At 41.8% G+C, this 70,983-nt stretch overlaps 4 protein-coding genes and 1 long non-coding RNA gene across 6 annotated transcripts in view; 3 read left to right on the forward strand and 2 right to left on the reverse strand.

The window, feature by feature from the left end:
* Positions 1 to 9,603: 9,603 nt before the first annotated feature.
* On the forward strand, positions 9,604 to 21,689 carry LOC146673568 (scavenger receptor cysteine-rich domain-containing protein DMBT1-like). The gene is made up of 14 exons (XM_085400973.1): positions 9,604 to 10,012; positions 10,156 to 10,587; positions 11,654 to 11,910; positions 12,132 to 12,288; positions 12,413 to 12,500; positions 12,609 to 12,671; positions 15,042 to 15,241; positions 15,351 to 15,482; positions 15,576 to 15,763; positions 18,464 to 18,615; positions 18,701 to 18,946; positions 19,029 to 19,191; positions 20,257 to 20,343; positions 20,788 to 21,689. Exons 1-13 carry the CDS (start codon positions 9,604 to 9,606, stop codon positions 20,341 to 20,343), a joined length of 2,574 nt encoding a protein of 857 aa, XP_085257099.1. The 3' UTR covers positions 20,788 to 21,689.
* Positions 21,690 to 22,849: 1,160 nt separating this feature from the next.
* On the reverse strand, positions 22,850 to 36,439 carry LOC146673569 (nephronectin-like). The gene is made up of 13 exons (XM_085390244.1): positions 35,798 to 36,439; positions 34,790 to 34,890; positions 33,129 to 33,221; positions 31,291 to 31,410; positions 30,932 to 31,051; positions 30,715 to 30,849; positions 29,741 to 29,815; positions 27,223 to 27,741; positions 24,288 to 24,371; positions 24,025 to 24,123; positions 23,654 to 23,840; positions 23,497 to 23,581; positions 22,850 to 23,416 (listed from the first exon to the last, which is right to left on the reverse strand). Exons 1-13 carry the CDS (start codon positions 35,863 to 35,865, stop codon positions 23,330 to 23,332), a joined length of 1,773 nt encoding a protein of 590 aa, XP_085246370.1. The 5' UTR covers positions 35,866 to 36,439; the 3' UTR covers positions 22,850 to 23,329.
* A 1,827-nt stretch (positions 36,440 to 38,266) lies between these two features.
* On the forward strand, positions 38,267 to 48,916 carry LOC146673570 (atrial natriuretic peptide receptor 1). The gene is made up of 23 exons (XM_085390254.1): positions 38,267 to 38,424; positions 38,612 to 38,723; positions 38,904 to 39,036; positions 39,127 to 39,259; positions 39,792 to 39,896; positions 41,469 to 41,569; positions 41,820 to 41,967; positions 42,049 to 42,121; positions 42,409 to 42,553; positions 43,797 to 43,883; positions 43,970 to 44,113; positions 44,293 to 44,414; positions 44,738 to 44,876; positions 45,052 to 45,100; positions 45,193 to 45,294; positions 46,214 to 46,333; positions 46,502 to 46,595; positions 46,779 to 46,866; positions 47,034 to 47,173; positions 47,532 to 47,684; positions 47,766 to 47,864; positions 47,988 to 48,079; positions 48,161 to 48,916. Exons 1-23 carry the CDS (start codon positions 38,389 to 38,391, stop codon positions 48,350 to 48,352), a joined length of 2,607 nt encoding a protein of 868 aa, XP_085246380.1. The 5' UTR covers positions 38,267 to 38,388; the 3' UTR covers positions 48,353 to 48,916.
* Positions 48,917 to 56,049: 7,133 nt separating this feature from the next.
* LOC146673571 (uncharacterized) lies at positions 56,050 to 59,265 on the reverse strand. The gene is made up of 3 exons (XR_014910602.1): positions 59,134 to 59,265; positions 58,480 to 58,612; positions 56,050 to 57,873 (listed from the first exon to the last, which is right to left on the reverse strand). It is a non-coding gene; the product is annotated as an uncharacterized LOC146673571 (long non-coding RNA).
* A 1,531-nt stretch (positions 59,266 to 60,796) lies between these two features.
* LOC146673572 (uncharacterized) overlaps positions 60,797 to 70,983 on the forward strand; it is a 14,159-nt gene continuing 3,972 nt past the window's right edge. The window contains exons 1-3 of one of the 2 annotated variants that reach the window (XM_085390270.1): positions 60,797 to 61,058; positions 62,107 to 64,592; positions 65,620 to 65,751. In XM_085390270.1, coding sequence (XP_085246396.1) covers positions 60,969 to 61,058; positions 62,107 to 64,592; positions 65,620 to 65,751 — 2,708 coding nt within the window. In that variant the 5' untranslated portion in view covers positions 60,797 to 60,968. Of the gene's footprint in view, positions 61,177 to 62,106; positions 64,593 to 65,619; positions 65,752 to 70,983 lie in introns of both variants that reach the window. The other variant, XM_085390280.1, reaches the window with a different exon arrangement.

Genomic DNA, 70,983 nt, shown 5'->3' on the forward strand with positions numbered 1-70,983 from the left:
AGAAAGAACACAGCCCTGAGGGGAGCCGGTGCTGATGGTCCGGGAGTCCGAGACATTCTTTCCCAGCCTCACATGCTGCTTCCTGTCCGTCAGGAAGTCAGTGATCCACCGGCAGATGGGATCAGGCACATTCATCTGGGAAAGCTTGCCTCAGAGATGGTCTGGAAGGATGGTGTTGAAGGCAGAGCTGAAGTCCACAAACAGGATCCTGGTGTAGGTTCCTGGGGAGTCCAGATGCTGCAGGATGAAGTGTAGGGCCATGTTGATGGCGTCGTCTACAGACCTGTTGGCTCTGTATGCAAACTGCAGGGGGTCCAGGAGGGGGGCCGTGAGGGTCTTGAGATGGGAGAGAACTAGGCACTCAAATGACTTCATGACCACAGATGTCAGAGCCACGGGTCTGTAGTCATTTAGTCCAGTGATCCTAGGTTTCTTGGGGACAGGGATTATGGTAGAGGACTTGAAGCAGGCAGGCACATGACATGCCTGCAGTGAGGAGTTGAAAATGCCAGAAAACACTGGGGCCAGCTCGTTTGCACAGTGTCTGAGGGTGGCAGGAGACACACCGTCTGGGCCGGGAGCTTTTCGAGCATTCAGACTCTTAAACTGCTTCCTCACATCTGCTTCATGAATATGAAGAGTTGTGGTGGGAGGAGGTGGTGTGAAAACCTCTTTTGTGTGGGGTGAGGAGGGGGGTGTTGTAGGTGAACAGTTTGAAGGTGGTGATGGCTCTATGGAGGGGGGAGAGGTGGGGGAATGAGTGTCCAAAGTGCCTCTATTGTTGGGGCCGTTGGAGGTGTGAAGGCTGCCTGATGGCTCGTCAAAACGGCAGTAGAAGTCGTTAAGGGTGTTGGCTAAGAGCAAGTCATCAGGGTACATCTTTCACCATCTTACAATGCTGTGATTGCAGCCATTCCCCAACTCTCTGTGAATGGTACTCATGGCCATTGATCAGTGGGCTTTGATCAGTGGGTTTTGGTCAGTGGTTGTTGATCAATGGTCATGAGAATTTGCATAATTAAGATTAACCTCCTAAGATCCAAACTCTTCCATGGCATACATTTTTAATTTCTCTTTGATATTTGGGCATATTGGGGCCCGATGAATGTAAAAACAAAGAATTACCAGATCATTTTTTTTACCTTATTTTTGTTTTTAAGAGAAATCAGAGCCACATAAGGATATTTGATTAAAATTTTGATAGAACAGTAGCAGTATAGTGTCCTCGTAAGTGGATATCAGGCCCTTGTAGAGCAAAATTGAGTATTTTGGTCTAAATAACCCAAAATGTGATGTCCACGTATGTGGACGGCAGGTAGGAGGTTAAGGAACTGACCTCACAGCCCATTGTTCCTTCAGTGGGCTGGTTTCAGTCATTATGCAAATGTACTGTTTATACGATTGGGGAAACCTGCAGTCAGCTGAGACTGAAGAAGTCACTTGGATGAGTGACCAAATGTTTCTCCCACAAAACGCTACATCCAGATGAACAGAATCAACTTTTGGAGATATTTTTACTACATTGTTGTCTTAACCAAATTTTGGTTGTTGGGAATCTTCCACATTTCCATTTTTGTTGGTACCAAATTCTTCAAAAATAAACAGGTTTGTTCAAACTTTAGATGTCCATTAAATGACTCAATAAAACTGTAATACTTTTTTAAGCAGAATTAAAAAGTGACTCCTATCACCCACAACCGCACTGTATCACAAAGACACACACAAGTTAATACGCTCGAGGCAAATAGCAAACTGTACATATCAAAAGGAAATAATGTATGGTATTTATCAGTCAATACAGTATATCAAGTCACAAATGATTATATTTTCTTCTTTGGATGGTGAGGGTTTCAAACATTTAGATAAACAAATGGAAACTTACAGACATTTCATCCACCTTGTGGGATGATGTACAATATTAGGATGAATACCAAGTTTTGATGATGGGAGAATGGGATTGTGACTTTCTATCCAATCAGAGATATCCAACTACGTGTGTGGTGTGTCTTACAGCTCCGTCGCCTGATTGGCTCTCTGCAACATGCTCCACCCCCTGCTCATCCTGTCTCTTCTCAGCTTGCTGACAGCAGGTAAGCTAAAACAGCTGGCAGTCAATTAAAAGCCATTTGGGGGTGACATTTAGTTTGTGACCGGCATTTTTTTTCCTTAAAAGAATATTTGATCTTTGTGATAAAATAGGTTGATCAGGACCTGACAATAATGTGTGATATTTTGCATGTGTGTCTGTTATGATTATCTGGGTCTCACACAAAGACCAAAATCACTCCTCATCAAAAGTTACCTCAATCATTTACCTTTGATCATTCTCCATCTGAATTTATACTGAAAGTCATGTCCTATTCATGTATTTAGGAGATCTTCATTTACCCTGAAAAAAATCTTAGTGTCTTACTATTCATCACTGATTGAAGTAAATAAGAACAGCCCTAGGTTTCTCTTCAGCACGGTAACCAAGCTGACAAAAAGTCATTTATGTTGAGCAAACCATTCCTTTAACATTAACTAACAAGGACTTCATGAATTTCTTCACACATAAAACCAATCAAGGAAAAAGTATTTGTGACAATTATGTACAGCTGCTTTCAGTACCATTTACCATCCACTGAGACTGCTCTGTTTTGTGTGGTCAACCACTTCATGGCTGAGTTGCAGTCATTGCCAATCGCAAGTGGCATCTTGTCACGGTACCGGGTGGCTTTAGCTCAGGAAGGTTGGTTGTTCGATCCCTGGCTCCTCTAGTCTGCATGCCAAGTATCCTTGGGCAAGATACTAACCCCAAGTTGGTCTCTGATGCATCCTTTGGAGGATTAATGTGTGTGAATACGGTTAAACAGCACTGAGCTTGGAGAAAGTGCTCGTGTGACTGGGTGAATGTGGCATGTTGTATACAGCGCTTTGAGTACTCTAGGAGAGTAGAAAGGTGCTATATAAGAATCTTTACAATATAAATTTACCATTTACCATGCTGGAATTCACTAAGCTCCTCAAAGTGACCCATTCTTTTCAAATGTTTGTAGAAGCCATCTGCATGGCTAGGACAAAACAAAATATATTCAAAGGATATTTTATTCGGACAAAATTGAATTCTTAAAAAAAAAAAAAAACCTTAGATTGAAAACTATTCTCTAATTGACTTCATCAAACAATGTAGTGTCATGTCTTCCCATTTAAATCAGAATACAAAACTCATAGGGGCCCACTCACAAATGCATGGCTGAAACGGTCCAAACAATTCTCTTTAAATTAGAAAAGTCATATCTTTCAATCATAGCACATAGCTCAGGTTATGGAGAAGGTCATCTGCGAATCGAAAGGTTGGTGGTGATTTGATCTCCATGTGCTCAAGTCTGCATACCAACTACAGGGCAATCTGCAGGGCAAAATCCCAAGTTGCTCACTGATGCGTCCATCAGAGTATGAATGTGTGTGAATGTTAGATAGAAAAATGTGAGTAAGAAAAGTTGTGTCACATGCTTTAAATGCTCAGAGTAGAAAAGTGAAAACTGGGTTTGAAAGTCCTTGAATAGCAATGGTGTCTAAGATTACCCACATTTTTCTTTACCAAAGACATCAACTTTTTCCACGAGTGTCTAGTTACCAAAGTTTTTCACTACCAGAAATACCCGTCTCCTCCCGGCGCTGTAAGTAACCCGCTGAACGGCATACCTGAGCTTACTTTGAATAATTAATCTTATACAAAACTCTGCTTATCGCTGCCCACGTCTCGAAGGAAACTCGATCCACGGATGACCCGGAAGGAGAGATTTCTTTCACCAAAGACATCAACTTTTTCCACGAGTGTCTAGTTACCAAAGTTTTTCACTACCAGAAATACCCGCCTCCTTTATTTTGTGCCATGTTATTACCTAATAAAGACATGCTTCAGAACTCTTCAGTTGCATCTTTCCGCACTCAGTAGAACTTATTGGTAATGTCACAAGAAAAACAATGGTGTGCTTGGTTTCAACGTAACTTTATTCTTTCATGAGTTATTTACAAGTTTCTGACCACTTATAAAATGTGTTCAATGTGCTGCCCATTGTGTTGGCTTGTCAATGCAACCCTCTTCTCCCACTCTTCACACACTGATAGCAACACCGCAGGAGAAATGCCAGCACAGGCATCCAGTATCCGTAGTTTCAGGTGCTGCACATCTCGTATCTTCACACCATAGACAATTGCCTTCAGATGACCCCAAAGATAAAAGTCTAAGGGGGTCAGATCGGGAGACCTTGGGGGCCATTCAACTGGCCCACGACGACCAATCCACTTTCCAGGAAACTGTTCATCTAGGAATGCTCGGACCTGGCACCCATAATGTGGTGGTGCACCATCTTGCTGGAAAAACTCAGGGAACATGCCAGCTTCAGTGCATAAAGCGGGAAACACATCATCATGTAGCAATTTCAAATATCCAGTGGCCTTGAGGTTTCCATTGATGAAGAATGGACCCACTATCGTTGTACCCCATATACCACACCAAACCATCACTTTTGTTGTTCCAACAGTCTTGGAGGGATCTGTCCAATGTGGGTTAGTGTCAGACCAATAGCGGTGGTTTTGTTTGTTAACTTCACCATTCACATAAAAGTTTGCCTCATCACTGAACAAAATCCTTTGCATGAACTGAGGGTCCTGCAAATTCTGTGTGCCGATCTGAGTCATCCTCTTTGAGATGCTGCAGTAGCTGGAGTTTGTAAGGGTGCCATTTATGAGTAGCTAATATCCGCCGAAGGGATGTTCGACTAATGCCACTCTCCAGTGACATGTGGCGAGTGCTACGCTGTGGGCTCTTGCTGAATGAAGCTAGGACAGCCACTGATGTTTCTTCATTAGTGACAGTTTTCTTGCATCCGCATTTTGGCAAATCCAACATTGAACCAGTTTCACGAAACTTAGCAAGCAGTTTGCTAACTGTAGCATGATAGATGGGTGGTCTCGTAGGGTGTCTTGCATTGAAATCTGCTGCAATGACCCGGTTACTGCGTTCACCAGATATCAACACAATTTCGATCTGCTCCTCACGTGTTAACCTCTTTGACATGTCAATGGCTGTGAACAAAGAGAAACTTGTAAATAACTCATGAAAGAATAAAGTTACGTTGAAACCAAGCACACCATTGTTTTTCTTGTGACATTACCAATAAGTTTGATGTGTCACATGGCCCTCTTCCTATTGAAAAAACAAAAGTTGTACCCAAGATGGCCGACTTCTAAATGGCCACCATGGTCACCACCCATCTTGACAAGTTTCCCCCCTCACATATACTAATGTGCCACAAACAGGATTTTAATATCACCAACCATTCCCATGTTATTACAGTGTATCCATATAAATGGCCCACCCTGTATATTATTGTCTTTACCAAATTTTGCTTGATGAGAATCTTCCACCTTTACATTTAATTCTTCATTTTTAACCACAATAACAAAATAAATCGGTGAAGGGTGTAGGCAGGGGTGTCGCTGCCTTCAAAGAGAAAATAAATGTCAAATTTTGATGTGAAGTATTGAGAGCAGTTTCCGTGTTGTATTGTTGTTGTTGTTGTTTTGTGTAACAGAAATTTGATCTGTAACAATGTTGAAAACTGATTCTAATCCTTATGTTTCCAAAAAAAAAAACCTTTTGAAATTCATATCAGCTATGCCACTGGCAGACATGTTGTATCCTGTTTCAAAAACAAACACACAAAAAAAACAGGGAGATGTTGTGTTGTTGCATTCACTTGGTACTTATAGCCCCTTTGGGTTTGCCATAATGGCAGCGGGTTGGTGGAATTAAGGAAGTGGGAGGTGTATGTTGGAGATGCATACAGAGTGAGTGGCAATAAAGAAAATGGTGACTAATAAAGCAGTTTAAGAAGACGTTTTATTATAAGAGATAACAGCAGAGCATTAGTGTCCTTACGGTACTTGAGTGGAAAAAAACTAAAGAGGAAACAACCTGAGAACCACAAGGAAAGCTGAAAAGGCTGTAAACTCCAGCACAGTCTCATAAATTTCTGATAATATCAAGGAAACAACCAAATAAAAGGTTAAAAGCCATTTGGGGGTAAAAAAAAAAATTCTTAAAACAATATTTAATCTTTGGGGAAAAAACAGGTTGATCAGGACCTGACAATAATGTGTGAAATTTTGCATGTGTGTCTGTTATGATTATCTGGGTCTCACACAAAGACCAAAATCACTCCTCTTCAGAAGGAAGTTACCTCGATCATTTACCTTTGATCATTCTCCATTTGAAGTAAATAAGAACAGCCCTAGGTTTCTCTTCAGCACGGTAACCAAACTGTCAAAAAGTCATTTATGTTGAGCAAACCATTCCTTTAACATTAACTAGCAAGGACTTCATGAATTTCTTCACACATAAAACCAATCAAGGAAAAAGTATTTGTGACAATTATGTACAGCTGCTTTCAGTACCATTTACCATCCACTGACACTGCTCTGTTTTGTGTGGTCAACCACTTCATGGCTGAGTTGCAGTCACTCCGTATCGCAGGTGGGATCCTGTCAAGGTTACATGAAACAACCAAACAAAGTACATTACAAAGACCATAAATAGCAACCCTTAGGCCTGTGAGGTCATTCAGCCTTTAACCCCAACCATCCTGCAAATTTTAAACAACAACTTAAGTCCTTGGTAAACAGTGTTGGGGAGTAACGGAATACATGTACCGCCGTTACGTATTTAAAATACAAAATATGAGTAACTGTATTCCGTTACAGTTACCGTTTAAAAGGGTGGTATTCAGAATACAGTTACTTTGTTGAAATAAATGGATTACACTGCGGTACTTTCCTGTTTCATATTGTCGCGGGTCAGGACTGTTTGGGTTTTGTTTGACAGCTACAGCGTTACGGTTTCCATGGTTACAGGGCGACGCTCTCTCTCTCTCTTCGACTGTGTGTTTCCTGGGTGAGAGAGCGCCTTTTCGTTGTTGTTGTTGTTGTTGTTGTGCTAAGCTAACAGGCAGAATGCTACAAGCATAGCTCTAAAGAATGTAGCATCATGGGCAGTGTAGTCCGTGTTGCAGGGAGAATGGACTGCCATACACGTTATGGGTCTGTGAGCGCGAGGAGGGAGAAAAAGGGGAGTGGAAAGGTACGAGTTGTCGTCGAGGAAAAACGGGAGCTGGAAGCATGTAAATATAATAATAACCACTTCAGCCAAGAAGAGTGCCTGACGAGCCCAGTTGTAAGTAAGCTATTAAGACTCGACTGTACACCGTGTTCGTGTTTTCCTCCGAAAACAATAAGTTCCGTTGGAGCAGCCTTTCAACGGCTCTCTCTGTCTCTCGCAAGAAAAGTTGACCCACACAACAAAGTAAAGCTATTTTTCGGCTACGAGCCGACAGGGACCCCGCCGTATTAGTCAGAGGTCCCTTTACTACAGTTCGGAGTCGCGGACCTTCAGTAATAGTAATAAATCACACAGCAATAGTACATTCACGTTGTTGTAAAAAGCATGATAATATATTAAGTGATCCAAAGTATTCAGAATACGTTACTGTCATTGAGTAACGTAACGGGATACGTTACAGAATACATTTTGGGGCATGTATTCTGCATTCTGTAATGGAATACATTTTAAAAGTAACCTTCCCAAAACTGTTGGTAAATACAATGCTGGACACCGAATGACGTTAAACAGATATATAAATACAATATACCCTAGGTCCTAGGGTATATTGTATTTATATACCTAGGTCCTAGGGTATATTGTATTTATATACCTAGGGCCTAGGAGTAGTGATGGCCAATTTAAAGCTGAAGCTCTGGTGTAAGTGTCAAAAAAAATCAACTCATTGTTTCAGAAACACTGTGTTGAAGCTTGGTTTGTCTGAACAAAGTGATCAATGATGTGCGAAACTTCATTCGGCACGTCACTGTCAATTAGTGATGGGTCGTTCGCGAACGAAATGGCTCTTAGAGCCGGCTCTTTGAAGTGAACGACGCGAGCCGGCTCCTTATCGCGAGCCGTCACGTGGGTTTTTTTTTTTTTTTCTTTCTCTCAGCCTCTCTCTCGCACTTTTTTTCCGCTTCACTCTGCACACGAGCCTTGTGCTTTACGCTGGGCAGAGGGGGGAGGGGCGGTAGTTACACTCAGTAGCACAGGAACAGAGCCAGAGAGAGAGAAAGAGAGGCAGGGACAACAACATTAGAAAGGTATAGTAATCATCCACAACTATTTTCGGTTGCAGATGATAAAGGATTGAGAAAGTTTATTCATGCAGGTCCATATGACAGAGAATATGCATGTTCTTTTAGTTTTCATATTATAATTTATATTTAATTGTGTTGTGGTTTGCAGTGTTTTGTGTTCTTTTCACTTTAAATTTGTGAAAGGAAAAAGCTGAAAATTTAAATAGTTAAAAGTTGAAATGTGAATAGTTGATTTTTGTATTATATGATTTATTTATTACATTTTATGTGGAGTGAATAAATAAAAGTATATTTACGGTGGCCCCTAGAGACAAAGCACATACAAACTTCAAATCACGTACGAACTCTGAAGCATGTACAAACTCCAAAACACGTAAAAACACGTACAAACTCCAAAACACGTAAAAACTCCAAAAACACGTAAAAACACGTACAAACTCCGAAGCACGTAAAAACTCAGAAGCATATAAAAACTCAGAAGCACATAAAAACTCAAAACACGTACAAAAGACAACAGAAGTGCTCCAGGATGCTGGGCGCAGTGTTGAGCCTTTGTTATCTTGTGGCTACACAAGCCAGCAAGTACCAACGACCGGATTTGGTGTGTGGTAATAACAGGTAAATGAACTTTTTTTTAAATTATTTGAATATATATATGAGTGCCTGTGTATAAATATACAAACAATACACACATGCTTTCAATTGTGTAATTTAAGTGATCTAGTAGCTCTGCTTTGGAAGTTCAGTTCATGCTAGAAATGTGTTTTGGAGTTTGTACGTGTTTTGTCTCTAGGGGCCACCGCATATATTTATATATAAACATATATAAATAAAACCACTTGTTTTTACGTTAGTAATTCCTTTTGTGCATAATTTTATATTATTGTTAATAATAAATTAATTAAAGCAACAAAACAACCTGAAGAGCCGGTTCGGAGCCGAAAGAGCCGGCTCTTTTTAGTGAGCCGAACCGAAAGAGCCGGATCTCTAAAAAGAGCCGGAAATCCCATCACTACTGTCAATTCAGCTGTATAGAGTGGGCAGTCCTTTTTTTTTTTTTTTTGGGGGGCAGTCCTAATAAAGCAGTGCATTCCAATTTGTAGGTTCAAGCTGCTCTTCATATTTGTGACCACCAGATGTCACCAAAGACTGTACTGAACAGCTTCTAGTGAAGAACTGTTTTTCAATACAAGCTTAAATGCATCAGAAAACTTAATTTGGCCATCACTACCTAGGGAATATATATAAGCAAATTACATAATATTTTACCGGGGTAAAAAAGTATTGTGATCAGACAGAATATACTCTGTCTGATCACATTCTGTCTGAATATGGTCTATCCTTAAAGCATAAGAAAAAGGGTTGTATGACTTATGTAAATTTCACGTAAATCAGTGGAATTTGCTTGAAGTAAAGATGACTTCTTTTCATCCTTCAGGATATTCCCAAAGTGTCGATCCTTGTTACAACTACACTGTGCTGAATGATCAATGGCGTTCAACAAACAACACAAACACTCAGGACCTACACTGTGATCAATCTATTAACTGGCAAGGCTGGTACCGCCTGTTTCTGGGGAGCTCCAATGCTCGTATTCCCGAGAGGTGTATAGACTCAAACAGGTGTGGAACCCATGCTCCTCTGTGGATAACACAACCTCATCCCTCACAGCCAGGTGAAACTGTAAATCGCACTGTGTGCAACAACTGGTCTGGAAGCTGCTGCCAGTTTCCATCACACACCATCCAAGTCAAACTATGCTATGGAAACTACTACGTCTACAAACTTGAGAGGCCATCTGTGTGCCACCTTGCGTACTGTGCAGGTATTGTTGCCCTCTAAGCATGATCACACTGTAACAAATTCATCTTTTTCATCCTGCTGCTAAATTCAACTGTTCAGAAGGAAAATGCTCTCAGCTTTACCGCAGTACTCTCACTTATTCATTTATGTATTGACTGTAAACAGAGGTGAACACAACAACATCTGCACTTTCTTCAACCACACCTGCTCCAATACCGCAGACCTCTACAGCCAATCAGGTCAGGCTCACTTCTACAACAGCAGTGAGCAACAGTGCAGCAGTGGAGGGGCACATCCGCCTGGTTGGAGGAAACAGCTCGTGTTCTGGCAGGGTGGAGATCTTCCACAGTGGGCAGTGGGGGACGGTGTGTGATGATCTATGGGACCTAGTGGATGCTCAGGTGGTGTGTAGACAGCTGGGCTGCGGCAGGGTCGTCTCAGCACCAGCAAATGCTCAGTTTGGTCAGGGCACCGGACCCATCTGGCTGGATGATGTCAGTTGCTCAGGCAGTGAATCAAATCTCACTCAGTGCCAGCACTTAGGATTTGGATCTCACAACTGTGGACACTCTGAGGACGCTGGTGTCATCTGTGAAGGTAAATTTGTGCAGCTGCAGACACTGAAGTCCCACTGCTTGATTATATGTCCAGGATGTTTAGCTGACAGGTTTGCAGTCAACGATTATGATAGCTTTGACTTATGCTACACTGTCTTGCCCACAAGCTCTTTCACATTGAATATTTTATTTACAGACAATATCTTGAAGCCTTACTGTAAACCCAACAAAAAGTCCATCATTTTCCATTTAAAATGCAAATTTGGATGATTTTTTACTCTTTACAGGCTTTGCACTTGAACCACCTCTTCTTTCAGCTCTTTGTGATGGTAAATTGGGAGGCTTTTCAGTTTTTGTTAAAGTGGGACAATACCAAAATAAAACACCAAATTGCAATGCTTTTCCACAGCTCTTGATATTAGCTGACAGATTTGCAGTCAACAACTATGATTTTTTTGATTTATGCTACATGTTTTACCCACAAGCTCTTTCTTTTTTGGACATGAATTCAGTCATTGTATCTGTTCTGGTTTTTTGATTATTATTTACAAAATAATACAGATGTTTATTTTTAATTACATTTTAAGGCCTTTTTGACATTTACAGGCATTATATTTGAACATAAATTGTATCTTAAGATATTTTAATGAGACAATTATTTAATTTAATATTAGCTGCATGAAGAGAATTAAAATCGATCATACTAAAGTTGTTCAAAATTTTCCAGTACCCAGTTCCATCAACTGGCTGTAAGGATCAATCTTTCCACCCCAGTAAACAGAAAACGACACAACAAAAAATGCCCAAACAAGTCTGCTTCATACCACCTGTCACTCACTTCTGGTCATTTCTGCAAAAGACAAAGTAGATTGTGTGCTGAGATATTTTGAAATGTTAGCTTAAAGATAATCCAAGAGACCAGTCATTTCCAGAGGTTATATCATCCATACTAAAAGTGTGACCATGGTTAGATATTCATACATGTATCTCCTGAACTTATCATGATATCTTGTGAAACTGTTCAAGAAGTTCTAAATAACTTAAAGCTTCCAAAATCCAGAAGACTTGTAGAGCTGATACTAAGACACCCCTCTGTTTTTTTAAAGAATTTCTACCTGAGATGCCCAGTCTGTTGGCCTCCACCTGCACTGTGACCGGCCCCACTGTCATCGACGTTCACGGCCATATGAACTCCATCCAGGATCGCTGTGCGTACTCTCTGATCTCGACTCCGTCACTGCCAGATTTCCATGTTCTGGGGAACTTTGAGGACCGGCGTCGTAAAGATGTGAGCTTTTTGGACAGTGTGACGCTGCGTGTGGACGGGCATGACATTCACCTGGAACAAGGTGGGAGAGTTCAGGTAAGCGACCTACAGCCACAGTTCATGTGTCAGAGTGGAGTCTGATCCAAAGTCCTCCCTCATCCTCTGCTGTGTCTCCTCTCATCGTTCTTCTCAGGGCTGTTAGAAGCAGTTCTTTCAGAGCTGCTGAACTCAGTGGTTGTTGCTGTGAAATCAGCCTGTTTGTGTGTTTGACATGTTTCACTCAGTGTTTCCTCCACTTTGTCTCTGCTGTGATGCAGCTGGACGACTCCACGCTGACCCTCAGCAGCTCACCTCAGCTGGTTCATGGTGTGCAGCTCTCTAAGGACCAAACTGGAGTCACTGCCAAGCTGTCGCTCTCCAACCTCAACATCTCTGTCTTCTTTGATGGAGACACCGCACAGATCCTCTTAGAAAGTACAGAAGATAAAGTTTAATTCATGTAACATAAACTGTAAACTGTGCTGTTATTTATTCTTCTGTGTTCATCCAGTTTGAATATTGATGCTGATCTGACTCATTCTGTCCTGATCCTCTGCAGGACCTGCTGGTTCATCTGTGGAGGGTCTGTGTGGAAACTCCAGCAGGTCTCTGAGTGACCTGAGGCTCTCTGAGTACAGCTCCACCAGGTAAGACCTCATCACAAGCTCAGAGTCCCTCTGACTGCTGCTGCTGATGTTGCAGATATTCTGTGTTTGTATGAATGAGCCTGAACTTTGTTGTTTGTCGCCCCCTAGCTGTGAGATGCAGTACAGTGAGCCTGCTGACAGCACGATCAACTGCACCAGTGTGACTGAACGGTGAGCAGATCCACACAGTAGGGAACATCTGTTATATTGTTTGGATATAGAATTTTTGTGGCAGTTACCTTGTGTACTTCTTTAGAAGTTTGCCTTTGCAGACCACCACATTAAATGCCACACTTAAGCCTTGAATGTAGTCCAGATTTATAGCATTAAGCAAAGGTGTTCAGCAAAAGCCTTGCATTAACTGTTTAGGAATTACAGACATATACACAGTTTGATGTTTTCACAGGCTCAGAAATAATTGGTTCCACTCGAAGGCATTCATGCCCATGCTATAACACTGTCTCCATTATGTGTGACTCATAATGTGGTGCTTCAGACTATGAACTATTTCTCTCCTCCAAACTTCATCATTCCGCTACTAAAGTCAAAATCAGCCTTCTTGTTTGTAATTGTATCCCTTAGTTTGTTATGAATCCTCTGTATTTACATTCATGAAGGCATCTCTTCATTGCCAATTTTGGCAATGATACTGTGGAATACACTTCACACCGACAACAGTTGTGCTCACAGTTGTCAATTTTATTGGACATTCATACAACAACCCACAGTCAGGGCAGCGCTGGTCTCAGCTTTCCCTCTTTCCATCTCTCGCCTCACCAAAAAGAAAAAAAGGCCGTCCACAGTCTAAGTGCAGTTATGTTCTCACTTTCCTTGCTTTCACGTTTCTGTCCAGTTCATCCCAAAACAGCTCAATGGGGTTTACGTCTGGAGTCTGTCCCGGCCACTCCATGTTTTCAAGCGTATCATCTTGTTCTTTATTCCTGATTCTGGCATAGCTTGGACTTGTTTTTTGGGTCATTATCCTGCTGTAGGATGACCAACCCCTGATCAACTAGGCCAGAGGCTGTTGCATGGCGCAGGACAAGGCTGTGGTAACTGTTGTGGTTCAGGGTTCCCCTCATTCTGTATAAGTCACTGACTCTGGATCCAGCAAAACAGCCCCAGACCATCACACTTCCTCCTTGAAACTTGATGCCATGGAATCTTTCACCTACTCAACAGCATACGAAAATCCAGCATAATGAAACCAGGATTTCAATTTTTGATTCCATTATACTCCTTTCCAGTGTTCAGTAGCCCAAAGGTTTTGTTTCATGGCCCAGGCGAGCCTTTTATTCTTACGTCTTAGCAGTGACTTTCTTGCTGCAACTCATCCTGTCAAACCTGTAGCTCGAAGTCTTCTCTTCACAGTTGAAGCTGAGACTTGGTTGCCATGACTACTATTAAGCTTGTGCTTGAAGCTGTTGTCCTTTGAGCCGCAAGCTGTCCTCTGATTCAGTTGTGGTATTGGGTCTGCCCGACATCTTCCTGTCACTTTGCTGCAGTTTCTGAGTAACTTTTGATAGTGAAAGAAACTGTACTCTCTGACACCCTGACTCTCTTTGCAATTTCTCTGTAGGAAAAACCTACATTTTTAAGTGTTACGATGGTCTGTGTCTCTTCCATTGTTAATTGCTTTTTTCTCACCATTTTTGTAGCAACACACTTCTTTCAGCAGTATAATACTGATCAACTGATGCTCAAGAGGGTATGATACTGCAGTGACGCAGACAAAGGGGGTTGTAAGTAATCCAAAAAATTGGGATCACCTGTTGGAATTTGCAGCACCAGCTTTCAAGCCTTGATCAACCTCCTACAGAACAGTTTTGAATTGTTAACCCATTTTGAGTTCCCTGAAAAAATGTCATGAAGAGGCTGTGTGCAGGCAGAGAAGCACCTAAAATGCAGACTTCACAGAGCAAAAAAGTGAACTCAAAAAGCAGCTTTATTTCTGACTCAAGGGTAAAACAATAAAAACTACACTGTGGAAGTAATAACTAAACATAGAGTGAGGCACACAGGGAAACACAGCCATGAATGAGGGAGATCGCAACACAGACCAAGGAAAACACAGGGCTAAAATACACAGAGGGATAAGGAGGGAACGAGAGACACAAAGGGAGCACAGCTGGGAGTAATCAAACCTGAGAAGACCAAGAGGAAGCAAAACGGTAAACATTAACATAGGACACGGACTGCCAAAGTAAAACAGGAAACATAACACAGATGCAGACTTGACAAGGGGATACAAACCAAGCAGTCAAGTCCCTTGAAACTGATGAAATGAAAATGAAAAGTGAAAAACTGCAGATCAGTCACATCTTGATTGATTTGCATGATTTTATTTAACAACCATTATGACAGTGTAGAAGCAAAATTACAAAAACAGAGACTTCCTTTAATTTTGATCTACCATAAAAAACCATTAGATTTAGAGAAGCACATACGCAAGATAAGTAGTGTTTGATAAGCTATATTTAGACAAATGATTACAGTTGATCATTTTCTTGTCTTTAATTTTGTTTTCTCTGTGGTGAGCAGCTGTGATCTCCTGAAGGAGGCGCCCTTCTCCTCCTGTAACACTGACATTGACCCAGAGCCCTACATAACCGCCTGCACCGACACTTTGTGCAAATATCCTGCAGTGGACGGACTCAACTGTCAGTTCCTGAAGGCCTACGCAAGAGCCTGCAGTCAACACAACCACACTCTGGATGGCTGGACATCAAAGACCGGCTGCTGTAAGACCTTAATAAGACCTTAATAAGCTCTCCTTTGTTAAACACCTGAACTGTGGAGTTTTAGAGCTCCCATGTTTTCAGGATAATACATCAGTGTGTTCCTCTGTAGCCTCTGAGGCCTTCTGTCAGGACAGGACCTGCAGCGATCACGAGTTCTGTGGTGAGAAGACGGTCGGTGGTGACACTCGCTGCTTCTGTCGGGACATTTTTGCCTCCAAGTACCAAGCAAACAACTCTTTGGGTACGACAGCTGTGACATCACCATGTCAACAGGGCTGAATGATGGAGGAAAACTTCTAACTGTGATTTTTCTGACTGATATTGTGATGTTCAGGTGATCCAACGGTCTGCATGCAGGACTCTGCTTCAGTCACTCTGGTCGGTTGTCTCCTGGAGGACAAAGGCATCGACTACTCTGCCTTACACCTCAACGACCCGACCTGCAGGGGTCGGGTGGACGAGCTCACCCACATGGTGACCTTCAGCTTCAACAGCAGCAACAGCTGTGGGACGGTGGTCATGGTGGGTTTCATCTCCTCCTCTTTACCTTCTACAAGCTAGAGTTGGATGTCTCGAGACCGGTCTTGGTCTCGAGACCGGTCTCGACGGACTTTTGTCTTGGTCTTGTCTTGATCTCGACGGACTTTGGTCTTGATCTTGTCTTGGTCTCGCTGTCTCGGTCTTGCTGTCTCAGATCAACATAGTGGTCGGGAGATTTGGAGTCAACAGTATCCATGACACACAGCATAACGTTCGATAATGTATCATGCGCAAAAGCTTTAGCTCTAAGAGCCGTGCTTAGAGAGTGCTTTTTAGTGAATCAGAATAGTCGACTCCCATTGAGCGAGAGCCGGCTCCTCAATTAATTTCCTTTCCCTGCTCAGCTGTCACACAGCGACACACAGTGGCTCAGCCATGCTCAAATCCCTCCACATTGTGGCATTTTATTATTTCGCCTTTCGCGCCCTTCAAACACAACTAAATGCAACCCGTTAGATTGAGCAGTATGCCCGGTCAGTAAGTTACAGAAATGTAAGCGACTTCGTCTGTCATAAAGTTTGCGTTCATAGAACACAAATAGTTTTTGGTAAATGCAAAAAAGAAGCATTCGGCAAAGTGCAGTTTTTGCAAAGTCTCCTTGACCGAGACAGCCGGGACTACCTCAACCTTCACCAGGCACCTGGAGCGCAAACACCCTCAAAGGTAACAAACACCTTCAAACTCTTCTAACTACCTTTCCAACCTCAGATGACGTGGTCATGTTTATGTAATATTGTTATCTATAATGTGTTCTTCAAACATTATAAATTATGTAGGGACAGTTTTTTTGCAACTGTCCCTGCAGACATAACTTTAACTTAACGTTACAGTACATGCTATGTACAGGTAGCTAGCGCTAGCAGTGGCGTTCAGCTACTTAAACAATTTTCATTAACTTTAGGTATTTTGGTGAATTCATTGAGCAGAAATATATTGAAACCATTTCAGTGAGCACTTTAAGGGCTGGTATGGTGTGGTTTGTTGTCGACTTTAATGGGCATATTTATGTGGTTGCTGACTAGAGTTGGATGTCTCGAGACCGGTCTCGAGACCACTTTTACGTGGTCTTGGTCTCGATGGACTTTTGTCTTGGTCTTGTCTTGGTCTCGATACCCTCTGGTCTTGGTCTTGTCTTGGTCTCGATACCCTCTGGTCTTGGTCTTGTCTTGGTCTCGGATTAGGCGGTCTTGACTACAAGTCTACTACAAGCAGCCAAACATCTTCTAGCATCTGCTGAGCTTCTGCTGCTCTGCTCTGTTATATTTTAAAAAAAAAACAAAGCAAAACAAAGAGGAAGCTGGTTAAAGTGAGTTGAAATGACTAAAAAGATGCAATGTAATATTTTTTCTCTTGTGCATACTCATCTGCTTACGAATTATATGCTAGGCTGTTGGTTTGCCAAACCGGTTTTATACGCTTTTATTATATTTATGGTAGTGTGACATCTTAACAGCAACTCAGTTAAATATTATTTGATTCCAGTTGTCCTTTATCAAAAACCAACAGTGTAAATAACAGCTGTTTACAGAAGCCTAATGACTGTCACATGAAAAAGATTTATTATGATTAATTAACATTTGGTGCAAGATAATAACATTTATTATCTTAAGATAGTAATTCTCAGAAGGGAATCACTACCTTACCGTAGTGGAGGGGTTTGTGTGTCCCAGGGATCCCAGGGGCTATGTTGTCGGGGGGCTTTTGCCCCCTGGGAGGGTCACCCGTGGTAAACTAGTCCTTAGTGAGGGACCAGACAAAGAGCGATTCAAAAGATCCCTATAAATAGAGCATCAAGGGAACAGTTCACCTTGCGCGCTTAGGGTTATCAGAGCCCTGCCCTGGAGTCAGGCCCGTGGAGGGTGCCCGAGGTCGAACGTCTGGTGAACGCGCCTTAGTCTATGGGGCCCGGCCGAGCACAGTTCGAAAAAGGTCTGGAGATCAACAGACAAATTGATGCTTCTGCAGTGATGACGCTGTACCAGTCCATCGTGGTGAAAAGAAAGCTGAGTGTAAAAGCGAAGCTCTCAATTGCCCGAGGGCAAACATCTAAACACGCATTGAAGCACACAGAGAAACATACAACCATGAAGCAGAACGTGTCAATGGACAGAGAGAAACAGAGGGCTTAACTACACAACACAATGACGAGTGAACAGGAAATACATTGGAAACACAGCTGAGACAAATTAATGTAATGAGACAGAGGCAGCAAAACTAAACACACTGAAGATGGAACTTAAGACTGTCAAAATAAAATAGGAAACACAATGGCACAAGGAGGGAACAAGCCAATAGGAACATAAACACAGACGCACAGGGAGGGACACAGAGGACAAAGACACAAGGGGACCCTATATGTACAAGAAGCTTGTGCATTTGGAGTTAGATGTTGCATTGAACATGGAGAACAATTCCCAATCTCTTCATCACCTCAGAGTTATGAAAAAAGCTAATTAATTTAACAATGATATCAGGAGATATAAGTATCAGGTCAGAAATAAAAGTTGGATTGATGCATTCCTATTTCTTTGTGTTGACCAAGAAATCATAGTACCTGGTAAGTTGTAGAAACATAACAGATCTCTGTTGATTCCTGATGTCCAGCATTAAAAAATTATACATATACTATAATTTTAAAATGAACCGACTTGTTTAGCGTCATCTGATTGTGTGACTCCACAGACCAACAACAGTGAACTCATCTACAAAAACACCATCATGAACCAGAACAGCTCCTCTGACATCATCACTCGTCACGACCAAGTCTACATCGACTTCTCCTGCGTCCAAACTCAGCCGGACATCAAGACTGCCACCTTCAGGATCAGAGACAGGTGTGTGGTTGAATTACTTTAAGATGTGAAGCTTCTCATGAGGTTTGTGAGTCAGAGAAAGCTGAAGTGTGTTTGTGTTCTGCAGCTCTGTGATCCAGCACATCACATCTGGAGTTTGGGATTACACTCTGACCATGAAGGCTTTCACCAACGTCAGCCACACACAAGCTGTGGAGTCCTGCATTGAAGTGCAACTGAACCAGAAGATCTGGGTGGAGCTGAAGACTGACGGGCTGGACGGAGACGTGGTCGTCGTGGTGACCGACTCCTGCTGGGCAACTGACCAGCCATCACCCGACAGCACTCCGAGATACGACCTGATCATAAACGGGTGAGACAGACTCAGAGAGTCATGTGGTTTTGATCTCTCTCATGGACTCCTGAACAAAGTGTGTTTTCCTGTCTGTGAGCAGCTGTGCCAACCCTGCTGACCAGACTGTGCAGGTGGAGGACAACGGACTGGGAACCTCCAACTACTTCTCCTTTAACATGTTTGAGTTCACCGGGGGTTCTGGTGAAGTCTTCCTGCACTGCAAACTCCACGTGTGTCCCAAACAGGAGTACAGCTGCCTCCAGGTACAGCATTCTGCTAACACACTAGCAGCATGTGTTAAGCTCTATCAAAACATACCAAATTTGCATCTCAGAGTTTTATTATCGGTATTTGCATGTAACTACTCCTACATTACTGAATTTTAAAGATGTATTGATCTGGCATACCTGTACCCACAGGCAAATTAAATCTCTAAAATTCTTCCACGGCTTTGATGTTTGCATCACATAGTGACGAATGATGACCCAAATGCAGTTCAGTAGGCAGACAACATACATAACATAAAGCGCTTCATTAACGGCTGTTCAAGTGATCAACCAGGAAAACATAAACAGAATCCACAGTAACAATGAAATAAGGAAAGGTTAACACACAATTTAAAACTGGAACTACTAGACATGCATAGACACAATGATTGCAATCTGAGCACTCACCACTCTTCCCACATTTTCGATCAAAGCAGCCAGCCTTGTGGGCTTCTGAACAGCATTCACCGTTTTCTTCAATTTCCAATAAACCAGGGCCAAGCCAGCTCAGATCAGGAAGAGCCCCTTTATCATGGTGCTGAATAGGTAGATGTCTTCAATGTCTTCAATAGACAGTCCCGCTAGGCACATGATGCACCACTTCTGCCACCCATAAATCGTGTATCTGGAAGGAAAGTCCCTCCAGAGCACGCAGGCTCTCCCAATCCTAGGCTTCTCGTTGAGAAAAGGGTGTCAAGTGCATTAAGGGACCAGTTAATCAAAGCCATAGTTCTTCTTTACTTTTTAGAGGACAAGAGCAAGAATGAGAGGCTCTCTCAGGGTTAGAGTGAGACAAGACCAGACAAGGACATAGAAGCAGCAGCAGGGAAGATAAGGGTAAGGAGAGGGTGAAAGATGCATCCGCCTCCTCCAAAAGCCAGAGCAAAAAGACTGCAAGGGAAGTAAAACTTATACAAAACACTGGACACTGGGAATTAAACTGGTCCAATTAAGGGATTCTGACACAAAAGCTATAATGTTTGCTCTCAGCAGATTCAGTCCTGAATGAAAGGATCAGCGTTGATGTTCTTAAGTCTGGACTTTGTCTCTCTTTGTCTTTAGACTTGTCCTGGAGCTGCTCGCAGACGCAGATATGCCAGGCCCAAATATGAAGGTGAAGCCTTCATCAGCATGGCCTGGACTCATTAGGTAAGACACAGTCTGCTGTTTTAGATGATATCATTCTGAGACCTGTGCTGATAGTTAGTGCTATTCATTAGCACAATGAAAAGCCTCAATATAATAGAAACATCTCAAACCTCACTGATGGAGGGTGAAAGAAAAACTACAGAAATAATACTGATTCCAGCTGAACTATGATTTCAGGTTCTTGAATTGAGTTAAAGCAAATATAATGTCTTTATTATTCCCACTAAAAGTCTATAAACTTGACATCTGATGAGTTCGATCTTCTAAGTCAGTGAAATGTTGGTTGTCTGTAGCCTGACAGTCCAGGATCAGGGTGAAGGTCCATCTCAAATACTGATGATGAGCAGATAAGAGGAAGAAGTGGGAGGAGAACGATAGATACAATTTGGTATGACACCAGAAACAGGAAGATTTTCCAGCATTCAGTGTCGTTCATCTTCTCAGGTGGTTTCCATGGTGACTCGGACTGACTGACAGGCTGCCCACCTCCATGATGATCCCTGTCTTTTGATGATGATCCGGATGCTGGTTGTATGAAAGATTGAGCTGTCTTCTGGCTGCTATGGTGTTGTGATCACTACACAGCTGGAAAAGGCAGCAGTTTTATTGGAAGTATTGTAAGGACAGGACCAAACAGAGAGATAATGATTCTGTTCCTTATGGGTGGAAGTAGCTCAGGAGGTAGAGGAGGTCATCTACTAACCAGAAGGTTGTTTGTTTGAACCCTGGCTGCTCCAGTCAAAACACTAACCTGAAGTTGCTCTCTGATGCAGCCATCGGAGCATTTACTACATTTTATTATTAACATGGTGAAGGGAAGTGTGTCAGTTTTTTTTTATTTATTTGAACAAATTGATATATTCCTCAAATGTCTCCAAGCAAAGCTGGTTGCACTCTAGAACTTCTGGGGACCAGTAGGGTGTCAAATGTTGGATTAGAATTGAGACTAACGACTTGTTGGACTTGTGCCCTTCTGAATATAAACACATCTTTGGTAACAGGTCTCACAAGCAATAAAGAAGCATTCCTTCTTCTCAAGTTGTTTTAGGTGAAGATGTTTTACCGTACTCATAAAGATGTGAAAGTATCCATTTGAGAGGAAAATGAAATGAAATGACAAGAGGAGAGTTTGAGAAACATATATTTTGGGGCCATAAAGTCCCATATAGATAAATGGAAATTGATTCTTTACCAGGGTGAGTCATTAAAAGGAGAGCAGTATCATTTATTCCCTTACTCCTTGTTTTCTAGCTGCTTTTGTTTTAATTTGATTATGTATGGGTTGACTTTTGAATTTTGCCTTCAAGTGATCATTCAAGAGTTATTGCTGTGTTCTTTTTTCTTATTCTGTCTTACTGTTTGCATGAAAGACCAAAAATAAAATAAAAGGTCAGGGTAAAAATGAAGCTTCAAGCATTTTTTTGTTATTTCCACTGTCTCACTAAGAAACTGTTTAGCCCGAACTCCATTAACTACAGTGGTTTTCTGAATGACACGGGGCTCTATATACACTGAGAACAGTGCATGTTTATGCAGGCTTCATCTATTTAACACCTGTTAAATCAGAAAGAAGAAGGCAATGACCTGTTTTTTCTTCTGTTGAGTAACATTTTGTGGGCTACCAATAAGTACTTTGTACTCAGCATAACTCTAAACCAGAGTTGAAGTATTAAACCACAATAAGTCTCTTTCATATATGAAGAGAGATTACAAGACAATAAGCAACAATCCATATTAGAAATAGAGAAAGAGATGAGATAAAACATGTAGCTTCAACTCAGTGATGTTCTGTGAGGGCAAGCACTCAAACAGTGCTTGTCCAATGAAATCTAAATATAGATTGTACCAAAGTGAGAACAATCTCTCTTCTTGTATTTCAGTATTTTGACACATAAAACTTTCTCCACTGCCTAATTGCATCCATCCTACACATGACTCCACTGCAGTTAATGATTGTATCGGGCATCAGATTTAACTCTAAGCCTTCTTGATTTACTATTTTAAACAATACTTTTTTTTATTAACAACATAAAACAACAATGTTAGATAACGGTGAAGAAGATGTACTGATAAACTGGATTACAGGACATTTTGCAGTGAAAAATGCCGAGTTAAATGCATGGATCTGTGAAAAGAGACTAACTTAATGCATATATAGATTCAGTGTAATGACTTTTGTGTTGTTGTTCTGACAGACAATATGACGTAGCTTGGCTGTAGAGTGGAGTTGGTTTACTTTGGTGATTGCGGTGTTACCGTCTTTAAACATACAGGCTTAAAGATTAATGACAGGTTTCACTCTCCACAGTCACGTGTCTATAAACCAATAAATCTGCTGATCTAACAGGAAAGTAGCAATCAGCTTTCTGGCTGCTCCACCCATCTCTTTGTGTGCGCCCTCTGAAGCAGATGCTCACCAGGCAAATCTCTGCCCTCCTCATCCTCTCTTCCTGCATGTGAAGTTGCATCTGTCTCCCAACACAGAAGATTTAGAATGATTTCTTACTCATGATTTATATGATCGATAAAGTTTATTACAACGTTACAGTGAAACAAAAAAATATGGACCTAAATATTTATTACACTCTCACTGCAGTATTTCTATGAATCGAAATACTTGTACAAATCAGTGAAATCAGTGTGAAATTGTAAATCTTTGTAACGATATGTTACTTTTACTACATTGATTATAAATGATAATTAATGATAATAAATCTTTGCACTCATTAACATATAAAGTAAACAGTTAAAGTAAATCTGAAACCTTTCCAAAATGAATTCTGAGTGTTTCCAAATCTTCAGTCCGGCTCATAAACAGGAACTTCTACTGTCACGCAGCACAAAATTTAAACTGAAGCACTGCTGCTGTGGCTTCACCACAAACCCACATAACTTCCTCTTCCTCTGAGGGGGCAGAAATCCTGATGCTGGGATTGCAGCAACATTGGTCCTTTAAATCATGTGACCTGAAGGTCTATATTTGGTGTCATCGACACGGCCCCCGTCTCAAAGTGACATCGTCAACAGCGATCTGTCCACTTCGTCCAATCCTCCGCTCGGCCTTGAGCAGCACCTGCACGCACACACATCCGTCATCATCAGCTTCACAAACTCAGCTCAGCAACAAATTTGGGTCATGTACGTCTGCCTCACCCTGTCCAGAGAGTGTGTTGTCAAGGTAACATGCGTGTGTCTCCAACCGTGCCCACCTGTCCTACTCCAGAGGGCGGGGCCATACCTGCAGCAGCAAAAAGTGTTACAGAGGCGACTCCAGCAGGAGTTAACAGTCGTGGCACTTTGACTCGAGTACCTTTGGTCTCGTCCCTTTTTCCTGACGAACAGCTGCAGCACGCCCACGTGATGCCCCGTCAACCAATGGGAGAAGGAGAGACACAGGTCGCCATGGCTCCAGGAAGGGACTACCTGGATGGCCAGTCGAGCACCACGGATGCTTGTCTGTCCCGCCTTCAGCTCGGGGACAGATAGGTACCACCCACCTGAGACACATACGATCATCAGAGCAGAAACTGAATTGAAACTAATTCTACTTTTCACTGGGAACACATCATGTCAATCAGACATCCTTACTATGACATGAAAATGTGTGTGTGTGTGTGTGTGTGTGTGTGTGTGTGTGTGTGTGTGTGTGTGTGTGTGTGTGTGTGTGTGTGTGTGTGTTACCTGCAGGACTTTGAACCGTCTCCCAGTGTAGATCTCCCTCACTGTCAGACATCCAGTCACAGAGTCTGTGACTGAAGCTGCAACGGAGCTCCCCGACCTCTACGATCAAAGAAGGGAAACAGGAATGCTACTAAAGTCACCAGCTGGGGGAAGTTTGATATGACCCTGTAATCTCCTCTTTTAAACAGGGGAATGAGATGTGTCTGCTTTTTTAAAAATATGAATATTAACCTCCTTTATCACGCAGTGTAACCGGTGCTTACCAGGATCGTCTCTGGCATCTTCAGCGATGTTTCCCAGCTCGATGTCAAACTCCCACACGTGGTTGTGACCGGGATGTCGAGGGACTGCAGAGCACACACACAAATAAGTAAACGATCAGTTTATCCTAAATGTATTATTTGGTTCATGCTGATATTCAGTATTTAAAATGCTTCTAACCGCCCATCAAAGACATTCAGTCTATAAACCAACAAAAGCAAACACACCAGCACATATATAAACTAATTACTGAAAATTTTAAAAGAGAAAAATCAATGTTAATCCTCTTCAACCAACACGCAGGCTTTGTATACACACATGTGAAAACCAGACTGAAGTCCAAAGTTTGCAGTTTTTACTTTCTTACATATCCTAAAAAAAATTTAAAGTCTAGATTAGCATGCAAAAACTGGTTTCATTTTTCTACCTTTGTTTATTTTCATGAATCTTTAACTGGAAGACATCAATCTAAGTCACTTCTTTGAATTATTTTGGCTTAGTAACAACGCAATCAGACAAAAACTTACTTCAAGACCTCCCAGTAACGATTTACAAAAGGTAAGAATACTGGAGCAGTGATTAGCACTACTGCTTCACAGCAACACCATCCTGGGTTCGACTTCACTGTGTGCCTTAGAAGAATCATCTTTTTTCAAGATATTTTCTCTCAAAATGAGAAAGAAGCATTGACAGGCTTGTTTTGAACTTTTTTGGAAGGAGTGTTTCAGCACTTCCTTTAAGATATTTCTCACATGTTTAAAAAAAAATCTTATTTTAAGAAATCTTACCAAGTGAAATCATCTTACTGCCAGATTATTTCGCTTGATTATAGTCTCGATCTTCTTAATTTTTTGTTTCTCATATTAAGTAGCTAATTTTTGCGTTTTGAGAGGAGGCTTCACATCCACCATGATCTTGGTGGAGCTGCTGAAGCTCTAACTGGCAGTGTGAAGCTTTATAAAACTTTAAGTAGACCAAACATACTGAAACATGAAGGTTAGCTTTAACGCTATTGTATCTTCTGCTTGACCTTCTTTCATTTTTGACTGTTTTTGATATTTTTTACTTTGTTGCATCTTCTTAATCGAGCATTGAAGTCCAACGAAAATAGAAATTTCTTTATTTTTGTAATCAAGTATTTCATGTTAAAAAAGTACTCTAAGTGTTTCATTTGACATTACTGTGAAATTCAACAACACACCAACTAATTTAATTAGTTTTCTTTTTCTTTCTGCTTTAACCTCCTAAGACCTGAACTCTTCCACGACATGTATTTTTAATTTTTCTTTGATATTTGGGCATATTGGGGCCCGATGAATGTAGAAAACAAAGAATTACCAGATTTTTTTTCAACCTTATTTTTGTTTTTAAGAAAATTGAGAGCCACATATGAGGATATTCGTTTAAAATTTTGATAGAACAGTAGCAGTATAATGTCCTCGTAAGTGGATATCAGGCCCCTGTACACCAAAATTGAGTATTTTAGTCTAAATAACTAAATCAATAATAATGTGATGTCCACATATGTGGAAGCCAGGTCCTAGGAGGTTAATATTAAATGGCCTGCATTTGTATAGCGCTTTTTTAGTCCTTAAGGACCCCAAAGCGCTTTACACTACATTCACACACTGGCAATAGCAAGCTACATTGTAGCCACAGCTGCCCTGGGGTGCACTGACAGAGGCAAGGCACAGGACACAGGCGCCACCGGGCCCTCTGACCACCACCAGTAGGCAAACACGGGGTTAGTATCTTGCCCAAGGATATTTGGCATGCAGCCAGGATGCAGCCTGGGATCAAACCACCGACCTTCTGATTAGTGGCTGACCTGCTCTGCCACCTCAGCTATAGCCACCCCAATTAGAATTTACACAAGTGTTGGACTTTCTTTTCCATCCATCCATCTTCTTCCGCTTTATCCGGGGCCGGGTTGCGGGGGCAGCAGCCTAAGCAAAGAGGCCCAGACCTCCCTCTCCCCGGCCACCTCCTCCAGCTTATCCGGGGGAACACCAAGGCGTTCCCAGGCCAGCCGAGAGATATAATCTCTCCAGCGTGTCCTGGGTCTGCCCCGGGGCCTCCTCCCGGTGGGACATGCCCAGAACACCTCACCCAGGAGGCGCCCAGGGGGCATCCTTGTCAGATGCCCGAATCACCTACTCTGGCTCCTTTCGATGTGGAGCAGCAGCTGCTCTACTCTGAGCCCCTCCTGGATGGCCGAACTTCTCACCCTGTCTCTAAGGGAGAGGCCAGCCACCCTTCGGAGGAAGCTCATTTCTGCCGCTTGTATCCGCGATCTCGTTCTTTCGGTCACTACCCACAGCTCGTGGCCATAGGTGAGGGTAGGGACGTAGATCGACCGGTAAATTGAGAGCTTCGCTTTTACACTCAGCTCCCTCTTCACCACGACGGACCGGTGCAGCGTCCGCATTACTGCAGCCGCAGCCCCAATCCGTCTGTCGATCTCCGGCTCCCTTCTCCCATCACTCGCGAACAAGACCCCGAGATACTTGAACTCCTCCACTTGGGGCAGGAACTCATCCCCGACCCGGAGTGGGCTTTCTTTTTTCTTTTTCTATTTTTACTGGTCAACATTCAGATCTGCATCTGCATCTGTCCCATATTACAGACACTGAGTCACTTTTACGTTGGGGTCCGTGAAAAGTTCAGACTTTAGTCCTTAATAGTTTTTGAGAAACTGATGATTTTAGTGTTTGAAAAAATGTCCTGAAAGTTGATGAACTGGCTTTAAAAATAAAAGTATTTGATACATGAAGCTAACATTTCACAGCAAACATTTTATAACATTAACTTTGTACCTGGCCATAATGAAACACAGCAACAAGAGCGACTTCTTCCCAATTAATTAATAAACAGTGTGATTGGGCGAGCTCATACTCGGCAGGTCCGTGGATGTGTGCTGTGTTTGTGTGTCCTTACTGTGCACGTCTCCTCGCTGCTTTTGTGTCACGTCTTTGTTGATCTTGTTGTTCACCGTGGTGGTTTGCAGCGAGGTACTCGGCAGCACTGTAGTGATTGCTGGTGTTGTTGTTGTTGGAGGAGGAGGAGGAGAAGAAGGTGTCGTCTGGGTTGTAGTTAGCAGAGTGGTGGGTGTAGTTGAACTTGCAGTGATGGTAGTAACATTTGTTGTTGTACTAGGAGTAGTAATAGCAGAAGTGGTGGACGGAGGAGGCGTTGTGGGAGTTGTCGTATCCATTTCAGTTGTAGTAGTAGCAGCAAGTGTTGTTGTTGTCACAGTAGTGGCAGTAACTGGTGTAGCAGTGGTATCAGTTATAGGTGTTGGAGTGGTGGTCATAACATCAGTGGATGTAGACAGGGAGGTTGTTGGGATGGGGGCAGTTGTGGTGGTTGGAGGAGATGTAGCGGTAGTGATGATGGTGGAGGTCATGGGAGTTGTAGTTCTTGGTCTCTGCGGTTCTACCGTCACTTTGGGGATGGCTATGAGTAAAACAAAGAAAGTAAACTTTACTGCTGCCTCAGAGTTTGAGGCCAAAAACAAAACTTGCAGTCGGGGGAACTGCTGACGTGCTTAAAAACAGTGTAAACCTCAGGGAGGACAGGCAGGTGAAAAATGAGTGGTTGTTAGGCGATATTTGTACAGTCTGGATAAATTGTGTGCCATTAACTGATACACAAGAGGCATAAGACCAATAAAACAACTGGAACAAGAACTAGTGTGCTGGGACGTAAAGAAGTGAACTTAATCTTCCCATCAGCTGTAAAGAAAAGAAAGAGATTCAGGTTTCCTTCATGTTTCCATGCTGTTGATCTACACAGGCTGTTCTCAGACCCAACTTTATATTATATAATCTGTTTGTCTGTCTATTGTTTGTCTGCTAAGACATCATATTTAGACTTTGTGTGATGTTAGTCCAATGACAGCATTTCAGAGAGAATTTAAATAGTTTTAACTTATATCTTTTAACACAGGTTCTCTCCTGTGAAATACAACTTTTTTTAAAAACCTATATATTAATAGGTAAGTGTACACTAATATATAATATATATTACTGTTGGCAAACAATTAAAATATTGAATCAGATTCATCACTGGGTTACTGTGGATTAATATTGATTAGTCACGATTAAATATCCTTCATTTTCATTCTATATTAATCGCATTTCATTTTGCATGAGCAAACAGACTCAAGAAAAAGGGAAAATATACGCACTTAACATGTTTATTGAACAGCTTGAACATTCACGTTAACAAAAAACTCTGTAAACATTTATCCCCTCTCTCTCTCTCTGTCACTCTTGGCGAGGCACTTCAAGTCCTTGAAATGAGGAACCAAAGCTATGTAAAGAGCGTGTTCTCATTGATATTAATAGGTCTGCAGTTTGTTGCAATCCACATGGCATTGTTTCAGTCAATATGTCCGAGGTAGACTTACTGAGTCCCCTGCTCCGTGAGTGGTTTGTCGCAAGCTGGGTGACGCATTAGCCAAAGTCCTAGCACCATCCCAGACTAATGTATGCTTTGGGTCAATGTGAAATTTTAAGCTCAAAGTGCTTCGGTGAAAAGAAAATTCCTTCTGGCACAATGTGCATAATGCTTTATGTCGGTCGACTGCTCCGTCTTGTTATTTTTTAATACTCAAATTTCCCATTGAGAAATCATTATCATCTTCCATATAGAGTTGATTGGTTCAGCTGCCCGTCACTACCAGATCAACTGCCTATTTGCGAATGTGCATAGGTAACTCTACTTGGACAAACTGCCCGAAATGTGTTAGCTGAAATATTTCAGGGATTTTGAGTCATTCTGTGCTCCAGATGCGTTAATTACATTAAAAATTTTAATCGCGTTGACCGTGATGGCGGATTAATTTGCTTTAACGCGTTAGTTTTGACAGCACTAATTAAAACATAATACTATAAAAGATTATGAAATCCAACCTCAAAGGAAAAAATTCACATGGCATATTGCACTGTGTCATTATTTATTTAAATCTAAACCAGAAGCAGTGTGTGAAGATATGACAAAGCCAGTGTTCATTATGTTGTTTCAGCCCAAAGTGGAGCTAATTATAAGCTCAACACCTTTTTTAAAGTTTTGTGTTTTTGGTGGGGAAATTTACAGAAGCAAAGCTGAAGTTCAGCTCAGACTTTGAAGCAGATTTTATCATTGAAATGTGTCTGACTGGTGCCTGCAGTTCACCAACACCTGCCTCTCATCTGTCCTGAGTAGCAATAAAAGAGTCAGAAGACAGAGACTGAAGGAAGGTCTGGGACACTACCGAATCAACAGATCTAAACTTTTTTCCATCATTTTACTTTACCGTGCTGATTATATGATTGTGTGAAATGCAGCATACAACTTCAGAACTCGACAGATTTCTCTTTTTATTTGAAACGACAAGAAAAGTCTAAAGAATAAACCCTAACCTAACCTTTTAAGAGATGGACAGGTGTTTGTGATAAAGAGCTGTTTTTACCTTTGCAGCTGCCGTCTTTACACTTGCACTTTGGAGACGATGGATTCAGAGAGCAGAACGGACGAGTGTCCTTATCTGGTAACAAAGAGAGAAACGAGGAAGAAGCGCCTTCTTTTCTTTTTTCTTTTAACTTCTAACAAATTAAACTTCATTCTGATTAAGTCTGAAGAATAAGTTATTTACAACACCAGAAATCCGTCTAAAAAAATGAATTCAACTAACAAAGCATATTTTTATGGCTAAAACAGCAGATAAAACATTCCATTAAAACAAGCAGCAACCTCCAGAACTAAAAATAAAGCCAGCATGGATTTGATAGACTGCAGTCCCTCTAATGTCCACTTGAGGGCCCCCCAAACTCAGTCAGTCCCCACAGACTCAGATGTCAAACTGGCCAACTTCACAGCAGACTAAACATGTTTCCAGCCTGCTACAAAAAACGAAAACCATTTTGGTCTTTATAGATCATTCGAAACAGGCAGATGTCGCTGCTAGCTGTCTGCTAGGCTCCACCTCAGGTAACTAGAGTCCCTGAACTGGACCTGTGGCATGTTTGTCATATTATGCTGTTATCGGAACATTTTACATGTAATTGTCTGACCGCTAATATGGCTGCTGTGAAGTTAATTGCAGTAAACCTATCTAACTATGGGTTAGATATTTAGATAGGTGTGATGCACCCATACAGTCTTGTGATGCTGCTTGCAAACCAAATACGCTAGCATTAACTGATAAGTTAAAACTTCACCTTCTTGTCCAAATATGGTCACTTCCCCCCCAAAAATTAATTAATTAATTAATTAATTGAAACAGCAGGGCAGTGGCTAAAATGCTAAAGAGTCTATGTACAGCCACAGTGACTTAGCAGGGAGTTTTGTGAATAGTTAAGACATTTTATGTATAAGAAGAAATGAAAGCTCTGTAAAATCACATTTTATTTTATTTTACTTTAATCTCCAGGGTTTTAGCCTCACCGATGCAGGTGTACCGCCCGTTGATGTACACGAGTCTGAAGCCCAGGTGACATTTACAGATGAAGCTCCCGAAAGTGTTCACGCACTTTCTGCGACGAGGACACATGCCTCCACCCAAGAAACACTCGTCGATGTCTGAACAGAAAGAAAAAGGTGGAGGACGAAAGATGATCCTGCACTTCTTCATCCAGGAATTTAAAAAAGCAAGCTAACTTACCGACGCAGGTGCGTCTGTCTGGACCGAGGCGTAACCCTGGCGATGGACAGGTGCATCGCACTGCCCCTTTGATCACCTCACAGCCATACTGACAGTTGGCATGGTAACAGGTTTGGGCATCTGCGAGCGTACAGACACCGAAAAAAATCAAAGTATGACTCACAGAGAAAAATAAACAGGACAAAAAGGATTATAATGTTTGTCTTTACTAAGAGACAACTCATAAAACACTCTGCACAAGAAAAACAAGTAGGCCTCATAAAGCGGGTGACTGCACTGTGTTTTAGCTTATAGCTCACACTGAACACGTGCATAAATACTTCTGCGAAAGGGAATCGAACGCTCGATGAGTAACTCACTCCTGCAGCTGCCGTCCGGCTGCAGCACGTACCCGTCCACGCAGTAACACTTGTAGCTGCCTGGCGTGTTCATGCAGCGGTGTTTGCAGGGCCGAGGCTTCACGCCACACTCGTTCAGATCTGAAACTCACACACACAGAGGGGGTATTAAACATAAAACTCCTCCCTGTTTTCACTCATCTTGTCAGCCTGCGGGATTAACCTTTGACCTTAAGCCCTGAGCGTTTTAAATAAGTGTGTTTGTGAAAACACCTCTTGCTCTGAGACAAATGCATTCCAGGTGGAACAAATCACCCACTCCTCAGTTAAACACCTGGTTTAACCCTTTATTACCACAGGCTCAGTAGCAGGGCCATTTTACAAGCGCTCTTTAAATTTCCATTTGTGCTACAGACAAACTTGAATCATCTTTGGAAAGGAGAGAAGACGGGCTTTATGCTGACAGTTGATTTATCGTGGCAGCACAGAGGAAAATCAGCTCCAAATAGATTTTGCCATGTGCGCTTCACATTTTGGGCTCGAGAGAAAACTGAAATGGTTCCTGAAAGAAGAGAATTATTTTATAATTTTGCAATTTTGTGTGTTAAAGGGTTAAGTTATCTAAATGAAAGGAAGACAGAGCAGTGTGCTCTGAAGTGTTGGAGAAACATCTGAGTTTAGATAAACTCAGGACTGAAACCATCATAAGCAGGACGGTCGTCATGGCTTCAAAGGGCTTTTTGAGGTCTCTCAGTGAGTGTCCTCTCAAAGACAGAAGTCCAAACACACACGCTGTGTGACAGTGTCTCTGGGGGGGTCTCCAGATGCTGTTTTATGGTCAGGATATGAGTCATAATGAAGCCTCTAATCAGGACATTAACACTGTGTGTGTGGGTGGAGTAGGCCTAAGATTAGAAACAGTAGTTAGAGTGTGTTTGTGTGTTTTGGGGGTCTTCAGGTAAAACACGCCCTTGCAGGTCAAACAAACATGACAGGAATGCATCTGTTTTAAAACAGATGCATGATGGGCAATCTGATCTCTGTGAAACCAGGAGTCCACATCTGGACCAGCTCCCTGCAGATGTGCTGAAGAGTTCTCACTTTGTGAGCTAACTTTATGAGCAATCTCCTATTCTGTCAGGTTATTAAAAGGCAGTTTTATATCTATCTTAATTTAGAAACACACCTGTGAGGTTCACTGCTGCACTGCTCATGCACTGAGGTTAATTTAGAAGCAGATCCACAGTCAAGTTTTAACATGCATATATATATATAATATACATATAATTAGGTCCAATTTGTTGGACAAAGACACAGCTTTCGTACTTTCTTCTCTGTACCCACACACACTAGCAAAAATCACACTAGCAAGATGTGACTGAAGTACAGACTTCCGGCTTTAATTCAAATGGGTTTAACAAAAGTGCTCAGGAATCACAGCCATTTTAACCCAGTTGACTGACATCAACTGCTTGGAAGGCAGCTATGCTAACCACTATACCTCCAACATTCACAACCACCAAACAAACATGAATGAATGCCTAAAGGCAAAGGCTTCACAACAAGGTGCAAAACACTGGTTAAATTCAAAAACATGAAGGTGAGATGAGACATTTTTATCAGAATGATGGAGGATAGAAACGGGCCATGATCGAAAGCACCACAGTATCTATCGCTGCCATGGTATGGCATGGCCAGTTTACAAAAATGTGATATTCCTTATTAACAGCAACACAGCATCTGTGCATCACTCATATCTAAATGTAACACCTCCATTTAATTACAAATGCATAAAAATAGAGAAGTTTGAATAGGTACGTCTGAACCTGGTGTACTCTGTGCTGAGTAAAAAGACATACCTTGGTTACATGCCTTTCCCGTGTATCCTGGGTGACATTTGCACTGGTCTGGTCTCACACACTCTCCATGTTTACAGCCCTGCTGGCAGTGAGCTGCACACACACACACACACACAGAGGGTGTTAACATACACTGAATCATGTACAAACATATGTCAGGCTGACTGGCTGCAGATCAGTTTTCAGTCGTAAATGAAATAACACACTCTGGTCTCTGCAGCTGCTCCTTCAGTGTTTAAACCCTGAACAGATTCACAAAAACATAGTTAAGGCTGATTTCCTTCCTTCCAAGCAACTGCTGGTTTAACCCTTTAAGACCTACCATAGAACCAAGTCCGCCAGAGCTTATATTATATTTTTACCTGCTGTGGAGCCATTTTTGGGAGAATTTCAAGTTGCTATACATCAATACAACCATTATAGCCCAAATTTTAATAATATGTCTGCATTAAGTGCATAGTAATTACATAAATTGCAAAAAAGTGCAATAAACTACAAAAAAATTTAAAATCGTATTTGTTTTTTTAACATATATTTCTAGTTAGAGAAATTTAAGAGGCTTATCCCTCAAAACTGTAAATACAAAAAAGTTGCACAAACTAGTTTCCCACCACAGGAAATTTATTTTGAGTGTTTTCATAGTTTTATTTTTGAGATACACCAATTTTCATATACTACAGGAAAAACGAAAAAATATATTATAGTGCAAATTTGCAAAATAACAGCATATGCATCAAAATAAACTATTTCCAGCAGTGCAATATGAGTCCTAAGCATCCCAGAAACGACACAGAAAGTCATGAAGTCAAACATAACTTTTAAAAACACAAGTATAAGCTCATGAGGCCACGATGGTAAAAAAAAACTACATTTCCGCAAAATGACGTCACTTCCGGTTTCGGGCAGGTCATGCGGTCATGTGATAGTTCGCGCTGATGGACGTAGGAAGTGTTACAAACAGCTGATCGGATCGGCAAAGCGTGTTTCTGGAATATTATGTTTTTGTTGCTACAAGCGCTTTTTATGCAGTTTTTGCAAAGCTATATGTGGAAGGAAACTGTGACCGAGGACAAGCTGATGGCATAAGATGTAAGTACAATTCCTCCGGTTTCATATGCAAAAAAAATTATTGCGCTAGCTCACGTGGTTGCAGTGCTACCGGGATTTAAAAATAGTTACGCAAAATGGAGCGTGTCCGCTCCTACCGGTTCTAAAGGGTTAACAAAGAACCATCAGTCAACACAGTCCAGTTTATTTGTCGACTGGTTTCCATCACCAGTCTGACTGTGGTCCCCTATTGAAACAAATGTAAACTTTCTCTAACCAACATGCTGGTTTTGCTGGGGATGCTAGCTTGCTAGCATTAGCTGATAGCTGATCACTGAACCCTAGGGTTGAAATACCATCATGTCTGACCTCACAAACCAACAAATGCCTGATCACAAAAGCTAAAACTGAAGCTTAAAAATATGCAGGTTAAAAAAAAAAACTACAAGTGACATCACTGTATCTACTGCCTTCTTCTATATACAGTCTGTGTCTTTAACAGCTATCAGCAGTCGCATTAAGTAGGTTAAAAGGAAAGTCCACTGGCCGATCAGTTGGTTAGGGAGGATTTTAGACTGACTTCACTGGAAGGAAGTATAAATGTGTGTCCTTACGTTCACATCGCCCCCAGTCCAACTGTTTCCAGCCCCAGCAGCACTCCACGCTGTTTCCATAGTGACAGAGTCCACGGGACAACGTGGCCTGGTCCGCCCAGCTGCAAACACACATGAACACACAGCATGTTTGAGGATCATATCATGTTGTTAGGATTGGGGCGTTGTGGGGGGGTGTTGCTGCCTGCACGGGGTCATGTGACCCTGTGGATGAACAGAAATCCAATGAACTGTTAGGAAAAAGAAAAGACACAGAAACAATCTGAGGGAGAAACATGACTTGAGGCTTTAAAAAACTACTCTGTGGCTCCATGACTTTTTTATGTCGCCTGTACTAGTTGAGACCGGCTGGAGAGAGAGAGAGAGAGAGAGAGAGAGAGAGAGAGAGAGTGTGTGTGTGTGTGTGTGTGTGTGTGTGTGTGTGTGTGTGTGTGTGTGTGTGTGTGTGTGTGTGTGTGTGTGTGTGTGTGTTATTGACATCTCCTGTTTCCAGGTGCCTGTCTGAACATGAAATATATCAGCCATAGAGGAGGGGAGGGTGCTGTGCGTGCCTTTTTTCCACTCCCTCCACATACTTTCCCCTCTTCATCATGTCCTCCTCAGTGTTCCCATCATCATTCATTGCTAGTTATTTTTTAACTCTGGATTTTCTTCTTCCTTTCTTCTCAGGTCTCTCCCCTTAGAAACGAATTCACGGTTTTGGTTGCTGTCTTTTAGTTAAAATGTTCTTTAATTGCACAGACTTTAAAGTGTTTGACTTGTTTGCCTTTTTTCAGCACTGCTTCTGAGCCAAACCCTTTAATTAGAAACAAGACCATGCAGAGAGGAAGAAGACGCTCGTGTTTTGCACAGGTGTGCGTTACTGTGACTGTCACTGAAAAGCACCAGACAGTTGAAATGTATCATTGTGAGCAAGAATTATCTATTTACATTTATTTTTAAAACATGTTTTCAATGAAACTACCTTAAAAAAGCTTAACCAGCTAAAACGAAAAAGAAATTCCTGACCTGTCGTGGTCCAAGCGCTGGCCCCGTGTCCACAAACAGAAGCAAGACAGGAGAACTATGGTCAACATCCTGCGGTTTTAACCCGGGATACTAACACTAGCACGGCCCGGGTTAGTCAAGCAGTTCGCTCCAAATATCTCGGATTTCGGCAGGGAACCGGTACCCGTGCAAACTTACACAGTGCGTAAAATAAAAAAAACCCGAGACATTCAAAACATGCAGTTGGTTAAAAAAAAAGGCTCATCAAAAGTGCAAAAAGCCGCTGAATCCAGTGAGTAAAACATAAAAATAGATCAAAAACGACATGTAGAATAACACAGCTGCGATGCTAAATGTGAGAAAAATGAATTAAAAGCCGCTAAATCATTGCGCTTCTCACTGCCCTGCGCGCGAGCAGGCGCGAGAGAAAGAGAGCCAGGAGAGTGTCCTCGCGCGCTTGAATTGGACTGTGTGGAGTCGCGTGCCGGGGAATAACCCGACAGACATTCAGACAGCGCGCGAGCAGGAAGTTTAGAATCGTTAACACGAAGACGGATTTGTTTCTTTAACCCCCCACGCGCTCTCTGTTGATGCATAAACACAGATGGACCGTAGGCGCGTGGGGTTATTCATTCACGTCCGTTTTCATGAACATCTTGCACCAATCAGAGCCTTTCACTTCATGAAGCTGTTCCCCTGTGACGTCATGTTCTTAGGCAGTCAGGCGCGACCAAAGTTACAATGTTAATAAATAATTACTGATACTTTTTTCTCACTGCTGTCGCTACTACTATTATTATTGACGGTAGTACTAGTAATAACAACAAGAACAATAATAACAGTGTTATTTTGTCATCAACATTTTAACTGCTGTAAAAATAATTTAGGCAATATGGAATAAATAAAATACGGTTGACACTGTGTTACTCTATAGAAATATTTAAGATATTAACATAGATGTTTAAATTCTGATAAGAATATATAGTTTGCAGTTTATGACCCTCGTATATGTGTTCATGGATAAATAAAAACAAAGGGATAACTCAGTGAAAGTATGGCAATTTTATAATAGTTATATTTGAAGTTAAATGACCTCATTAGTGATAATTAAGGATGTGGTTCATGTTTACAATTAGCTGGCACAGCTGTCAGGAGCTGGCTGATTTGATGTTTTCCTTTGGAGATTGCAGTCTTTGTAAAATCTGTGAGTTATATAAGAACCTAAAATACCAGAGATACAGCCAGCTTTATATGTGTGTGTGTGTGTGTGTGTGTGTGTGTGTGTGTGTGTGTGTGTGTGTGTGTGTGTGTGTGTGTGTGTGTGTGTGTGTGTGTGTTAACATTGGTAATTACATTAGCTACAAATATGCCGTTATGTATGTTACAAAGTTTCCTCAGTTGTCTGTATGATGAGCAGATAGAAAGAAAAAAAGCTATTTAGTGCTACAATCAGCAGATTTCAGCTTGTGTACAGGTAGGACACAGAGGTCTGTAACCTCTTTGGAGTAGACATAAGGACACTTTAATTTGTATTGCTCAAATGGACAAGAGTGGGAAAACTATTGAGTAATTACATAAGGAAAGGAATGTAGCATTAATTTTTTAGAGTAACATCCTGAACACTAACAATAAGTCATAAACCTTCAACCAAGGGGGTGGACCATCAGCTGCATACAGACCAGTCTTGGTCTGCTTTCGGCTAGACCAGTAAAAAAAAAAAAACTGAGATAACCTTTATGCAAACATCTTGGTTGGTTTGTGAAAAGCATCTTTAAATATTTCCTACAATCTAAAATCAAATGCAAAGTCATCAATATGTCTGACTTTTTCCACATTCAGTACTGGGAACAACCCAAGGAGAGCCATCAGCACAGATCCCTGCAGTGTGGTGCAGCAGATCATGGGTAAAGTCTGTCACAATATCTTAACAGTTCAAAAGATCCATCCAGCGGGCTGGTTTACTTCCTGTGGGCTAAATGTTTGACACCGCTGCCTTACAGGGTTAAACTGTAACTGACAAGTTTTTTGTTTTGTTTTGTTTTGTTTTGTTTTTTTTTGGTTTTTTTGCTTTAATCCATCATTACAAAGTAAATAAAGCAAGTGAAGTCAGCTCATATTGACTCTTTAAAAAAAACCTGCAAGAAGTTTGAAAAAGAATTTGCCTTTTAAATATAAAAAAAAATATCTAAAAAACTCCAAAAGACCACACATAGAAAACTGGGTTTGCATAGTGAATAACAATACAATATTTCTTAATTCTTTAAAGCCTTTATCGGTAGAGAATTAAAAATGTAGAGAGGGAAAAACTCAACTGAGCTAATAGTAAATGTTTAAAGATCAGTGCAGTAACAGCAGCCACCACCAGAGGGCAGTGAAGTGTAGCCATCTCTAGGTAAAACATTGAATTCAGCTTTGACAGCGCACGGGAGAAATACGGAATCCAATCTCTCTCTCTCTCTAGTGTCTCCTGCCTCGCTCTACCTACCACCGCTCCATCAGCTCTGACTCCACAGCGAGCGAGCAGCTCAGAAGCTGCAGATGTCCGAGACTCTCAGTCAGTCTTCCTACCTGTCTCCATCCTGTCCACCTGTCTGTCTTTCAACAGCAACAGTATGAAGAAACAACAAAGACTTTGGTTTCTGTTCTGGGTAAGACATCATATATGAAACACCTTTTTTTTACAGGCCTAAAGTTTAATATATTTAAATTCAAAGGAACGAGCTCAGGTCCATAGTTTTTAATCATGTGAGCACCTCGGATGATTCTCTGGATGCTTTTTCCTTTTTTATTTGTGGTGTAATTTTGGTCATTGAACACGTGTCATGTGGTTTCCAGGTGTCTGTTTGTGGTGTTGGTCTGGTGTTTTGCTGGCACGATTTGGACAACAGCGAGTACGACTGTTGGCCTCTGGACAGGCCCAACGAGTACAACATGATCGACTGTGGAGGTGAGAAAACAGACGGCAGTTACAATACAATCATTAACCGTAGGTCTTGAAGAGAGATTTTGGTTGGTCTCGAGATTAAATAACAAGTATTACAGCTCCCCAGTGAAGGCTGAAATTATTTATTTTAAAGATTGCAGTCTAAAATCTCTGTCTGTCTATTATCCTGTGGCTCTTGTCCAGGTCTGGAGATGGCTTGGGTTCTTCGTCCTCCAGAGTTGATAAAGAGTGGTGAGGTATTCAGTGTCATATACTCGGTGACCGCCCAGGACTCTTTCTACCACTGGGCCGTCCAAAACCGCGTCTTCACTCAAAGGTAAACTGGTTAAACTGGGTATAAAGCAGAATAATTTTAGACTGAACAAAATAAACTAGATAAACTGGTCTGCTTTGTCTGTGTGTTCAGTGACATAGAAGACGCTGAATCAGCTCGGAGGTTCTGTGAACATCACGAATGTCCGGCCAACTGGAAAGATGCAAATGGCGAGAACTGCTGCATTCACCACGCTAACATCCACTCCTGCCCGCTGGGATACATGGTGCACTGCTTCTTCTTGTCTTCATCACTCCTCTCTGTAACACAATCCACAGAGAACTCCAAAATCCAGTTGCAAAACGTAGTTTGGCAAATTTTGTCACCAATCCTCACACAATAGAGTATTATGGAGATACAGGTTAATCCCAAGGTTGGTCAGCTCCAAAACTTAAACTGTTTACACAGTTTAACTCAAAATTGGGACCATAATTTACTAAATTATGCTGATTTCAGTTAAACTTTAAACTCGCAACAGAGGCCATAAATAAACCAGACTAGTGTTTTATGAGGTCACAGATTACATAAGCAGTGGGATCATTTTCTATTAGACTTCTTGACATATTCACTTATTTTCTACCCAAAGTAGTCACCCCTTAGTGGTGAGAAACTGCAGGTCTAAGACACCTTAGGATCCGTTTACTTTTCCCAGATCTACTTTCTAGATGTAGTCCATCTATGTAATGTCTGACAGATAAGTAAACAGATAAAAAGCTCTCTCATAAAAATAAAGTTTTCTGTTTTTTCCTCACTAACAGACAACAGAGAGCATTTGTGGCCCCTGGATTCCTGATGATGGAAAAATCTTCACACATACCGTCTCGACCTCTGGGAAGATGACCCAGACCAACTGGACCGCGAAGGTAACACACATGCCAGTTTATCTTAATAAGTCCATATCTCACATAGTTCCTCTTCAAAAATAAATATAACTCCACCACTGATTAAATGGATTTAGGTCAATTAATTCAGAGAATAAGAGTAGAGCCACATTGGAAGGAGCCAGTTCACCCAGTTGATGCCCCCTGGATGCCTCGTAGGTGAGGTATTCCAGTTATGTCCTATCAGGAGGAGGCACCAGGGCAGATCCTGGATTTGCTCAAGAGATTATATCTCACAAATGGCTTGGGAACAACTCGGTGTCCCCTCTGGATAAACTAGAGGAGGTGGTGAAGGAAACCTGGGCTTTTCTGCTCAGACTGCTGCCCCCACAACCCTAACCTGGATAATCGGTAGAAAATGGCTGGATGGAAGTGTAATAGTGAACATTAAGCCTAAATAATTGTTTAAAATAGTTTACATTAATCCATACACAACACACGATTGGGCATATCCAGCAATGAGGTCACTGAGGTCTTCAAAAGTACAGCAGTTTCTCAATGAAACAAAAACTTAAAATAGGAAAACTAACATTTTAGGAACATACTAATACACTTACTGGACCTACAGGTCATCTCATTGGTTGCATTTAGCAATTTAGGTTGATGCATAACTTAGCAGGAATGATAACTGTCTGGTTTAAGCACAAAGAGTGAATCACTGGATCACTAGAGCCAGAGCCATTGAAAAATTAACCTTTTCCCTCGTGCTGTCATTTCAAGTGAATGAATAATTCTGTATTTTGCTATTCTTTTTTATTCCATTGTTTTATACAGACAGTGTTCTTCTTCCTTAATTCTAGTATTTACACCCTACATTGTTTCTGCAAAAGAGGAAGCTGTCCAAAAAGCATCTTTTACAGTTTTCAAAATTTCTGGTTTGACTGTTATTTCAAGTCTAGGACCTAGTCTCTTCAGAAATGAAGCCTTTTGTACTGGTGACTGGAGCCCAAGTGGAGCCCAAGTTTCTTTAAATACAGAACATTAAGCAGAAAAAAGATGTAACATATGCTTCTGTACAGACAAACCTATTTCATTCAAAGTAGGGCAATACTACAATATTATAATCAATCAATCATCAATCAATCTTTATTTATAAAGCACTTTTCATACAGAAAAAATGTAGCACAAAGTGCTTTACATAGTTAAAAGCAGCCCAGCCCACCCTCCAACTCACTCCCCACACTCTCAATACACATATATCCCCCCACCCCCACCCACACACACATACACACACGCGCACACTTAAAGAGTAAAAATTGGGCTGGGCTCGCATGAGCCAAGTGAGGAAACATTATAACAGAGAGCCGTCTGCACCGGGAGCCGGTCACAGACCGCAGCCTCCGGGCTGGGCACACAGCAGGAGGGAGGCAAAGGAGCCCCCCAACCAGGCTGAGAGGACCCCAGAGACCCAGCAGCCACGGTCAATAACTGTCCCAATGACAAAATAATATAATTGCATGCAGATGCTACACTCAGTTACTATTAAATACTCACATTCTGATTCTTTGCTGATGTTTTGTCTACAGCCAGTTAATCTAACATGTTGATTTGTAGGTGGTTCTGTTTCATCCTGGCTTAAACTCACTCATCGCTCACATTCGGGTCGGTACCATGCAGGTTGCCCTGGAGGCCAAAACCACCGTGTTGCCTGCTTTTGGGTATGTTTTTCCCCTCTCAAAATCCTGACTTGACTATAAGAAGTGCAACAAGGAGTGCACAAAAGCTTCTGTATTAGATCATATTGTCATTGTTATGTGAACATTTTCTGGCCACTGATGACAGAGATTATACTGATAACCCAGCAGCAAAGATGTCATAAGGTTCCAGCAGTCAGTCAACCCCAAACATAGTGTTGCCATAAAAAAGTAAATAAGTCACAATTTCATCTTTAAATTTCACCCTTGAAGTCTGTGGTGATGGTGTCTGTGAGGAGGCGGAGTTTTGTTCCACCTGTCCAGCTGACTGTGGTGAATGCCCTATGTCCCCTTCCACGAAGATTGCCATCGGTCTGCCACTCAGTCTGCTCTGCCTCTCCTTCATAATGACTGCTGTGGTAAGGACTCACACAACAACACACATATGCTCAAAAAAAGTCTGCCAGTTAAAAATAAATAAATAAATTTGTCTCTTGTAGTGGCTAAGGTACCAGAAACAGAAAATGTTGTGGGACGAAAGCTGGATCATCGACTTCTCTACAATAAAACAAGGTCCTTTTAACAGTCTACATAAAACTCTGAGAGTAGCTTAGTAAGTACTGAAAGGCTCTGAGTGTATGCTGGAATTGCCTAAAAGCTGCACAAGAGAGATATTACTGCAAAAAGAGTATGAACCAGATCTAAAACATTACAGTTCAGAGCAGGACACAAAGCACCACAAAAAAACTTAATTAACAGCACTGATTTAGAATGATTTGAAATGGACCCACATCTGTAAATTTGTATACATTTTATGTACATGAAGGAAATCTAAAACTTAACTCTGTTTTTCTCTGCAGATCAAGAGGGGCACATGACCATGGGCAGCATAATGAGTGTACCAGTGGGGAACAATGACAGTCATACTAGCTGTGTATCAGCGCTAAGCACCTGTACAGGACAACTGGGAACCCGAAAAACAATGTTCACCTGCACTGGCATATAGTACGCCTACCTATGTAACCACTAGGGGTGCAACGATACACAAAATTCACGGTTCGGTTTGATACTTTGGTGTCACGGTTCGATATTTTTTCGATACAAAAAAATGTTCATGCCTTTTTAATTTGTCATTTAATAAAATTATAAATATATATTTTACCTCAAAAGTACCGTTTTTAAATTTAATGTTGCTGAAACAACAAAATAATAAAAATAAATAAATCTGTCTGATCAAGAAATCACTCATCTTTGGAAAAGAGAGTTTATTACAGAGAAATGGCTCTTTCCAAAATAAAAGCTATACTATACGCTTCTTCTGGGCTATATTCTCAGCAGCATATTAAACATATCAGGTCTCCATAAGGAGAATCATGTGCTAACGGCTGTCTAAATGACTCGGGTAAAGTTTGTAGCATGCGTGCTTGTTGTTTTTTTTGTCTGCTTCCACTTGTCTTTGCAATAGGATGATGTCGGCGTAAATGTGCAGTCATATTCGTTGTGTTCCCACCAGTGCTGTCAGCTTTAAACTCGTTAAAATGACATTAACGCCACAACACGGCAAATCTCCGTTAACAAGTTACCACGGATCGCCCCGTGTGTGGGGCTGGACGGCGTCAACACGTTAACAAGCTAAGTGCGCTAACACACTAGCTCCCACCAATTGAGCATTGCGTGGCACATCCGACATACTGTTTTACTTTTGTCCATCAGGGTCATGCTTCACATGAAAACCAAAATAGTTCCAAACGCCAGATCCGAATGAAGGTGGGGGAGGCTCAATTTCGGGTAGCGTTGAGGCAGTTGCTATGTTGCAACGAGGTTAGCTTCTGTCTCACTAGCTTGCGCTCCGCTCAGTGGATCTGCGCTCGATTAAATTTGATAAAACAAATTAAAACTTTTGTATTGTTCGATACATATGCGTACCGAACCGAAAGCACTGTATCGAACGGTTCAATACCGATACAAGTATTGTTGCACCCCTGATAACCGCCTGTCTGTCTGTCTTTATATAAAACTGTACTGTGCTATTTCGGATACTTTGATAGGCCACCAGGGCCAGTTTCAAGTATCTTTTCCTGATTCCCAGAGGTCAAGATTTTTGTTTGTCAAAGCCACAAGTTGTCCTTTGCCACTTCTGTGTCACACACTGGTTATAGCACCATCCATACCTATCGCCAATAGAAATGTCTCCAGCTTCCTGGTATATTATTTGGAAATGTATGTTAAAAGCCACTTTGTTTTCCAGTGATGGGCGCACCGTGGCTATCAAAAGGATTCACACAAAGACGTTCTCTCTGTCCAAAACCATCAGACAGGAAGTCAAGCAAGTCAGGTAAGATGCAAATACAAACCTATCCCCTTCATACTGCAAATACACAGCATGTTAGTCTGACTTTCTGTCTTTATGTTTGTCTCCAGGGAGCTTGATCACCCCAACCTGTGTAAGTTTATCGGTGGCTGTGTTGAGGTGCCAAATGTTGCCATAGTGACAGAGTACTGCCCAAAAGGAAGCCTTAACGATGTCCTTCTTAACGAGGAGATCCCACTTAACTGGGGATTCAGGTACTCAGATAATCACACAGACTCTTGCTTATGGTACAATGACATCTTGAGGTAATTAAGGCATAATGCGACTACACATAAAGTGTTTGTCTTTGTAAGTTAATTGGTCACACACATTTCCAATTCATTTGGGGTTCTCATAAGGTCTGTTTAGATGCATGACTGTTTGTGCCTGCCAGGTTTTCCTTCGCCACAGACATCGCCAGAGGGATGTCGTACCTGCACCAACATAAGATCTGTCACGGCCGACTGAATTCTCTAAACTGTGTCTTAGACGACCGCTGGGTCTGCAAAATAACAGGTGATCTGAGCGTGCAGAAAGAATGTTCCTAAAAGTATTAAAACTATACGTGTAAATAAAAAAAACCCAGTAAATACTTGTTAAACTTACCAGATATAAACTAGCTTTGAAAGTGAACGTTTGCTTTATTCCTAATTTAGTGAAGATCATTTTCTATAACTGAAATCTCTTTCTGAATTGTTCTAATCTCCGTTTTTTATTGTCATTTTAATTAAACCTAATTTTTGTCATCCTAAAATAGATCTGAAAAATAATCTAGAATGCAGCAAAATTTTTGATTATATATCTACAATTGTTTTTATTTACATATAATCTCCAATTAGATTACGGTCTGGGAACCTACCGCACGGGCGATGGGGCGGAGCCTCTTTCCACCTATCAGCAGAGGCTCTTGGAAGTGTACTTGCCGCCTGAGTTTCAGGACTCTAACACGGAGCCAACGCTAGCAGGAGATGTGTTCAGGTCACAGAGTTAACTTTAAATTTCCTTCACTTACTCACCTCAGTTCCCCGAAGACTTCCATCTGCCTCCCTCACCTTTACCCTAAACCAAAGCAAAACTGTAGTTTTAGCTCAGTCTCCACAATGTGATAAATAAATATAGATCAGTTGATACTCTCTGTATGTAAATTTCCCAGTTATTCCATCATCCTGCTGGAGATTGCAACTCGCAGTGATCCGGTCCCTGTAAGTCAGTCTGAGTGTCCTTTCCCTTCACTGTAACTGTGCTGCTTTCATGGTCTCCCTCAGTAAAATTCGTAAAATGCTTTGGTTTACAGGCAGAGGAGTCAAACCTCGAGTGTTCCTGGTGTCCTCCTCTTCCTGAATTGATCTCCAGTAAAGCTGACAACACCTGCCCCTGTCCCGCTGACTATGTAGAGGTATGTCATTCCCTTTAAACTGACTGTTATGAAATGGTTGAAAGCAGGCTGTATGAAATGTGCTATCATTAATAAAATAAATAAAAATTTATAGTGTTCGTATGCTAGGTTGTTATAAGCATACTTTTGTAGGAAAAAATGTGTTCATTTATATACTCAGAACTTAGTTATAGTTCTTTTAACACAAATTACTGCATCAATAATTACAGTATTCGTACCATGAAGGTGATCAGCTTGTGGCACCTCAGCTTCAACTTCCTCATCTTCCTTCTCTCAGCGAGCTGTAGAATCTGTCAGGTTGAGGTTAGGTGAGTTAGCTCCCCAAATAAGCATAGTCATAAAATGGTTAGCAAACTGTTTGGTAGTAGTTCTGGCACCACCAAACAATTTATTAACTACTTAGTAGTGGAAGTGTTAAGTCCTCTCGGAGGAGGGAATCTGCATGTACATAAATATCGTCACCAAACTGAAGCATGAAGAGTTCTAAAATCTCCTGGTAGAGGGCTGTGCTGACTTTGATAAAACACGTGGATGAACCACCACCAAGACCAGGAGATGATAAAGTACCCCAAATTATCACAGAATGCAGAAACGTCACATCAGACTTAAAACATCATGGATTCTGTGCCTCTACACTACTCCTTTATACTCTAAAACCTTGCTTTCCAAGTTAAACACTAAATTTACTTTCACCTGAAACGAGTGATTTGGACTTCTGAAGAACAGTCAAGTTAATGTTTTGACTGGGTGAAGGATGTCTGTAGCTGACAGCTGTCAGGTGTTCCTTGCATTTGTGGTCGTGTATACTTGAACTAGTTGATGTTTTGTTTAAATTATGTTTTCTTCTTTGAATGATCCTCGATGACTGAATATTCCATCTCAGCTGTTCTGCTCTTTTGACCCACCTGTGTTTCCGTAGCTGATTCGGCGATGTCGCTCTCATAACCCTACCCACAGACCTACCTTTGAACAGATCAAGAAGTTTGTGCATCGAATTAACCCCATCAAAACCAGCCCAGTGGACATGATGATGAACCTGGTAAAAACAAACTCTGTCAATACAGTGGACAGTCCAATAATCATTATATGTTATTACTATAGTAACAAACTGTGCACTGTACCATGTTCTCATGTAATATCATATGTTAAATTACATCAATGCTATATACTGTATATGTAAAGCTTTTTTCTTTTGTCTCTGTTTCAGATGGAGAAATACAGCAAACATCTGGAGGTGTTGGTGGCTGAGCGGACTCAGGATCTGATGCATGAGAAACAGAAAACTGATAGGCTGCTATACAGTATGACCCACAAACACACACACATACTAATGTGTTACTAGGTTAGTAGGATGATTCTGTTTCACATTTATTACACACATTTTCATCCAGAAAACATTTATTTGTATGCAGATTATACAATTCTCTATATCTCTGACCAGTTAAAACTCGCCTTTTACTGACATTTGTATGTTTGTGGTTCAGGTATGCTTCCCAAACAGGTTGCTGATGACCTCCGTCAGGGAAAACCTTCCCAAGCTCAGAGCTATGTCAGTGCTACCATCTACTTCAGGTAAAGATAGACTAGAGTTGAAAACCTTGGGGTCTTTAGTCAGATGAGGCTAATAATGCTGGTTTGTAGCAACCACATGAGCTAAATAAATTTCTATGGATTCTATTCTACTTTTCTATATTTTTACAGCCACCATAATAAAGGATGGTATGTGTGTGTTTGTGTAGTGATATAGTGGGCTTCACCCAGCTGTCCAGCAGCAGCACTCCTTACCAGGTCGTGGACTTCCTTAACAAGCTCTACACAACTTTCGATGACATCATTGACAATTACGATGTCTACAAGGTAGAAACCATCGGAGACGCATGTGAGTGACACACATGGTAATATATAGCTATATAAATATATAGCTCATTTCCGGGCAGCCTTTCCAAACAAGCCACACTTGTTTGGTCTTTTTTCTAATTGTACTGCCATGAACTAAAAGATTTAAAATGCTAACTGAAGCCGGTAGAGTCAAAGATGTAACTCTTTCGGTTTTGTTAATTTCTCTCAAAACTGACCTGGGATGTTGCTCTCTTATGTTAGCAGCATCTGGCTCCGTCTTACCCACTTGCTCATAAATGGAAGCAATAAAGGTGTACTTGGTTTTTCACAAGACTCTATAGTGTCCTGTGAAATCTTTTTACTTGATTGTTGTTTTTTGTTTGTTTGTTTCTGTGTAGATATGGTGGTCTCTGGTGTTCCACAGGAGAACGGGATACTCCATGCCTCAGAGATCGCCAGCATGGCTCTGGATCTGGTGGGCGTCTGTCGCACCTTCAGGATCCCCCATAAACCCAACACTCAGCTGCAGATACGAGCTGGGATACACTCCGGTATACAAGCTACTAAGCCACTGTAATAAAAAATTTTTGTTAAATCATTTTTCCACCCGTGACTCTTCTGAGTCCTTTTAGGTCCAGTGGTGGCAGGGGTGGTTGGGACAAAGATGCCTCGTTACTGCCTGTTTGGAGATACAGTGAACACAGCATCGAGGATGGAGTCAACAAGCGTTGGTAAGACTGCAGGACCTAATAAGAGTATGACTAATTATTACTGGAACAAATGCTGGTTACTGGACACAGACTTAACTTTCTTCTTCTTGGGGTGAAACAAGCTGGTATGTTCCATTTTTCCAGCCCTGAAGATCCAGTGCAGCTCCAGTGTCTTTTACCTACTGGAAGAGATTGGTGGCTACGTGTTGGAGTGCAGAGGAACACTTCAGGTCAAGGTGAGCTGTACACTCCCATTGGAGTCCAGTTAAGGTAAAACTGGGAGCTGCCCAGTTAACACTCTGGATTAATTTCTTCAGGGTAAAGGTGACATGGTTACTTACTGGTTGGAAGGGAAGAAGACTTCTCTGGTCTCCAAGGACATCATTGCAGACCCAAAGACAGCCAAACTCATCACCACGGAGACAGAAGAGGAAGCAGAGAAGAAGCAAGAGCTGTATTCATCAATACCGGGGTATCTGAATGACGATCTTCTCCTGGACCCAGCCTGAACCGCAAACTGTGGATCTATCTTTTGTTGTGATGTCCTCACTGTTAGCCTAAGAAGAATACATTACTGTGTTGTGTGCTACATTTCACATGTATGGTCACCCGGTGGATCTCATTAATCCACCGAGGAATGTTCAACGAAACTGAAAAACAGAATAATCTTAGTCTAAATTTTGCCATTTGCTATGTTTTTCACTCCAGTCAAATCTTCGCCTGATAGTTTATGTTTTACTATATTCTATGCTGTTATTATGTTTTTGTGAAGAAGCACTTTCCCATTAGTCGACTATGAGGATGAAAAGTTTATGTATAGAATTTTAATGTGACACCAGGGATGCTTTTAGATGAAGACAGCACCTGGTCTGAACCAATGAGTTACTTTGTTTCTTCTTCGATGTTTTGTCTTAAATTTGTTTACAAGTGAAAGGCAGAATACTGCAGTTCAGAATACTGCAGGTATATTTTACTGCTATTAGTTTGTGTTGTTTGTTGGACTGTGCACAAAAACTCAAACTGACATTAATGCTGAATAAATACATCCTGTGTTCACGGGAAGTTTTGCTGAAGTTTCTGCATATTCTTTTAATACATTCAGTCCCTCTTGTGAGACTAGAGCAACCCTGTCATAATTTAAAGAACTGCTGGAGGAAGTTCTTGAACTTTTTTGTGTCTAGACTGCAGTTACTCGTTTTATGGACCTTTCTAGGTCACTGTTTAGCTTCAAATCACAGTCACACAGATTCAAACACAATCAAAGACAATCTGCAATCGACTCGCTGGGGCTTTCGCAATCATGGCACAAGGTTTTGCAAAACTAGTCCTTTTTGTAAAGTTCCATTCATGATCTCAAACACTGCATATGCTTCATGAAAAACAGGGACTCTGTGATTTCAAACCTGAAAAGCAGACATTTTGACTTCAAAGACTTTTGGTGGTACTTGCCAGTGTTTTCTTTAGCGCCTGTGGTTCATGAACATTTAACATGTGGCCATGTTGGTTTTATGTTTTGTCCCGTTTGCCTGTTTCAGTTTTATTTTTATGTTTTTAATCAAATCTTAGATTTTTTTTCTCCTATTTTTTTCTGTAAAACACTTGGAATAATAGAAATATTATTAGAAACGAGACACAAAAATCAGCCTACAAACATACTGGAGTGAACATAATTATAGTTTAGTTTTTAGTTTTTATAGCATTTGTGTAATATTTCAAAATAAAATAGGTCAACAGTTAAAATGGTGATATCCATGAAATACTCAACAATAAACCAACACAGAGGTTTTTCTCTAAAGGCATTAATAAAATCAAACCAATTATATTATTCCATCCATTTCTTTCTCCTCCCAGTTAGTTTCATACTCAGACACTTCACACCGGCTGGTTAATCAGCACCTTTTGTCACGAATGTTCTGTGTGAATATTCATGTCACGTTGTTGAGCAGATGGAAGACTTAAAGAGATGGAGGCGATGTGGTCTGTTTACTTTTTTGTGTCAAAGATGGCTGACATGACAACTGGCGGACATGAAGAAGAAGAGGCTCTGAGGGAGAATAGATGAGTTCCCAGTTCCAGACTCTCCTGTCTACAGACATAAAGTGACAAACTGCATTTTACTCACAGCTGTTGGGTTTTGTGGCTTTGTTCAGAAATAATTTTTATTTTGGCCAAAAATATAGGTGGAGAGTTAAGAAAAGTAGATTTTTAATATTTAGTAAGCAGAGATGGGCAGTAACGCGTTACTGTAATCCGATTACTTTTTTCAAGTAATGAGTAAAGTAAGGGATTACTATTGCAAAAACGGTAATTAGATTACCGTTACTTTCCCGTAGGAACGCTGCGTTACTGCGTTACTAAAACCGTGATTTTTTTGCGAGAATGTCTCATGACAGTGATGTAAGCGAGTGCGACGTTTGTGGCAACAGCTGTGTACAGAGCAACAATGGATAATATATCGATTGTGGGAGAGAGTATGAGCGTGCAGCGTTTAAAGTGTGGAAGTACTGAAATTACTTTAAGTTTGATTCCATAAAAAGTGACAAAAACTTTAGTGTCCGTTGTGCGTGGGAAGAAAAACTTCTTTTTACAGTGAAAAAAACCCCTAAACTTCCAAGCAAGCACCGAGTGCGCTACCATGTAATGGGAAACTCACAGAGAAACTCGCGGATTCTTCCACTGACCTCTGCGGCTCACCTGCACCAGGGTAAACCTCCGCCTACCCCACTCCTGCTTTACAGGTGAAAATAGAGCAACAGGACCGCTGAGTCTTTGACTTTATTTATTGTCTGCTGTGTTTTACTTGCATCTATTTGAAAGACTGAGTGTAAACACAAAAAATATTTTATTTTATGTGCTGGAATGTGCAGAAAATAGGTTTAAATGTTAAACTAATTTATTCAAGTCAGAATGTTGCATATAATTAAATTTTTGCTTGATGCATAAAGTTAAAAGATTAAAACTAATAAAACAAGTTTTAAAAAGAGACTTTTCCATTTGATTACATTTTGTATGATGGATTATGCAGAAACAGTAGAATTGGGCTGAAAGATCTATTGCTTTATCACCTCTTCAGGTTGTAAATCATGTTTTTAAAAAGTAACTAAGTAATTAATTACTTTTGAAAATAAGTAATCAGTAAAGTAACGGGATTACTTTTTTGGGGAGGTAATCAGAAATTAGTTACTGATTACTTTTTTCAAGTAACTTGACCAACACTGTTAGTAAGTGCATTTGACCCTCCCAAGATTACCAAATTAATTACTTCATTAAACCTGGTCAATGATTGTACTTAATTACACTCTGTTTCATTATATAGCACCAAATCACAACAAGAGTCATCTCAAACCATCCTGTATTCTAAGATAAGGACCCTACAATATGAGAGAAAACTCCAGCAATAAAACAATCTCCAATGATCAAGCACTTGGGAAGGAAAAACTCTCTTTTTGACAGGAAGAAACCTCCAGCAGAACCAGGCTCAGGGAGGCCATCTGCCTTAACTTGTTAGGGTTGAGGGGAGGAAGACAGGACAATAATTACACTGTGTAAGAGAGCCAGATTAATAATTACTGATGATTTAATGCAGAGAGGTGCATAAACAGAGTGAAAGCAGCCTAAGCCTATGCAGCATAAAAAAGGGAGGATTCAGGGTCACCTGATCCAACCTTAACTATACTGTTCCAAAAAAATATATGAACACTTTGAAAACATGTCACATCTCAATGGGGAAAAAATCTTTCTGCATCTCCATACTGATAAGGGTAACATGTTAGGAACACAAGGATGCCACATTGTTTGCTGGGAATTAAAATTCGTCACCTAGCCTGTAGAGCAGGGGTGCCCAATCCCAGTCCTCGAGAGCTACCGTCCTGCAGCTTTTAGATGCACCCTTCTTCTGACACACCTGAATCAACTGAATGGCTTGTTATCAGGCCTTTGCCAAACTTGATGGCATGCTGAAGAGGTAATCACACCATTTGATTCAGCTGTGTTGGAGTAGGGATGCATCTAAAAGCTGCAGGATAGTAGATCTCGAGGACTGGGATTGGGCACCCCTGCTGTAGAGGACAGTGCGTTCCTCCATGGATATGCCTCACCAGACCATCACTGACCCACCACCAAAACAGTCATGGTGATCAATTTCACGCACACCATAACATTCTCCACGGCCTCTCCAGACACTTTCACATCTGTCACATGTGTTCAGGATGAACCTGCTCTCTATGAAAATCACAGTGCACCAGTGGTGGACGTGCCGATTCTGGTATTCTGTGGAAAATGCCAATCGGGTTCCAGGGTGTCAGGCAGGGAGTCCAGGAACCACTAGAGGATGTTGTGCTCTCAGGCAACACTCATGAAGTCTGTTTGTGATTGTTTGATCAGAGACATTCACACTAGCAGCCTGCTGGCAGTGTTCATCCTGCTACTTATAGCGGCTTACAAAAGTATTCGGCCCCCTTGAACTTTTCCACATTTTGTCACATTACAACCACAAACATGAATCAATTTTATTGGAATTCCACGTGAAAGACCAACACAAAGTGGTGTACACGTGAGAAGTGGAACGAAAATCATACATGATTCCAAACATTTTTTACAAATAAATGACTGAAACGTGGGGTGTGCATAATTATTCAGCCCCCTTTGGTCTGAGTGCAGTCAGTTGCCCATAGACACTGCCTGATGAGTGCTAATGACTAAATAGAGTGCACCTGTGTGTAATCTAATGTCAGTACAGATACAGCTGCTCTGTGACAGCCTCAGAGGTTGTCTAAGAGAATATTGGGAGCAACAACACCATGAAGTCCAAAGAACACACCAGACAGGTCAGGGATAAAGTTATTGAGAAATTTAAAGCAGGCTTAGGCTACAAAAAGATTTCCCAAGCCTTGAACATCCCACGGAGCACTGTTCAAGCCATCATTCAGAAATAGAAGGAGTATGGCACAACTGTAGACCTACCAAGACAAGGCCGTCCACCTAAACTCACAGGCCGAACAAGGAGAGCACTGATCAGAAATGCAGCCAAGAGGCCCATGGTGACTCTGGACGAGCTGCAGAGATCTACAGCTCAGGTGAGGGAATCTGTCCATAGGACAACTATTAGTCGTGCACTACACAAAGTTGGCCTTTATGGAAGAGTGGCAAGAAGAAAGCCATTGTTAACAGAAAACCATAATAAGTCCTGTTTGCAGTTTGCCATAAGCCATGTGGGGGACACAGCAAACATGTGGAAGAAGGTGCTCTGGTCAGATGAGACCAAAATGGAACTTTTTGGTCAAAATGCAAAACGTATGTGTGGTGGAAAACTAACACTGCACATCACTCTGAACACACCATCCCCACTGTCAAATATGGTGGTGGCAGCATCATGCTCTGGGGGTGCTTCTCTTCAGCAGGGACAGGGAAGCTGGTCAGAGTTGATGGGAAGATGGATGGAGCCAAATACAGGGCAATCTTGGAAGAAAACCTCTTGGAGTCTGCAAAAGACCTGAGACTGGGGCGGAGGTTCACCTTCCAGCAGGACAACAACCCTAAACATAAAGCCAGGCAACAATGGAATGGTTTAAAACAAAACATATCCATGTGTTAGACTGGCCCAGTCAAAGTCCAGATCTAAATCCAATCGAGAATCTGTGGCAACATCTGAAAACTACTGTTCACAAACGCTGTCCATCTAATCTGGCTGAGCTGGAGCTGTTTTGCAAAGAAGAATGGGCAAGGATTTCAGTCTCTAGATGTGCAAAGCTGGTAGAGACAAACCCTAAAAGACTGGCAGCTGTAATGGCAGCAAAAGGTGGTTCTACAAAGTATTGACTCAGGGGGCTGAATAATTACGCACACCCCACTTTGCAGTTATTTATTTGTAAAAAATGTTTGCAATCATGTATGATTTTCGTTCCACTTCTCACGTTTACACCACTTTGTGTTGGTCTTTCACGTGGAATTCCAATAAAATTGATTCATGTTTGTGGCTGTAATGTGAAAAAATGTGGAAAAGTTCAAGGGGGCCAAATACTTTTGCAAGCCACTGTATAGAAAGGTGAAGAAACCCTTCCTGCTAAAGGGTTTAGGGCAATCTATGGCTCTGTCCAGCTCTCCTAGTGTGGAAAGAGCCTGTCTCCTGGAATCTCCTCCATGCTCTTGAGACTGTGCTGGGAGACAGCAAACCTTCTGTCAGTTGGACAAATTGATGTTCTGCCCTGGAGGACTTGGACTACCAGTGCAAACTCTGCAGGGTTCAGGTATCAACTCATGCTATCAATAGTGACACTGAGCCTACCCAAATAGAAAACTAGTGAAAAAACAGTCAGAAAAAATGAGGACGGAGAAATTGCCAGTGGCCTCCACCTGTAAAAGCATTCCTGTTTTGAGGGATGCCTCATTGTTGCCCCTCTAGTGCACCAAAGCAGCTGAAACTTGCCAGACCAGATCAATATCCCAGATATTTCACTGACTTGATGATATAACTGATTAAAAAGTGTTACTTACAGATTTTTAGCTTCTATCTCCTGAGATGAATTTTAATTTGATTCTGGATTTAACAGGGAGCCAATAAAGACAAGCCAATATTGGAGATATATGCTCTCTCTCTGTAACCTTCACTAATGCTGTTTCTTGACTGTGATTAGTCCTGAAACCTGACTGAAATGCTTCAAATAATTTTGACCTACAACTTGTGAAGACATCCTACTCCCGTGTGTCTTATCAAAAAGGAATATATATTTCATGATTTACTTCTACATGCTGTGTGTGTATACAAAGTGCCTGATAGCGAGTGAATAAACAGAGTCCTGCAGCCTCACACGAGTGCTTGTGTGTTTTATGGCTCATCTGCATGAGAGGTTTGAATACAAGCACAGCTGCAGAAGGCAGCTCGCTTTTTCTTTCCAGCATGCAGAGCAGTGACGTCTCACTTCAGAGGACATCGTGCTAATTTAACAGGTATTCATCATCCAATGGACTCAGTGCAACCATGTATTTATTTATTTTTTTAATTAAATAGAAACAGTGCACGTTAATGGCCATCAATATCAAAATATAAAATGTAAAAATGCTGTATTTCAAAAAAAGATTTTTTGGAGATGCACATGAACTGACTACAAAAATCAGGAAAAGATCAAAACAGTAACCAAACCTCAAAAACATAACATGTCCTTACAAGGTGTCGTTTCATTTCTGATTAATTCCAAACAGGTTAAGGAGATAAACTGGATTTAATTCTATGTGTTCAATTTAAAAATTCAACACTTTGATTTAAATCCATAATCGAATGGGTGGCTAGTTTTGCATTCACAGTAATGCTGTATGGAGTTCAAAGAGGCGTCATTACAGGTGAAAGATGAAATCAACAGGCTGCAAGAGCACCAAGAAGAAGGGAATACAAAAGTGGTGGACGATCACAGAATCTTTTCCATTGTAATAAAATAAAAGCCTTTTATAACATCCAGCTAAAAGAAGACTTGACATGTCAGTAATGTATCATGAAGACTTCATAAGAGACAGTTGAGATGCAAATCATACAGGCTGGGTTAGACGGACAAAAATCCCCTGAATCAGCACTCTGAAAGTGAAGACTATTGGAAAGCAGCTGAGTACACCAACTGATCTCAACATGCTGTATTTCACTGCTGAACACGAAAACTAAAAAGCACGAAGGGCTGCAAACACATGTGAACACACCAACACTTCAGTACTTCTTTTCTTGATTTCAAATAGATTTTTGGTGATGTAGAAGGAAAAAGAAGCAAAACATTTGCCTCTGTCCAAATACTTTTGGAACTATACCACCTTGGTTAATTAATAAGTAGGTCAACAAGTGTTTTACCTAACTGAGAAAGACTCTGTTTAGACTCCAGACGCCACTTGTAGTTCCTAGGAGACCCTTATGCACCCCCCTCACATTTATCACATATTTCCAGTGGTTTCCAGAGGGCTCTGGATCTTTCTGGCAGGTGGGATCGTGCCCACATTCCCATCAATGTTTTTAATTTTCCATGAAAAGGTCTCGGGGCCCCAAACACGAGAGCAGATGGAGACACGATGAGCAGGATTTTAATTACAGATGACAGAAGGTGTGTGTGTGCTTGAAGTGGTTTTTGATAACAGAATGAGTATTTACATAAAGAGAACCCCCTCTCTCTGCTTCTCATTCTCTCCTTACCTCACTTGCCCTCACTCACCCATTCTGTTAAGAGCATTTACATATCTGAGGGCACACATCAAAGAGCAAACCTCTTCCTTCCAAATCAACCTCCTGTGTGTGTGTCTGAGGTTTATTTACTGAATACATCAGAGGACACACGTCTCCATTATTATCCCTGCTTCTGTTTAACATAAATCTGTTCAACCCTGGTGGCATGAAAATGAAACATCTCAACACACATGAGCTGAAGAAACTAATCTTTAATGTTGAAATATACAGAAAAATGACCAGATACTCGTTTTTCATTGCTTTTACATTAATTTAGAGGTAGATCAGGTAATATTAAACTACAAACAAAGCATCAGACCATCAGGTTTCCCAATGTTAAAGACACATTTAGACCTTAGGGAAGTTCACACTTGGGAGTTTAAATTGAATTTTAAAAAACAAACATTAAAAAAAACTGCAGAAAACTTTTTGGTGATTCAGCCGTAGTGTCTAGTTATAGAATTACATGTACTGAATAAATAACTTTGTGAATGTGAAGCCTGCAGTTCCTCTAATGTCCACTAGAGTGACTGTGTTAAAACATCTGACTTTACAAGACAAACAAACTTATTTACACCCTGCTACAATAAAGGTTTTGAACCCTATAGCTAACTCCCCTCTTCTTAACAACTCTAAGGGAGGGTGAATTTTTTATAAGTCATCTGTTTAAATTATATTAAGGTTTAAAGTTTGCATTATTGGGGCGTGGCCTCTTTGACTGACAGGTGGATGATGACACAGGCGGCTAAGCTTCACCTCAGCTAATTGGAGTTCCTGAATTGGACCCCTGGACCCTGTTTATGTTGTTGGAGCATTTTTATTGTGATTATAAGACAAAAAAAGTACAGATTCCTGATTGGCTGACCAGATCCCAATAAATGATATGTGTAAGTGTGGGACAAAGTGTTAAAAATGCTGGGAGGTAATCCAATATATGTGAATGCAATTTTCCCAATTCTTTTTTTAAGTAAATATAATAAGATTTAAAGGGCGCTCATGTGATAGTCTTTACATACTCCTGCTGTTCCAACTGAAACTGTCTGTGGGTGTCAGTAGTGATGTATCCATAGATTATGTCAATAAAAAGTACACCAGAGTTTAGCTATTTTTAGTCAGTTGTGGCACAGCATACTGTGTCACTTCACACCAGACTTGCTTCCGTGCAAAACAAAACAACTACAACAAAAACACTATTTTGATTCTAAAATACTGACACTCCATTTCATTTGTGGTGGTTCCAATCATAATCACTAAAATGTGAAAATCTTATGACTTTCTGGCAATTTGTAACATTCGCAACATTAAACAGGCTAATCTTTATTTGACACATATAAAAAAGCCTTCCCTTGATATGCACTGGGTAAAAGCCACACTTTAGAAAAAGTGCAGAAGAAGTCAAAATGTGAGACAGATGTGGGACAATGTATAAAAGTCTCAATTAAAGAGAGAGATCTGGTCTGACTGCCCAAGAAGTCATTAATCCAGCTTCAATTACTCTAAGTTACTCAGCAGTAATTACAACATAAAGTATCAGAGTGGATGTTGTGGGTTTTACTGTGTTGTGGGCTAAACGCAGTCCCCATAGAACCCGCTCAAGTTCGGAGCTCGTCTTCATTGTTTCTCTCATTACGCCGTCTTTTCCCACTTTTAAACCAGTTTTTGGTTGTTGTGTCGTCTCCTTTCAGATCTGACCTCCTGGAAACCTCTGGTGCTTTCAGCCGCTTCTGTCCTCTCCTACCTGAACAGTCACCATATGTTCAGGTCTGAACCTCTGGAACGAGGGCTCAAAGGGGTCCATCAGCCTGAGACCAGAGCAGGAGGAACAGGTTTAACCTTCTGAAACCAAAGAACTTCACTTCAAAGAAAGTCCTTCCAGACACACTAATACATCCACAACTAAACAAACGACTGTAGACTTTAGGAAAAAAAAATCCTACAACATCCTATCGTGCGGGGATAAATGACCAGCCTGATCTTCAAGCTTCAACTCCACTAAAGGAGGCAAGCACTAAAGGGTCTTTTGTTATGTACCTAGAGAATCTAACCCACAACCAGGCTCATATTTAGGGTCATGTCATTCAGTTAGGAACTTTAATTAGCAAATTTAAAAAGTTAAGCAAAAATCTGACTGAAGCCTGAGATCTGCAGCAGATCACAGTTCATATACTGACCCCTGGTGGTGCTGCAGTGACTTCAACCTGGCTGGGTTTAAAGGGATGTGAAAAGAGCAGTGAGGTGTTCATATGAGCAAGGAAACAGGGTCTGTTTCTCCCATTTGTACCAGCAGCTAAAAGAGCTCTTCCTAACATGCTTTGTCTTTTATGCATGACGCTCACTTTGTGCTTTGAACAATACCACAGTTTACACCCTTTACACTGTGCAGGTGTCCGTGGAGATGACTTTATTTATGATACCACATGTCATCATGACCAGAACACAGACCTGTACGCTTGCACTCTGACGCACGGTCAGTCTTGCCTCAACGACGCGTCCTCTGTTCCAGCAGCCAAACGGAGGCGATCCTGCTGGCGTAGATCACATAAGACCAGGACAAAACCACAACTGCCAGCAATACCTGAAGGCCGGAGAGAGACTTGATTCAGAAGGACTTCAAACCTTGGAAAGATGGTTAAACGTGCTCTAAGCAGCATTTTTAAACACGTTTTGGACAATTGAATCTGTTCCACGAAGAGTTAAAGCAGCTCATGTCCAACCAGCAAGTTGTACCTAATATGAGTTGAGGCTGATGAGTGTATAAGACCACACACAACTTTTCTGTGACAAACTCACATGATGCTGTCGTACGTAATAAACAAAAACTGAACCACAATAAACGCACACGATAAAGCAATTTGTTACATGTCGGTAATTTTGTGTTTTCACAATCAAACAGGCATTTCAATGTTCTACGTGTTCTATTTTTGATGTGAGTGAAAATTTTTATGCATTTATTTTTGGTCTTTATGATGTTAAATATCAGCTTGTTAGTGTCTTCCTCGCTAGCTTTACTGTTTCCAGGCTGTAGCTTGTTGCTAACGGTTACCGCGTCTAGTCCCGGTGACTGAGAAGTCAATAGAATAAATAAAGAAAATTTACCGCGGAGTAAATCCGGTCCAGAGCCCGCCTGCTGAGTGCCAACATCTTCTGTTAAAACCTAAAAACTAAACACAAACGCCGCCTCACTTTAGTTTGTTTACAGTTCTTCTTCTTCGACTGCCGCTGCTTCTTCTTCTTGGATTTCCGGCAGACTCAACAAAAGGCGTATTGCTGCCCCTTCAGGTACTTCAATCAATCAGCAGGAGATGTCAAATAAAGAAAATCAAATAAATTAGATAAATAGAATAACGGATGGTTATAATAGGTTATAAAATAATAGGAATATAACATTTTAAAAAAATATATGCTATTTTTATATAAATATATACAAATCAAATCAAATACTATGTAAATATCAATCTAGAATGCTACCTCAGCTGCACGTGCAGTAGACAGCAGTGAGTGTGCAATTGCATGTGTGCAAACAGAGGAATATAGATGGAGGTAAAACAAGTTTACAAACTCCTGTCAGGTGTTTAGGAGTCTGATGGCAGGAAGAAAGAGTTCTTCAGTCACACACTTCTACACCTCCAGCAAGAGGCTGGGAGTGTGAACACAGTTTGTTGGTAGTGAGTAGGGTCTTTAAGGGAGGAGCCAGGTATCCTGTGGACTCTGCAATGGTAGATAGAGATGTAAAGGACCTTCTTTTTCTTTCTTTTTGCAGCCTAATATTGGCCTCTGTCCCCATGAACAGAGATCAGATTCAGGAAAATGCTTGTTAGTGTGCAAACTACTTTACTGAGAATTCAGGGGCTGTGTAAGAAATGACTGAAACTCATGAATAGTTGTTGTTAAACATCTTAAATTTAGGCTAAAGATCAGCACTACAGTAGTTCTACAGTTGATTTCAAATATAGACTGGGGGTATACAAGTCATCTAGATTGCACTTATCAACATTCTTTTTTCCAATACATCCACTATCCTTCCTGCACACATGCACAATCTCAGCCTTGATCCTCTCTAACCCAAGTGGGATAATATGCCTACTCCCCGGAGAGTCTTCTTCTCTTGCTCTGAAGTAATTTTTCTAATCATGGAAACGATCTTGCGATCCCCTATGGGCTCAAATTGTGGTCATAAATATTTTGTACTTGTAAATCAGGATTTGTATGTGTAAAAAAGAATTTGTGTGTGTGTGTAAAAAAGATTTGTGTGTGTAAAAAGAATTTGTGTGTGTGTGTAAAAAAGATTTGTATGTGTAAAAAGAATTTGTGTGTGTGTAAAAAAGCCAAACCCATGTGTTCTCTGATTGACATGACATTGGCCAATCAGATGAAAGGACGAAAAATAGGGTCACAATTCGTACTTGTAACTTGAAACTTGAGTGCAGACTATCTCACGTATTTTTTGGCTAAGTCCACACACAAATCTTTTTTAAGCACACACAAATTCTTTTTACACATACAAATCTTTTTTACACACACACAAATTCTTTTTACACATACAAATCTTTTTTACACACACACAAATTCTTTTTTTACACACATACAAATCCTTATTTACAAGTGCAAAATATTTGAGCCCATAGATCCCCCCGTGCTGTCCCTCACACCCTGTGCTGCAGATTGCATTCAGAATCCTCGTACCATCACCCCACCCAACTAGGTGGCAGTGATAAACTGATTGTGGGGGCTGACCACAGAAGAAGACGAAGAAAACTCGACTGTCATTGTATTTCCCATCATCCATCGCGGCGTTTTTCTCGTTCCAGCTGTGAGGAGCGTCGCTTCTGAGGACAGTGACAGGCAGATGTGTGTGTTTCTCACAGCAGTCGGTTTCTAAACGGATCGATACAGTGTGTGTCCGGGGCCATCGCTGAGCTCGGTGACGGCGGATGCCGCTGAAAGCGCGGAGCTCGACCCGGAGGAGGAGAAAGAATCCGGATGAGGAGCAACCCGCGGAGCCTGCTGCTTCCTCAGCTCAGGTACGAAGCTAACAGGCATGCTAACAGGCTGGGGGAAGCCGTTTGTTTGAACCCGGCTAGCTTTGGTTAGCATGTTGGTCTGGTAGCAACCTCGGCATCGGTCCTGCTAGAATATGTTGTAAGTAATAAAATAAACAATATAATGTTTTAAAACATCATTGTTGTTATGGAGAAAGAATTAAAGAGTAAAGCCAAGTAATTAAACGCAGATTTTTATAATGACCGTAGAAAATAACAAATGTGGGCTAAATGCTAACAGGCAGGGAGCTTCTGTTAGCCAGAGATAGCATGTAGGGTTTTTAAGCAACGATGAGCATCCCTAGCTTGAAAATCTTTAAACAAAAAAACATATTTAATTTAAACAATTAGATTTTTCGCGAATAATCTTTGCAAAATTAAAGGTCCTTATAGAATTGATAGAATTAAGCAAAATGGAAGGCTTAGCTAACAGCTAGCTGGTGTGTTAGCAGGCTAACAAACTCAGGGGAGTCCTTCCGTGTCGGTAATTGGGTGAATAATTAGAATAATAATCAGTGTTAATATTAACACAACTGTGTGAAGGGTTTCCACAGACGGAGGGTTAAACAGACGGATGATTTAAACAAACAGAGGCTCTGACAGGTGCAAAGTGTTTACCGCAGTGTTCAATCCTGACTGTGAGCTTCAGTTAGTCAGTGTTAGCACGCTAACATAGTGGCTACAAGGAGCATCAGTGAAGTATAAATCTATAAAGAACAGCACCACAAGAGGGGCTTTGATTTACAGTTAAGTTATTTTTCAATAAAAAGTCAAATATAAAAGCAGAAAGTCAAATGGGTAGCGAAATTTAAAGAGTGACAAAGAAGCAGTAGCTGCTAGCTGTGTTGGTGCCACAGCTTTCCTGTGTTTTTAGATCAAAGTGAAGCACTGGGGAGCCATGTGACCTGATTAATTTGTAATCCAGGACTTTGTTTTTGTTCTCAGCAGGTGTCATTTCACCTGTACTCAACAGTTCTGAATCCTGAAAGCTGAATAAGGACACATTTCTTCCTGCGTTGTTTGTTTTCAGGTGATGGCACCGACGCGAATGAAGCTGCGCGTTCGCCGCCGTGACAATGCAGCCGCAGGTGCTGCAGGACGTGGTGCTGCGCTGGAGGAAGATGAAGAGCAGAAGAGTCGAGAGAGTGGCAGCAGGAGGAAAAACGCTAGCAGATCTTCTACTGCGGCCACATCCTCCTCGTCCTTGTCTCCACCCGCGTCCTCCGCCTCAACGTCAGCACGCCCCCATCTGATGGCAGCAGAGGAGGCGTCGCCTGACTCCAAGTGCCCCATCTGCCTGGACCGTTTCAACAACTTGGCATTCCTGGACCGCTGCAAGCACCGCTTCTGCTTCCCGTGCATCCAGGAGTGGTCTCACAAAAAGCCAGAGTGTCCGCTTTGCAAGCAGCCCTTTGCTTCAATCTTTTACCGGAACCAAGCTGAGGATGACTTCAAGGAATATACACTACGCTCAGCGCCCCCCAGCAGCAGCGTGGCCGCTACTGTGGCAATGGTGGCAGCGATGGCGTCAGCTGCAAGAAGCAGCCATCAAATGAGGCTAATGCTGAGGCGGCACCGGGTGTCAGAGGCTGGCGAGACAACAACAAGGAGGCGGCGGAGGGAGAGAGGGGCCAGAAGGGCGGAGGAGAGGGCAGGGAGTTGGGAGTGGTACCTCGATTCCCCTCCCCTTCCACTCCCTCCTCTTCCTCACCCTCCAGTCGTTGCTGAGGACAGTGAGGATGGGGAGGAACAGAGGATAAGAGGAGGTGCTGATTTGGTGGAGCGCGGTGTGATATTTGAAGGACTAACAGGCCTTGGAGGGGCAGTGGCACCCATTGCCCCCAATGACCGGGCATCACGGCGACTGATGACTCGCTTAGCGGCAAGGCAGCGTTTGCAGCGTGAAGGTGGAACCGTGCGTCGACTTAGGGAGAGAGAGACGGTGGCTTTTCGCCGTGGCCTCTATCGCTGTGGCATTCGGGTCCGTGGGGTTGCCGGAGTACACGGCAACGAGGGACAGCGTGACATCACGGCAGATAGCTTCCGTCGGAACCCTGCCCACTTGAACAGGCTCCGCCCCTGGCTGCGGAGGGAGCTCACGGTGCTGTATGGCTCGCACACCTCGTTGGTTGACATCGTTCAGCGCATCATCATGGCAAGGCTCGCCCGCCACGGCCTGGAGAATACACCCAACATAGAAGAAGAGTTGCGGCCATTCTTGCTGGCACGCACTGAGCACTTCCTGCATGAGCTCATCAGCTTCGCCCGCTCGTCGCTCAGCCTGGAGAACTATGACCTGCAGGCGGTGTACGAGCCACCGGACGCTGCAGTGGAACTGGATGGGATGAGCAGCTCGTCCGATGGCAGCTCTGTCATTGCCATCTCCGAGGGGGAGGATGAAGAGAGGGGGGCAGGGGGAGGGTCCGAGGAGAGGCTGGGGAGGGAGGTGGGAGCTCAAGATGACCCCATCCAAACAGCGAGTGTCCTTAGCCTTTCGGGTTGGGACGATGAAACCCCAGGCCCCTCCTACTCCACCGCCGAGCCTTCATCTTCGTTCAGTCCTGCCCTGCCGGAGGCAGCCAATCAGGATGGAGGAGAAAGGCAGGGAGAAGAGGATGAGTGTCTCATCGTTGGGTACAAGAAGCCGATTGCAGAACGGACGCCAGAGTTGGTGCAGCTCTCCTCTGACACAGAAGAAGAGGAGGTAGAGAAGAAGAAAGAGGAGGAGGCTCCTCCTCCCCCCTCTGCAACACCTCCCCTCTCTTACCTACCAGCGATCCCTCCCTCCACATCAGGTACTTACAGAGAGGAGCAGGACAAGGGGCAGAAAATTGGCGAGGTGGCAGGACAGCGCTCACGTGCACGCTCATGGTCAGGGAGCTCTGGTCGGAGCAGGAGCTCTGTGTGCACGCTCAGCCCGGCGACGCCTGGAGAGACTGAGCGGCAGCAGGAGATGGGGAGCTGGAGAGACAGGAAGTCCACCAGTGAGGCAGCAAGAGAGAAGAGGAGGAAGAGAAGGCAAGAACGCAGCAGCAATCAGCACAGGAAAAGTGGCACTCTGTTCAACCCAAATCGCTCCATTTATCCCGCCATGATGCGGCACCGCTCCTCGCCTCCGTTTGACTCCAGCGCTGACTCCAGCTCCCCGCCGTCGCCCAGCCCGCCGGACTCCAGCTGGGAGTACCCCTGCGCCCAGGTGTCCCCTCTCACCTCCTCTGCCTCTTCACCATCCCTCTCCTCGTCCTCACCACGTCCTCCCCCACCACCACCGCGGACGCCACCGACGCCCACGCTGTCCCCCAGCGACAGCGCTCATCACGGAGAAAAACCCGGCGGGAAAAGGAAATGCAAGAGCCGCCACCTGGACAACAATGTCAAGGATCCCACATGGAGGCCGAGCGGCAGTGGCGGTATTCGCAAGGAGAAGAGGAAAGAGAGGAGGAAGAGGAAGGAGCGAGACAGAGGAAGGAGAAGGGAGAGGCACAGGCGGGCGAGCAGTGGCTACGGTGGCGAGAGGTAAGAGGCCACTGGATTTATTATTATTATTATTAGACTTTCCAGAAGAGTGTAAATTATCAGTGGTCTATTATTGACTGTTTTTGACAAATTTTGATTTGCAGGATAAGCCGGTTTCACCCACCACCCTCACCTCTGATTTGGGTTTCATTTGACTTGTACCGTATTTTTCGGACCATAAGGCACTCTGATTTTCTTCAAATTGACAAAAAGGTTGTTTTAAAATCACAGGACAGTGCTTTGAGTGAAAAACTTGAGCTACTAAGTTTTTCGGTAATTTGACACATTTATTTTGCCGACTGAAGCTACCACAAAGCGCGACTTGCACAAGCAGACATGATGTCACTGGTTGTACGGTGAAACTAAGAAACATTTCCTACCTGGGATGTTACCTGTTGGTTCTCATCGTTTTGACCTCTTGTGATTTTCAAAATCATGTAAATGAATTCCCCACAGGGGATGTGATTTTGAACCCATAAATATTAATGTAAAAGCGTTCCCGCAGGCCAGTGGTGCCTAGCAACATTGTTTATACATTTTGATGTGATGGCTGCTTCTAGCTAGATCTGATTGATAGGTAAACAGAAGAAGCAAGTGTTTAGGTTTTGAAAATGATTATCTTTGGTTAATCACTAAGCTGCAGCTCTTTATTCAGGGGACGATGCACGAAAAATGAATCCTTTACCACGAGAGATCAGCATTAACGTATTCCTCTTTATTCTGGAAACAGACACAGTTTTGTTGTATTTTCTTAAGTTTAAATGAACCTCAGTCTAATATTAATGTTTGGGATTTTCTTTTCAGCAATGAAAAGGCTTCATGTTCGCGTGTTGTTTCTCCTCTTACTGTTGATTTCTTTTTTTAGAGTTGCTTTCCTGACTCTAAAACTGTCAGCTGAAACATCTCACCAGCTGTTGTGTGAAGTGCTCAGCTCAACAGATGAGGAAGACCTCTCAATAGCTTCCTGTGGTTCAGGTGTTTTAATGACGTTTCCAGAAGTTGCTCACTCCATGCTCTCCCTCTGCAGCAGCCGGAGGTCCAGACAAGACCGCAGCCCCAGCGTGGAGATCATCTACGAGGGCACCATCACCGCCGACGGGGCGCAGCCTCCTGCCCACAAACGGCGCCGGAAACGTCATCGCAAGGCTCAGCAGAGCAGGTACGAGGTGTCACACTGCTGGGAGGGGAAAAAAAGGTTTGTTTTAGCACGTTACACAAATTCATACAGCTGACAGTAATTAACACGTAAAGAAGAGTCTGAGACGAAGCGAAGTGGTCGTCACCTGATTAACTGTGAAATCAGTTATTTTAAATGAACACAGTGATGAAACACTTCTGTTGATCATTATCAGGTGTACCGTTTGCACAGGTGATATCAGTTTTTGAATGTGAGATGTTACACATCCACTCTACAAGTCTTTTTCAATCCCTGCATCACACTTTGCTCACAGACGGGGAACAGAAATGCTATTTAGAAATTACAGGCTGCTACATTTCTGCTGCTACATTTCCAGCCTAAAGGTGGATTTTTCTGCCTGTATTTCTCTGGTTTGTTTAGGATATATTACTTTCTTTCGAGGAGGGGGCCTAAGGGTACATCTTTCGCCATCTTACAATGCTGTGATTGCAGCCATTCCCCAACTCTCTGTGAATGGTACTCATGGCCATTGATCAGTGGGTTTTGGTCAGTGGTTGTTGATCAATGGTCATGACAATTTGCATAATTATGATTAAGGAACTGACCTCCCAGCCCATTGTTCCTTCAGTGGGCTGGTTTCAGTCATTATGCAAATGTACTGTTTATAACAGGGGTGGGCAATTCTAGGCCCTGAGGGCCGGTGTCCTGCAGGTTTTAGATCTCACCCTGGGTCAACACACCTGAATCACATGATTAGTTCGTTACCCGGCCTCTGGAGAACTGCAGGATGTAATTTAGCCATTTAAATCAGCTGTGTTGGTTCAAGGACACATCTAAAACCTACAGGGACACCGGCCCTCGAGGCCTGGAGTTGCCCACCCCTGGTTTATAAGATTTGGGGAAACCTGCAGTCAGCTGAGACTGAAGAAGTCACTTTGATGAGTGACGAAACCTTTCTCCCACAAAACGCTACGTCCAGATGAACAGAATCAGCTTTTGGAGATTTACTTTCCTGGATGATTGAGAATGCATCAAGACATTACTTTCTTTGTTAGTCCAAAAGTGATCTGCTGCACTGCGTCTTCTTTTAAAGGGAACCCCGGCTATCAAGACATGTTTGCGTTAAAATATGTACTGTGCTTTCAATAACACATGTGGTATTAAAATATGCCAAATGTTTTCCTTTTAAACACATTTTATATAAAACCATTTACCAGTAGGCCGCCATTGTTATTTACTTCTCAATACACTCTGGGTAGTGACGTCATATGGTTGCACCGCATCGAGTTCACAGTTAGCAGTGCACTGGAAATGGCTTCTGTTCAACCTTTCCAGTTTGAACCAGATCAAACCGAGAGAGCGAATGAAAATAGTCAACAAGTACTTAGTTTAGATGAAGATGAAAACAATCCGTCACACGAGGACGAGAGAGTGAGGGAAAACTACTGGTGTCTATGCGGCTACTGCTTGCCAATGGCAACGGCGACTGAGAAGGTTTGTTGTAAAGTACCAAAACTTTTTTAAGCCGTTTGTCTTAATCCAGATGTTCTTTGGGCAGCCATGACCGGTATCTGGTCTTTAAGTGATAACATGATGAATCGTGCTTCCAGGCCCAAAGTTGTCTGCATTTAATAAGACTGTTGTGTTTTTAACATGTTTTAATGTTTTGTATCTTGTTCGATTTAATCTCAACAAGCCCCTAAAAACAGTCAGTGATCACTGTCGGCTTCTCGTGGTTTTTATTACCGCTAATCATTTTAAAGCTCAGTTTTTAAACCCTTACGATGTAACTACAGACCAGCCCATGCAGCAGTATATTAATGACTAACCTCGTATTGTGGATGGATTATCTTGGTGGTTCTCCTGATGTTTGGTTCGTTTACAGCATCCTGCCATGAGCTGTGTCGCTAGCGGCATGTAGCACATCATTATATACCAGCTAGCCCAACTTCAGTAACCCTACAAACGTCACTGCTGTTTAGTTTTCTGTCTTCATTTATGTTGGAAGTGATAACAGAGCTGTACGTTTACGTTTTTTTTTTTTTTTTTTCCAGAAATCTCTCAGTCAGAACATGATATATCGTGTTTCACCTGTCTATCCAGTCGTTAAGTGATGACGTGATGAATCCTACTTCCGGGCCTAAAGTAGTCTGCGTTTAATATGGCTTTTGTGTTGCTAACATGTTTAATGTTAAGTATTTTCTTCTATTTAAGAAAAGCTCCTAAAACAGTCAGTGATCACTGTTGACCTCCCTCGGCTTTTATTACCGCTAATCATTTATTTAAGCTCAGTTTTTAAAACCTTAGGATGTAGCTACAGCCCAGCCCATGCAGCAGTATAAGAATGACTAACCTCGTATTGTGGATGGATTATCTCAGTTGTTCTCCTGGCTAAAGTTTGGTCCTTTTACAGCATCCTGCCATGCGATTACATTTGTTCCTGACCACCGAGAACACTCACGGTAACTTTTATCCAGTGAGAAAAAAAGTTAGCTTGTTTATATTATGCTAACATAGCTGTGTCGCTAGCGGTCACGTAGCACATCATTATATACCAGCTAGCCCAACTTCAGTAACCCTACAAACGTCACTGCAGTTTAGTTTTCTGTCTTCATTTATGCTGGAAGTGATAGCAGAGCTGTACGTTTTAATTTGTTTCCAAAACCCCGCAGTCAGGACATGCTATATTGTATTTAGATAGAAGCTAGCGAGCTAACTCCCTGCTAACTTCTAACTCCGTTAAATGTTATAAATTCCGTTTTCATGGATGCCTGGATGTTAAACTCAATTAACTCAATTGTTAAACACCTGGTAGAGCAGAACGCTGATCATTTTATTAAATATGAAAGACTTTGGACAGTTTTTCTACTCTCAGTAATGCCATAGTGATCGTTTGATATATGGACCTGCAGCGGAGTTTAGACCCAGACACGGCTAGTGACGTCAGACTTAACGATGGGATTTCCACCCTGCAATGTTAGTGATGACGTCCAATTCCAACAAAGTGCCAGCAGCAGCAGTATTATACTGCAACAGTTGTAACACAGGCATTATATCCAGTAACGCAGTCTAAGTTTAAGGACCTGCAAACGGTGACATCACCGCAGCTCTGTAACATTTACACCAAACTTTGCAAACATAAGTCCTCTGTTCGTTAGCGTTCGTCCTCCAGCTTTACTGTTTATATTATGCTAACATAGCTTGTCGCGCTAGCGATCACGTAGCACATCATTATCATTAGCCCAACTTCAGTAACCCTACAAAAGTCACTGCTGTTTAGTTTCCTGTTGTCATTTATGTTGGAAGTGATAGCAGAGCTGTACGTTTTAATTTGTTAAATAAATCTCTCGGTCAGAACATGGTATATTATATTTAGATGGAAGCTAGCAAACTAATTGCCTGCTAACTTCTAACTCAGTTAACGTAAATTCCGTTTTCATGGATGCCTGGATGTTAAACTTAATTGTTACACCTGGCAGAGCAGAACGCTGATCATTTTATTACAGATGAGCAAATTTAGACAGTTTTTCAACTCTCCGTAATGCTGCAGTGATCATTTGAGTTTGGGCCCAGACATGGCTAATAACGTCAGACTCAAAGACCAGATAGTGCTGGTCTACCAAGTCGTAACCAGGTCACTAATAGGCAAGTTAATTAAAACTGTTGCTACACTTTAAAAAACAAAACAGGTTAGCTGAACGAAAGCACCGATGGAAAACTGCCGACAACCAATACACGTCCTCGTCCCAGAATGCATTGTGTGCGAAAAAACATGGCTGGCATGGCATGGATGGAAACCCGAACAAAACACGCATTAGCAGGCTCTAATGCCTGTGTCTCAATCTCACGGCCCATGTCACCTCTACTTGCGAAAATTATTACTCTAAAAATTTTATATCAAGGCAATAGGCAGAGTGTTACAGGCCTAGCCCTAAAGAATGTAGCCTCATGGGCAGTTTAGTCCATGCTGCAGGGAGAATGGACTGCCATACCTGTTGTGTGCAAAAAAGGAGAGTTGAAAAGTACAAGTTGTCACCGAGCAGAAACGGGAGCTGGAAGCATGTAAATATAATAATGACCACTGCAGCCAAAAAGAGTGCCTGACAAGTCCAGTTGTAAGTAAGCTATTAAGACTTGACTGTACACGGTGTTCATGTGAAACAATAAGTTCCAGTGGAGTAGCGTTTCAACGCCTCTCTCTGTCTCTCGCTAGCAAAGTTGACGCAGACAACAAAGTAAAGCTAGTTTTCGGCTACAAGCTCAACACGGAACCTGGCGTATTAGTCAGAGGTCCCTTTACTACGGTTCGGAGCCACAGACCTGTTTTATATACGCGTGGAATAGTTTTCTATACAAGATTGCTGCAAAAAGTGCAGTCTTACCTAATGTCCACTCTACTGTTACTCATTTATATTAAGATTTAAATATCTAGTTGGTATTGGTATGGCGAGTAACCTTCAGTAATAGTAATAAATCACACAGCAATAGTACATTCATGTATTTGGGTCATTAATATACTGCAACAACATGGGAATAGAGCAGCTGCGAGAGAATTCAACATTAATGAATCAATGGTACGGAAGTAGACAAGGCAAGAAGAATGAGTTGAGTAAAGTTTAAGTTATCTGACTGTTTTGTTTCCCTTAATGCGCCTCATGGTCTGAAAAATACGGTAATTTTTAAGGTTGCAGCAGCGTGGCGTTCAGAGTTCAGCTATTTAAGGGTCAACATCAGGTTGTAGCGTGTAACGGATGGTAAACATTAATATCATCTAACACTTAGCAGGTATTTTGTTTGTCTCAGGGAATTTTGTGATGTCATTATCTCTTTTCCTTTCATGAATGATGCTTCAATGTATCCTCTGCTAAATGAGGCAAGTAAGGAAGCATTGAAGCTCCTTTCCTTTGTGTTTAGAGAGTTCATCCATCTCTGATGATGGCTCCACTTCTGTTGCCTTCCTGAGGAAATCTGCCTGTTTGACTTAAAATTTTATTGGCAGAGCTTCCATCTTTTGTTTCATTATTAACCTTCAGACACTGTGTCTGCAGAAAAGCTTGATTATAGCCATCTGCGGGGAACATTCACGTAGGTGCAGAGACTGCAATTTTCTTGTCCAATTTCATTTTTGTTTCTGGTGATGCAAACATTATGAGTAGAATCTACTTTTTTGTTCAAAACGTTACTTTAACCTCCTAAGACCCGAACTCTTCCACGACATGCATTTTTAATTTTTCTTTGATATTTGGGCATATT

This window comes from Rhamphochromis longiceps, linkage group LG3, assembly GCF_057381845.1.
Source record: "Rhamphochromis longiceps isolate RC_006_pf linkage group LG3, R_longiceps_female_GT1.1, whole genome shotgun sequence".
Taxonomy (NCBI): domain Eukaryota; kingdom Metazoa; phylum Chordata; class Actinopteri; order Cichliformes; family Cichlidae; genus Rhamphochromis; species Rhamphochromis longiceps.

Coding starts and splice junctions, on each gene's coding strand:
- LOC146673568 (XM_085400973.1), top strand. CDS start 9,604: ATGACTTCTTTTCATCCTTCAGGATATTCCCAAAGTGTCGATCCTTGT. Junction 15,242..15,350: donor GACATCAAAGACCGGCTGCT/GTAAGACCTTAA, acceptor GTTCCTCTGTAG/CCTCTGAGGCCTTCTGTCAG. Junction 15,483..15,575: donor CCAAGCAAACAACTCTTTGG/GTACGACAGCTG, acceptor TGTGATGTTCAG/GTGATCCAACGGTCTGCATG.
- LOC146673569 (XM_085390244.1), bottom strand. CDS start 35,865: ATGTTGACCATAGTTCTCCTGTCTTGCTTCTGTTTGTGGACACGGGGC. Junction 31,052..31,290: donor GCCGGACGGCAGCTGCAGGA/GTGAGTTACTCA, acceptor GTACGCTCGCAG/ATGCCCAAACCTGTTACCAT. Junction 29,816..30,714: donor CGGGCGGTACACCTGCATCG/GTGAGGCTAAAA, acceptor CTTTGTTACCAG/ATAAGGACACTCGTCCGTTC.
- LOC146673570 (XM_085390254.1), top strand. CDS start 38,389: ATGAAGAAACAACAAAGACTTTGGTTTCTGTTCTGG. Junction 39,260..39,791: donor CCTGCCCGCTGGGATACATG/GTGCACTGCTTC, acceptor CCTCACTAACAG/ACAACAGAGAGCATTTGTGG. Junction 46,596..46,778: donor AACTGATAGGCTGCTATACA/GTATGACCCACA, acceptor TTTGTGGTTCAG/GTATGCTTCCCAAACAGGTT.